Consider the following 72089-nt stretch of genomic DNA (forward strand, 5'->3'; position numbering starts at 1 on the left):
TAAATTATCTGCTTCATGTGAAAATTTGATTGATCTATCTTGCGTAGTTTTTGAGTTACACGAGCTCAAAGTGCTAGTGTCGAACCGACCCCCGCCCGGAGGTCAAATGGCCAAAAAACGTCACAGGCTAAAGCGTACATTTTCCCCATCTGTAGTTATGTTATGAAGAAGTGTCAGCTTTTCTTCTGGATTTAGACGGTTGTTACCTACAGGCAGTTGGATAACTATTTTTGTCAGGTAATGCCAACAAACGGCTTCCAACTGATTTTGGTACATCAGGCTAACAGTCTTTATGCTTCGACAAATTTCAAGCGCAGTGTCAATTTCTTGTCTTTCTTTTATTGGCAGTGTCACGACTATGTCTTTTTTTACATACTTCGCTGTATAATGTTCTATAGTTATATGTGGATGACACGGTTTTGGTTGGAACCTTATCCCTCTTTTCAAAAATGAGGACCATGATTCTCTTAGTGGATCACCGACTTTCATTACGTATGCTGGAACTTCATTGAAAATAAACATTATGCCCACGTGGTTGGACGGTTCATCATTTTGAAACCAAGCAATTTCCATACTTTCCTTAGATTTTTCTCTAATGTAATCATCAACTAATTTCCAATCTTTAATTTCATTGTTTCTTGCCATTACTTTTCTTCAGCTATCCACTTGCTTTGCAACTATTTCAACAAATGGCGGATCTATTGGCAAACTGGTGTATCAAGACCTGATTCAATCTACAGTACAACGTTACAAAATCTGATAAGCATTTTGATGCAACAAGACACCAGCAGTATCGAATCTAGGGCGGGATAGATTTGGCGTTGCCACCAATCCCGAGAATTAAGAAAAAAATTAGCCGTTTTGCTTCAAATAAAGAAACGTTTCTCGTGATTACATCTCTAAAACACCTCAAGTTTTGAAACATTAGAACATTTAAATTTTAACATCACATTGATGTGACAAGATGTTAGCAATAAGCAGAAGAGATTAACAGTAGCCTATCTCTTCAAATATTGAAACAAAACGCAATGTTAAGGCAGATTGGCAAATTCTTTTAAGAAAACCAAAACACCCCAAGCTAAACCAAAAATAGTTTTGAACCAAGCTGAACTTGAGATGTTCTTTGTCTTTTTGTTGATTCATGCAAAGCAGGCCATTGTAGCTGAAACCAAGCTTTTACCATGAATTGTTTTCTAGTTTCGATACTGGATGCTGGCTCTCGAGCGTAATACAATAAGTATACTGTAGAATGATTAAAAAGTGTAACTACGGAAAATACTTTAGTCACTCTGGCTTACACTAGTATGAAGCAACGGAACTTAAACTATTTGGGGTCCTTAACCTCCAATTTGTACCAAGGCAGGCTTGTGGACTCCCAATGTATACAAAATATATACACAACAAATTGTTTAACTCTTGTTTTCATGCAAGAGTAAAGCACAATGAACTTGAATTTCTAAAAGACAGTTACTTCTCCAAGCACAAAAAAGCTTTCTTTTACATTTTGTAACGTACTTCCTGGAACCTCAAAATTCATTCTGTGAACCTTCTGGTGGTCCATGAGCACCAGGTTTTAAAAAACTGATGGTATAGAGAGGCTAATCACAAAATCACCCAAACATTTTTACAAGTAAATAATTAAGACTTTTTGGAACAAATAGAATAGATATTAAAAATTCAACAAAACGAAATTTTTTTTGACACAAAATTTTGCTTTGCATTCAATTCTTGCGGTGAGAAGTTTCGTCTCGCCGCAATAAAATTTGTTTCTAATGTCACTGTAAATTGTACCCTACACAAATAATCAATATAGAAATGTTGCATAGTAGCCTAAGGTAAATGGAAATGTATTTCATTACAATATACAGTATCATACTAAGGTTACAAGGTTACATACATAATATGCATAAATAATAGGAATGTGGAAAGTGAATTAAAAAAATACATTTTATTTGTCGAATCGATATCAAAAATCTGAAAATCAAAGAAAACATACAAAACAATATCTGCAAAATATCAAACAATTTTTTCTTTTTTTAACAATGAAAGAACAAAATTACAAATCAAAAAAGTGGAGCGTCATTAATTGTCAGTTGGACACAATTCTTTATAAAGTAAGCTAAAGAGTTAGTAAATAAGCTTATGGTAACACTCCTACATAACAGAGAAGGGTTTTTAATCCTTAAATCAAAAGGTCGATAAAAAGTCTTTTATTTTTGTGACATTAGGCAGAGTTTATAAACTAGGCAGAGCTTTTCATTTTCGTTTTAAATTGACACTGCTAAAAAAAATTTTCATTTTAGCACTGATGAAAAAACCGGTATTTTTATAAACAAAATTTTAGTTTATAAACTCTGCCTATTTTTGATATTGTTCGCAGGAGTCGCAGGAAATGTGTAACGCAATTCGAAATGTTTGATCTAGTCTGGCAAAAAATCATTTTTTTCTAATTCTTTCCACATTTTCTCTGCCAAATTAAGTGATTCGTCTGCAGGACTAGATCTGTTTAGGTCGTATGAAAACATTTCCGCCAACATTCTCAACATTTCTCGTTTAGACCTACGTTTAGCAGAGCTTTGCTCAGGAAGAATCTGCTGACTTAGTATGTAGGCCATTGCTGCCACATAGTGTCGACAATCTTTCATCAAAAAATTGCCGTACTGCTCGTCAACGTTCTTTATGGATTCAAAAACTTTAAGTGCAGCTCGTTTTTGATCTTCACTCTTGATTGACATCTCTATGAAGTTGTCTTTCATTTCATGTTTTCGTATATTGAAATAATCCATCACAATGGGATCGTTAATTGGTTTGATTCTGCTAAACGTTTGCTTACAGAATCCAGAACAAAAGGGAAAATTTGCAATCGAAGACAAAAGGGAAAAAATGTAATTGGATGACCCAGATTCCATTGAAGTATCATCGTCAAGATGCATTATAAATGCTGGCACACTATTAAACACAAATAATATTCCGATGTGGTTTGTGGGACCTGGGTTTACAAACCAAGCAATGTCAATGCTTTTGTACTTCCTAATGTATTGTTGAATCATCTTGTCCAAACTGGCTTTCTGGCGTTCTGTCTTCTGGCTTTCTTTCTTCTCGGAGTCATTGAGTGCTTCGTTTTCTTTCACGCTTTTACTAAATTCATTTAGTTTTCTCAGTAGGCCTAATTTGTCGTCAATGGTTTCGTACTTCCTAATGCATTGTTGAGTCATCCTGTCAAAGATGGCTTTCTGGCTTTTTGTCTTCTGGCTTACTATCGTCTCGCATCTGTGTGCTTCGTTTTCTGTTCTACTTAGTTTTGTCAGTACTATGTTTTCATCCATTGCGTTTCTTCAATTATTAGCAGTGTTTACAACTGAAGTAATTTCTTTTTTTGCATCATGCAAGTAATTTTTTCTTCTTTCTTTTATGTTTCTTTCCGGGACTACAGGGTTTTCTTTTTCCACAGAACGCTTTTAAATAAATCACTGTCATCAAATTAACAAAACATACCTGCTGGATAAATGGTAGCTTACTTGGTTTAAATATGTGTCGATAAAAAAATGTCAAACTTTTAGGTAAGAATCTAAATATGCAACCAGCTGAAGAAAATAAGAATTAAAGCTAGACTATGAGCTTGATAACTAACATAATGCTCGCTGTTCCACAGTGAGTAGTCAGCCTTGTGCTGACTCCAGGAAGATCGCTCCTTATAAACAAGTCAGAATTCGTCTACATGTCCACATCATAGTTTTTGCGATTGCGTGCTACTTTCAATCATCCTGCTTGATGACTTAAAAATTTAAGCTTGGTGATAGGCTGCTATCGTCAAAGTTATTTGAGAATACAAATTGGTTTTGAAAAACCTCATATGTAATAGTTCAACACGTAGTATCAGATATCAATAGAGGTTTTGGTTACAGTACAAAATAGTGTAATTTGATCACTCTTTTGTTGAAGCTTCGATTTTCAATCAAACAATTGCATTGACTTTGTTAAGAAAACAAGACTTAGCGTCGCTTTTAATTAAAGGATAAGTGTCACAACCAATATGCGTAGCCAGCCCAGATGGCCGACTACATTCTATGTCCGTGTAAAGGCCTAGGTGCAGTGGCGTAGCCAGAAAAAATTTTTGGGGGGGGCCAAATATTTGATGAATTGAAGAGAACGACAAAATGTTTGATTTAAGACATCGCCACCTGATGTGCAGTGGCGCATCCTGGTGGGTTAAGCAAGGGAAGCAATAAAGCTGGTGGGGGTTAGAGCGTGCCGAAGGCACGCGTATTCTAGGGGGGTCCGGGGGCATGCTCCCCCGGAAAATTTTTGCAAAATTACACTTAAATACTGGATTATAACGCTTTCTGGAAACACTTTCAGGGTAATATTTGTATGAAACTTATTAGCAGATAAACAGCTATTAACTTATTAAAGGTAGCTCTTATCTACACACAAACGGGCAAAAACTGCGGCTAAAATTAAAGAACACAAAAAACTCAGCTACACAAAAACCCTACAGAGTAAGCGATTCTGAAATTGCTTCCACAGATTAGTTAAAAGAAGCGTAAATCGCGTAAACTTTGCGCGATTTACGATTTGTACAATTTATTGGTGTCTTTCTGTGTGTCTAAAACAAGTCCTGGGGGGTGTTAATAGCCAGATGTCTTGGAAAACAATATAAATTTATACAAATTATATTATATTTTCAACAAAGGGTTCAACTTCGGAATCCAAACTTTGAAAATTTGGGGGGGGCCATGGCCCCGTTCGCCCCCCCCTGGCTACGCCTATGCCTAGGTGTGCTATTTTATTGAGTAAGTTTCACTTGTAACAAAAGGCGATCTAAAGTAACCCTTACTTGCACAACTGCTATTGTTGATATTCTTCTAGATCCGTGATTCTTAATTTTGAACAACTGTAACACCAAAAGTAATTTTATTTTTGTGCATTTATTGATTACGTAGACCTACAAGTTAGAAAGATACTTGAAATTACTTCTCAGCAACTACATTTTTAATGCGAGGTTTAACTTTAGAAATTACGCAACGTAATGAAACTTACGTTTCAACTCTTAGCTCGTCCTTGGTCTCAACAACTTCTGCATTAGAAAATTAAGTTTCATATAAAATGTGGATGTGTGATTTACAATGACTATAGGCCAGTGATTTTCAGCGGGTGTTCCGTAGAACAATGGGTGTTCCGTGAAAGATCGTAAAGTGTTACGCAAGAAATTTATTAGTTTGACTAATGTTCCATTACTTCCATAGAAAATCAAATCACAAGAGCTTCGAGCCTTCGTCGTTGTCTTTCTGCAATTCTTGCCTGAGTATCAACTTTGTGGTCATCCTAACAGGCCCAGATATCGCACTGAGAAAAATTAAAAGTTTTTAAATTGTTGTTGTGTTGTTTTCCTGTATTTATTGCATCGTTGTGAAATTTCGTTTGGTGTTTTGCAAGATTATTTTAATGCGTAAACTATTTTGTGGCTCAAAAATAGGTTGAAAAACACTAAACCAGGCCATGGTCTCTCAAAGAAATTTGATTAAAAATTCCGCTGGATGGCGCGCTTGTATGGTAACTGAACAGAAGAAAGAAAAGTTAAAAAATCAAATTGTCAAAAGTAAAAATGACCAGCGACGTAAAACTACGATGTAATAGCCTACGCGATTCACTGAATGAAAAGACCAACAGGGCTATGACCCGACGCACTATCGCATGAAACCGTTTAGCTGTTATCTAGCCTACTTCCGTCGTTACCACAGCAATGCCTTTTGCTGTTATCAATTAAGCTATTGTACTTTCAGCTTTTGTAAACTTGTATGAATTATGCAGAAAAGCAAAGAAATCGTCCAACAAACAACTGTGAACAAAATTACAGACTGCTGTCAACTATTTCACCTCTTATCCTAACAAGTAAAACTCTTGCTTATAGGCCTACATATAGCCTACTGCAGTGCGGTAGCTTGACTCATTTGATTGGGAAAGAGAGGGGCATTTCAGAAGCACAAATATTTAACTTGACATGAAAATTTAGCCATAGGCAATTTTTGCTCTATAACATTTGAAACTTTACCGACCCATTATCCAACCAACGCATTTCTAATAAACCTTGGCTTCTCCTCTTTCTAATTTAATTCATTTGCAATAATAGCCTACTGGGCTAACTTAGGCTATATTCAATTTTGCAATTATATAATAAGATACGTAGGCTACAACATAAAAAATACTTATCATAACACTAACAAACAAAATGAAGACATATGCAAAATTTTGACAAGGTTTCTTGATTTTTGTAAATTCGGCAAACTGGTTTAAAAAGATAAATTAGGCTATATTGAAATTTGGCTAGTTCTTACAATATAGCCCAGGGGTCGGAAACCTTTTTAATTAAGAGAGCCATAAAGCTACATTTTTGGAAATGTATTTTCGTAAGAACTATAGACTATATATTATAGGCTACTGCTTTAATACAACTAACATGTAGTAGCAGTTGTAAGAAGAGTTGTAAGCTACAAGTGGGACCATGTGTTTACTGAAAATGAGAAAAACAGCGGGGGTGTGGGGAACTTCTCACAGATAATTTTGAAAAAACACATTTAATTTCGTGCATTCTAAGCGTAGGCTATTTCCAGCTTTAAAGGGATACTAAAGGAAAAACCTGGCTTGGCGATTGTACACGTTCTTTGTGTTTAACATGCTACCATAAAACGATTTTCAATAAAATTTTGCCCCATTGCGGTCAGATCAGCATTCCGCGAGTGCTTTTGTCAGAGCTTTCAAAACCGGAATGGGCGTGAGCAGCGAAACGTGCGACCACCCCGATAGCTCAGTTGGTTAGCGCATGACTTCTGGAACGAAGAAGCTTCAAGATCAAGCGGCGATGGTGCGACTCTCGGGGTGTGCGCTTGAGCAACGCACATTAAGGACCGCTCTCCATTCAGCGGCATCTTATGGATGGAATAGTTCCACTGCAATAAGACGTCAACCATCGGAAACTGCACTCTGTCAATCTCGGTGACCGGGCCTGCGTTAGTGATTCCAAGCCTCTGCAAGTATGCGAAACTGCCAGGATTAAGCTCTGCAAGAAGCTTTCTCAGTCCGAGGATAAAAATTCAGTCAATCAATGGTAGCCTATGCCCAGTGACGTTCGGTGGCTTAAACCGTTGGGAAAGCAACTTTAAAATATGCTGCAGCAAGGTAGTAGGCACGAAGGGCGTAACCGTCGGGCGAAGCCCGAAGGCGTGTTGCCGAAGGCAGCGGGGGGTCTGGGGGTCCTCCCCCAAAAATTTTTCAAAAACACTTCCGATTTGATGCGCTCTGAGAGCATTTCCAAAACAAAATCTTCGTAGGCTACTTTCCCAGTCCGAGGATAAAGATTCAATCAATCAAACTGGCACTAGTCTAGAATGTTGGCTGCTTTTTTAGACTGAGCACAAAAACTTATTGTCAATGTCATCTGTAATCATTTAAGACATGCATTGGACTGGTGCACTAGTAAAGAGCAAATAATTAGCCTATAAATTAAGCTAGTCCATTTGTAGGGACCCGTGAGGAATATCTACTGCTTTCAACCTTGTGCAAAATGTAATTCTCACATGACATTTACGTTTCTTAAAAACTCACTTGTTGTGCACAAATATAGTTTGATAAGTAGGCTAGTTTTCTACCCAGGAACCCAACAGTGAGAATGAATAGTTGCGTTTCTTAAGAAAACTCACTTGTTGTGCACCGGGATAATTTTGATGGATCATTTTTACTCATATAACCTACCACCCGCAGCTTTCCCAAGTGAGGCTGTTAAAATGGCCATTCATTGATTTTAATCTTATTTAGTATACCCGCAGTTCACCTCTGAGATGGAATCTCACCAGGAGTTCACTCTAGTTCGTAAACACATTGTTGAAATTTGCCAATTTTAAATTAGCCTACGTAACTGTTTGCTTTTTCCTTTTTCTGAAAGTGGTTTATATACCTCTGCACAAAACAATTTTAACAGAGACTCATAAGATAACTTTTCAAAATCTAAATTCAATTCGAACTCACGAATAAAAGAACTTGAGGCTCATTGCGTACCTTTGTACCATCGAAGCTTTGTTACGCCAGCAGCGGTTCTGCTGTCATCAGGGGGAATAAACTTTAAATCAACAATTAATAAAACCTCGAACCCCTGCACATTCTTGAAGAACACAAGTAAATTTGCTCTGAACTTGTGATGTCAGTCTATTGACCCAAAAGAATTTTAAAAACACTTGTGCTGTTTCAGTACTGGTTGGTTAATGTACCCTTTGGAATTGCATGTTTTATTGTAGAATCTATGTTTTTTGGTAAGCGAACCAGCTTTATTTTCAGCGTAGCTACTCAGTAGCCTATAGGTAGGCTACAAGCGCGAAAATCACTCATGCGCAGAGGCTGTATTCACTGGGAAAGCAAGTCTAACCATAGCACATCTGATTGGCTAAGCAGCTGGTGTCGTTTTGCAAAACGAGTGAGGATTGGATAAAACGAAGGCGTTTTTGGACGTGGGGAAAGCAACTTTGCAAGTTGATTTCCCTGAAGCGGCAGTGATTGTTTTTGACAGGAGCGTTTGCATTAATTGGCATTTATAGGCAAGACATGCGGTTTGGTGAGGACTTAGACTACTCACAAGCTTTACGAGTAATTCTAGTCACGAACACAGTAATTTTCAAGTTAAAATAGACTTGATAAAAATAATAAGTTAAACCATTTGAAAATACGTAAAACGAACAAATAAAGCAAACTCCGATATTCATCATCATCATCATTATGATGAATATCGGAGTCGGAGTTTGCTTTATTTATCAACATGCATAAAATTCTATTGTAAATAGATGGTTACATAAAATTAAAATCAAAACCTGCAAGCCTAAATCTTAAACTGGTGTTCTGCCACGATTTTCAACACAATACTGGTACAAAATGCAAGAACACATGAACATTATCATCCATCAAGTAAATTACAGTCGTTCAACCAGACGAATACAAAGAAAAACGCAAACCTAGAATTCAGTCATTATATTTTGCATAGTTTTCGCTCAGGTAAGCACTGCTTTCCTTGCTTTCCCTCACCCATCCTCACTATGCCTATGCCAGGTGGGCTATTTAAGAGTAGGTGGTGATGTTGATCCATAATGGTGCAAGTACAAAAAAATGTGGTATGGCAAAAAATTTTCATTAAAGATGACAAGAACAGTCTATCGGAATTGTGTAGTGTGGGGCTTATAATATTGTGTAGTAGCGAGACATAGATATTAAGAGAGAGTGAATAATCAATCCGGAGAAGAACGAAAGCAATTGTGAGGACTAATGTGTGAAATAAAAACAAAGAAGAAAAATCCTGAAAAGCTGGTGGGTATATGCTAGAGATGAGGAATACTACAATATATATATATATAGGCTCCTGATATTGGCTTACCAAGTTGCAAAGGCAAACGTATACATGTAGGCTACATTGTAGCCTACAATGGCATGTGCTACGAAGGAAGTAAAAAAAATTCTCAGAAAAGTTTGAGATTTGCAAGAGAATGAGAAGAGGAAACGGGGGCATCATAGATAAAACAAGAAAACCTAAGATTATCACTGTTAAAAACAGAGAGAGACTGTTCACCAGGCATTTGGTAATAAAATTAATTTGCGTTCTTCTGGTGACTATTTACTAGGTTACCTCGTGATGTTAAAAATGATAACTAGCTTTTGTATTTCCGACATTTCGTCAGTCAGCACGACTGACTTTATCAAGGTGGCTAAAACAGGTTAACACAACCTGTTCAGCAACGATGGCACAACACAAAAACATACTGATAAAATGAATAGAGTAAAGGAGCAAGAATCAGAATTAAAACACGCAACAAGATACCTAGAGGTTAAACTAAATGCAGTGAATGCCTAAAACCAGTAGGCTACTTTCCAACAGCGTAAATTTATCTATCTATTGGGCCACTGTCAAGAAACGTTAAAAAGACATCAGACAAGACAGAAAACAATGGGATTAGCAATAACAATGGTAGAGAAGACGCACTGAGAATGGAAAAGGTGAAGCTAAAGTTAAAGTAATTTTTTGTACACAGAGGGGAAATTCTGACCATCTTTTTGGTTAAGAGCATATTGTGCCTTCTGGTTTATGTACCATTTTTCTGTGAACAATCTTTTTGTATAATCCTTTTCAGTTTTAAGAATGGTGGCGTTGGTCCAAGTAATTTTATGGTCTGAATTTATAGAATGTTTGCAAAGAGCGGAATGCTCTGGACGTTGAAATTTAATAGCTCTTTGGTGCTCGTTGATTCTAGATTTAAGATCACGGTTTGTCTGTCCAATGCAGATTAAATCACAGTCATGACACGGAACTTGGTAGATCAATCCAGAAACTTCACCTTCTTTCATGGGGTCTTTAGCCGAGGGAAGGTATTTACCTATTGTCAGATAGGGTTTCATCGCAACCTTGATTCCTATGCCATTGAGGATACGCTGAATTTTGTCGGTTACCCCCCTTATGTAAGGAAGACAAGTAAAAGATTTATAAGGAGGAAGCGAAGGTTTCGGTTTGGGTCGCTGTATGCAAGCAAGTTTTCGTGGAAATCCGTTGAGCTTTAAAGTGTTGTGAATGTTTTTCTTGTGGTGTGAACGTTCAGAATCATCCGTTATGTGTGTGTCCAGTCTGTTGTACAATGTTTTGGCCGGCCACTGTGAGTTTTTGATGCTTGGGGTGATGTGAGTTGAACTGCAGGTAGGCTATATGTTTGTATGTGTTGGTTTTTTGTGTATGGTAGTGGTTAGTTTCTTGTTGTTGCAAAACATGGTTTTGAGATTTTAAAACTACGGATTACTAAATGCCACTTTAATATCAAGAAGATATCGTCTAATCTGGAACAATTGAATCTTGAACTGAAAGAGAATTTGGATCTCGACCACTACCAAGATCTTCTACATTACACCACTAAAGTAAATTTCTCATCGAAAGAAACCACTATGCGTTCCCACGAACAAAAACAGGAAAAAAAAATTCGAAAAGGCAAAATCTCATCTAAAAAATCGGAACATTTAAAAGAAAGGTGGGTTAAAAATCTTAGCCAAAAATCACTCTCTCTAAGTGAAACACAAGTTTTGCAAAACGGTCTAAATTTTGCCATGTCTCCAAAATCCATCCCAAAACTGGACATTGTGGCAGCAACGGAAAAAGGTTTAAAAGGCATCAGTGACCCATCAGCTACTGATATGGTCAGATCCAAGATCACTCAAATTTTAAAAACAGCTAAACCTCCCCCACCCAACTTGACTCCACAACACCAGCAAGCGTTGAAAGCCCTGCGATCCGATGAATCAATCAAGATTGTGAAAGCAGACAAGGGAAATACAACAGTCGTCATGGACAGTAAGAATTATGACTTTAAATTAATGACTCTATTAAATGACTGTAACACTTACAAAATTTTACCTGTGAAACCTAATCCTGTTGTGAACATAGCCAAGTCAGTTACGAAATTAGTTTGGCGATTAGCCACTGAACGAAAAATCACCATGCTTACCTATCGCAGTCTTAAATGTGATAAAGGCGTGACTCCCAGATTTTATGGTTTACCTAAGATTCACAAACCTAACATTCCTCTTCGCCCTATTGTCTCCTTTATTGGCTCACCTACCTATGAATTATCAAAATTTTTAATTGATATTTTATCTCCACTCTTCGATCATCAATATTGCATTAAAAATTCCACGGAGTTTGTCAAAATAATTAAAGATATTGACGTTAGCCAGGAAGACTGTCTCGTTTCGTTTGATGTTGTAAGCCTCTTTACTTCTGTCCCTCTGACAGAAGCCTTGGACCGAATATCCAACCTGTTATTGGCAGACGATTCACTTGTAAATCGTACAAAATTATGTGCAGATGATGTGATTCAAGCTTTAAAAGTGTGTTTTCAATCTACTGTTTTTTGTTATAAAGATGTGTTGTATTGCCAAATTTATGGTACGCCGATAGGCTCCTGCATCTCTCCAGTTGTTGCTAACATCTTCATGGAATTCGTTGAACGCAAAGCCATCAGCACTTTTCACACTCCTCCACAATTAGGCTATGGGTTAGATATGTTGACGACACGTTTTGCATCATCAAAAAAACTGCAGTTAATGATTTTCACAAGCACCTTAACAGCATTTCATCATCCATTCAATTTACCATAGAACATGAAGTCACTGGCACAATTTCATTTTTGGATGTTAAAGTGGTTCGCCATAGCAACAACAAGAAACTAACCACTACCATACACAAAAAACCAACACATACAGACATATAGCCTACCTGCAGTTCAACTCACATCACCCCAAGCATCAAAAACTCACAGTGGCCGGCCAAAACATTGTACAACAGACTGGACACACACATAACGGATGATTCTGAACGTTCACACCACAAGAAAAACATTCACAACACTTTAAAGCTCAACGGATTTCCACGAAAACTTGCTTGCATACAGCGACCCAAACCGAAACCTTCGCTTCCTCCTTATAAATCTTTTACTTGTCTTCCTTACATAAGGGGGGTAACCGACAAAATTCAGCGTATCCTCAATGGCATAGGAATCAAGGTTGCGATGAAACCCTATCTGACAATAGGTAAATACCTTCCCTCGGCTAAAGACCCCATGAAAGAAGGTGAAGTTTCTGGATTGATCTACCAAGTTCCGTGTCATGACTGTGATTTAATCTGCATTGGACAGACAAACCGTGATCTTAAATCTAGAATCAACGAGCACCAAAGAGCTATTAAATTTCAACGTCCAGAGCATTCCGCTCTTTGCAAACATTCTATAAATTCAGACCATAAAATTACTTGGACCAACGCCACCATTCTTAAAACTGAAAAGGATTATACAAAAAGATTGTTCACAGAAAAATGGTACATAAACCAGAAGGCACAATATGCTCTTAACCAAAAAGATGGTCAGAATTTCCCCTCTGTGTACAAAAAATTACTTTAACTTTAGCTTCACCTTTTCCATTCTCAGTGCGTCTTCTCTACCATTGTTATTGCTAATCCCATTGTTTTCTGTCTTGTCTGATGTCTTTTTAACGTTTCTTGACAGTGGCCCAATAGATAGATAAATTTACGCTGTTGGAAAGTAGCCTACTGGTTTTAGGCATTCACTGCATTTAGTTTAACCTCTAGGTATCTTGTTGCGTGTTTTAATTCTGATTCTTGCTCCTTTACTCTATTCATTTTATCAGTATGTTTTTGTGTTGTGCCATCGTTGCTGAACAGGTTGTGTTAACCTGTTTTAGCCACCTTGATAAAGTCAGTCGTGCTGACTGACGAAACGTCGGAAATACAAAAGCTAGTTATCATTTTTAACATCACGAGGTAACCTAGTAAATAGTCACCAGAAGAACGCAAATTAATTTTATTATCACTGTTGTTTGTAACTGTTGAAAGTGAGGAATAAATTTGGCTACCACAGACTGTCGATCACTTAGGCTAAAGAAAAAACTTGAAGAGTATTTTTCTGTCAGTCAAAAAAAGCAAATGCAGCATGTCCAATTTATGAAAACAACCACGTAATTAATTATTAATGCAGCTATGTTTGTTTACTATTTTGGTACTGGCAAAGTTTCAATTTCGTTATTTGTCCCTGGTTTCTATAGCTTTTCTTACACCTTTAGTCTATAAAGTGTGTAGAAATTTTTTAAAACATTATGTATATATTTTCTTTGCATATTTCAACTAAATGTAGTGGTTGCAATAAAGCTAGCACCAAACACCAAATGGTTATTTAGTTATATAAGTTATAGTTATAGCGAAACCAAGTTTGAGGAAGTGGTGGAAAGGTTATTCACTTAATCTCTTATATATCTTTTTTAGTTTAATCTGAACTGAAATGGTTACCATTTCTCAATTGCACAAGTTGAAATTCCAAAATGAGAAGGAAATAATGCACCCTAGTAAAATACCCTTGTACATAGTACATACACCCTTGTACATAGCCTACTTTACTTTCAATAATTCAGTTTCATCTAAATAAGATGAGACTTTGTCTGTGAATGGAAAAGGTCTGTGAGGACGAGTTCCTTATCTGGCACTCTGGCAGCACCAACTCTAATCAGCTTTCCTTTGACCTGCAGTCTGCACACAAGTTTAAAAATTCAAATTTGCTAGGACAGGCAAAAAGTTTTGTTCTGTGCTTATTCACTATTTATTGATGCTTACGCTGAATCAAAATATAAATTCTTTGGTTAGATTCAGGTTAAATTTATTCAACATACTCATCAAATATATCTCAATTATGAGTGACAATGCTTGTGAAGAAAGGATTGGGACTGATGCTTTATCTGATTGTGCTTCAATGAAAAGTTTTACGGAAACTGATGTTTATGTTCTTTCATTGTCAAAAGATCCTGAAGAACGAGATGCTTCTACACAGGATGAGAATGAAGTAAAAAACCCATTTAAGTCGAAAGTTGTTGGCCATCCCTCAAATGAGATGCCAACAGCATCAAGCATGTTAAAAGGTTGTGGTGAGGGTGAACTCATACGACCTAAAACTCCTGAAAGTGATCTGTCCGTCTTGTCCACTTCATCCACCTCTTCCCCAGCAACACCGCGAGATCGAATTCCTCCATTAGTAGGTGTGATTTCAACAGATGTGTAGGTTAAAGTATTGTTGTTCGAAATGATGTGAGTTAATTACAAGCTTTGTTTAAAAAAATCCCAAGTACACTCAAAACTATTTCAATTTAGAGTGTTTTAAACCATTATGGAACTTTCAAACAACCTACTTTTCTTAAAATTTGTGAGTTAAAGTCTGACCACAATATAGTCTTCAACTCTTCATGTTATATTGGGTTTGTCTAACTCTAATGGTAAATATTGTTAAATAACCAAAAAACCTAATAAAACATTGATGACAATATTGTGATCAGACAAATTTTGGGCAAAGTTGGACTGATGGCTTGGTTGTTTTTTTTTTGCCAAGACTTTTCGGTCATTTGTCCGAAATGACTTGAAAAAATTCAGTCAATTTTATTTATTTCGGTCATTTTTAGTCATTTTTGGTCATATATAGTCAATTGACTACATATTTTTTCAGACATTTTGACCGAATTGACTATATATATTTTTTTTTGGACCATTTGCTAAAAAATCGGTCAATGATCGAAAAACCCCCCCAGACTGATGGTATATATATAATTATATATATATACCTTGAAAATATCATAATCTTGTTATGATTTTGCAACTAGCTACTCAATCAATCCTTGTTGTTCATCTTGTTAGATAAGTCAACAAACTTCAAATATCGCAAAATCGAGCAGTGATGATTTGATACTTTGGTGTAGTTATAAAATGCACTCTAAGGACTTTTTTCTGGTTGGGTTCAGTTGAATGGAGTTTTAAGTAAATATAATTTCCTTAAAGATCTCAGCACCTGCAGTTTCCAAACACTTGTTGCTACTTTTATAAAATACTTATATGATCACTGTATTCAAATTCAACCACTAAGTTTGTGTGGCAGAAAATCGCAAATAGTTTACAGAATTATTTCAGCTATATATTCTCGATCAGTATGGACAATACCACAACGACCAAGTGTGAAAAAAATTATTAAAAAAAGCGTTCTTTTTCAGGGATTGATGATTACTCCAGCTCTGCATCCACCTCAAGCACTCCGAGGGAAGGGTCCTCATCAGGTTCTCCATCCCCTGTTTCAGATGAAGTTGGAAGAATTTCCTCAAAGGACAAGTTACGAGTAACACTAGGTGAGAGATGCTGTCTTGACAGCTGATGAGTGAAAATCTATCACTTTCTATTTACAGAACTACCACAATCACAGCTGACACACTATTTAAAAGTGATTTGATTTAAGAGTGTCATTATAATATTTTTAAATTGCTTCATTCAAGTGTTATGAAATTTTTGTTATACATTATTTATATGAACATAAAACGATAAATATTAATCAACTACAAAAGTGTTCAATGAATATTTTCAAGCTTTTTTTCTTAGGTAAAGACATAAGTCTCATGATGCAAGCACTTAACAGTCTTCAAAGCCCAGAAGAAAAAATAGCTGCTCTGTGCAAGAAGTATGCAGATCTTCTTGACCAGCAAAAGCTACTTAAAAAGCAGCTAAAGATTAGTCAGAAAAACCAGGTAACACGATATTGCATTGATTTTGGTAATCCCGTTACAGTTCGTACATATGCTTTTTATTGAATGGCAGAAGGTTTGTGTTATTTTTTATTTATGTAGAACGATGATAACTAGCAAAGGACAAGTAATGTTTTATTATATCAATAACATTTTATTTTTCGTCAGGACAGTAACATCTCCTGAACAAAAAATGTAGTACTAGCTAAATTAAGCAATATGTCTGTTGTAAACTAGAAGAGCCACAAAACCCAAAAAATAATGTAATACTAGCCTACTGTTTTTCCATACTGCAATGTGCATTGTTAGAAGATTATTCTGGTGACAAGGTTTTGTTTTATTTAAAAGTTGTTATTTTTTGTAGTTATATAATTCGATTAAGATTTTATGCAACTCATCTAAGTCAGTACAATGCAAACTTTTGCTCTCAGACGCAAGCAGCCAAGGAGAAAGAGCAACTTCAAACGGAAGGTACGAAGACGTTGATAGCGAAGGCCAAGCTTGAAAGTCTTTGTAGAGAACTTCAAAAACACAATAAGGCCATCAAGGTGATTAACGACTTTATTTTGTAAGTCTGGACATTGGACGAGAAGGAAGGAAGTTAATTTTTGTAGTCCCTTTCACACATCAATAGTGTGCCCTCAGCTGGTTTCGAACCGACGACCTTTCGAGCTTGGGTCTGACGTTCTCACCGCTCGGCCACGTGTAGATCGACAACTATTAATGATTGTAGAGTAGAAGCATGAAAACTAACCCCAGGTGAAACCATCTCGATGACGTTGATCTGTTTGTGCTAGATAATTCGCGCCTTTTTTCAAATGTAAAGCTTTGGCAGAGAGTTGATTTGGCTGTTCCACTAACTTGCAAAACTAAACAGCATCACATGGTTAAACAACATCTTGTTTCTACTGTAGAAAAAGTATTGAAACTAATTGAATGTTTTCGTCTTTTACCTATAAGTGACACTTAAAAGTGTAACCTTGTGCTGAAGCCTGAAACTCCAAGTGATACTTTAGTAACGCAACAACTCATCTAGACTAGAGGAATATTTTCATTTTTTAAAAAATCCATTATTTCCACAGGATGAGAAATCTCAAAAATCGCAAGAAGAGGTTTCTTTAAGACAGAAAATGGCGGCGGAATTCCAAGTTAGTGTCATTTTACTTAGACTCACTGACTTTTTGGCATAGTTCGTAGCAAAATTTTATGAAGAAAAGAAATGTTTTACAATTTCTATCTTCACTAATTGTACAATTGGCTGGCTAGAAAGTGAAAAGCTATTTAAACAGCCAAATTCTCTATATATACAATAAATAAACTTTTGTATCCGGTTTTATACGAATATTTTTAAACGTGTTGAACTGTTCACACTTCAATTTATATTGCCTAAGTCTAGAATATGGTACATATACGTACGGGTACGGTATCCTGTAAGCGACCATACCCTTCTTGTAACTTCGCTATTTTTAACCGTTTTGTTTTTTACGAACCTGTATTTCTAATTTTTATAACTTGCATCCTGCTAGTTCCCAGACAGCAAATTAGCTCAGTGGATACGCGCCCGGCTCAAGATCACGCGGCACAAGTTCGACTCTCGGGTGTGCGCTTGAACAACGCATTTCAGGACTGCTCTCCATTCAGCGGCACCTAATGAATGGAATAATTCCCCGACAACAACACTTCAACAATCGGAAAACTTCACTCTGCCAATCTCGGTAACCAGGCCTGCGTCAAGAGCCTCTACAAGTATGCGAAACTACCAGGAATAACCAATCACGGCTTTGTCAGTCCGAGGATGAAGATCCAAAACCAATCAAAGCAACAGTCGTTTTTTACATTGATTCAGATGTCTGCGTCAATGCGATGCGAAGATAGCTTCAGTGGGTGTGTTTCTTAATTGAAAAATCCCCGTTGTTTCAAAGCGATATTATTTTCTAAGACAAATTTGGATCGCATTCAAAATCAGATGAAAACAGCTGTTGATGGAAGCAGTCAACTGCAATCTGAAAACGAACGTATCGGTGGCATGCTGAATGAAATTGTTGGGAAGTACCAAGCTAGAGAAGTTGTAAGTCTCATGATGGTTTGGAAAAGAATTCACAGCAGTTATTTTGACGTTGTTTGTTAGCTAGGCTTCTTTAAAGGGATACTAAAGGAAAAACCTCACTTGGCGATTTTCCACGTTCTTTGTGTTTAACATGCTACCATAAAACGATTTTCAATAAAATTTTGCCCCATTGCGGTCTGACCACCATTGCGCGCGTGCTTTTGTCAGAGCTTTCAAAACCAGAATGGGCGTGAGCAGCGAAGCGTGCGACTGTACAGTGTACAGTCTACGTAATAAAAGACGAGCAATCAGCTAATCACGCAACAGTTGTTACTGCCGGCGATTTAACTGTAGGCTGTGTATGTATGTACATCAAAACATCAGATTTCAACGTCAAAACATCAGACAGGTTGCTCAAAACCTCAGATCTGATGTTAAAACATCAGATGTTGTAACGTGGCTTTTGTTATTGCTGTCTTTTATGACGTATTCTCGAGCTGTGTTTGCACTTTTTGGTCATTTTGAAAAAAAATGAAACATTGGACTTTGGGCCTTGCCAGCGCCATTGAAAACAAATTTTTTTCGGTAATTTTTTTTGAAATGTATGGAATGTTCAGTTTACGCATTTTAATGCTTAATTCCCGTTTGAAAATTTCATTTAGTATGCCTTTAAGAAGTTGAATTTTATTATATTTGTGACAAGATTTTCAGATTCCCGATGAGGGTTTAGGTTAAGCCGAAAAACGTTCGACTTTTGAAACTATTTGTAAATTATAAAATATGTGAAATATATTCTTATAATGCTCAACCCTGTTGTGTTGTACTTGTTGTGCCTTGCCTGCCTGTGGTACAAGAAAGAGAATTCTCTCCCTTAATTACACTACTGTTCTTGACGCCATGTTGTTCAATATTTTATGAAAAATTCACTAAGTGGTCTTGTTTGCAGGCAATGGAAAACCTTGTTAAACAGCATCACCTTCAAGAAGAGTTAGTTACCGCTCAATTGAAGCAGACCGTTCAAAAGCAGATGGAAGAGAGAGAAAGAGATGCCCAAGAGAAACATAAACTCCTGGAACAGATTGTTGAACGAACGGTTTTATGCGAAGAAAAGTCAAAGCAGGAAATAGAGCTACGGACCCAAGTATGATTGTTGTCACAGAACTGCCATCTGTAAGCTAGCTGTCTGCGCATGACAAGTCTTCAGGCTCCACACGAAGATAAGTTACTGACTGTTTAGTCTCAAGTCTTGAAAATAAGCGTTTTTCTTTATATATAAAATCTTCCAAAGTTCTGACATCAACTTTTCGGACAGTGTAATCAAACTTTGTGGATGACCTGTTTAGTTAAACTGTATACATTTGCTTTAAAGCTTCAATATTATTCCGAGAAATTCGAAGACTTCCAGAGCACTTTGGAGAAAAGCAACGAAATTTTCGCGTCATTTCGATCTGAGATGGACAAGATGAATCAGAAGTTGAAACAAACTGAGAACCACCGATCCATGATCCAGAAGAAGTGGGAAGACTCCACCAAAGCATTGGCCGATACCGTAGATTATGTAAGGATCTTTGTAGGCTGCTGCTGATTAGCATGGATCTAGTTTTGTTTAAACTGTGGCATTTTGAACCTATATCGTTTTTTTAACTGATTTTCTTTGTGGAAGAGTATCAGTCATAGTTTTGACATTTCCTTCCCATGACTCCCTCGTCTCTAAGGCCTCGTGATCTGTTTTCTATATTTATTGGTCGTTTCTTTTACAGTGTTTGTGTTGACACGAGGCTAAGTTTGGGTTGCTGATAACAGTGATAAGGGTTCAATGAAAGATCAGTTGGCCCAATGTACGGTTTTACTTATTTTCTGTTAGATGAAATATAACACAAGCAATTACCAAATATCTCATCGTTAAGACATATTTTTCTATTCAGTTCTTAGTGTAACATAATGGAATACGTCCTAGGCGAAAAAAAAACACAAAATTTTGCTTTGGTCCTAAAATTGTTTGAGCAAATTTAGGGTGTGTGATCTAGCAAACCCCTGGGTCTCCTATCTGGTGTCATGTTGTCGAAAATTTTGCATGAATGATTTTCTTATGTTTCTTCCACTTGTATAGACGCAACAGTTAGAGGCCAAGCAGGCTCGCCTTGAGAGACTGAGCCGGGCATTACAAACTGAAAGGAACGACCTCGCTCAGCGGGTGCTTCAGCACGAAGGAAATGCCAAAAAGACTAAAGATGAAAGCAAGCGGAAAAAGAACCGGTCTGAAAAGTCAGGGAAGGACATTTCGATTAAATCCAAAGGTATGTATACACGAGTCAATATAAGGTTGAACCTCAAAAAAATTGATACAAAAGGTTTTTCAACGGATTCTTTTACCTATGGGCCTACTAAATAACATACTAAAAGTCTACCAAAATCGGACCTCCAGAAAAGGGTCATTTTCAAGATGGCGTCCACGATGGCCGCCGGGATGTTATATTGCCTATATCTCAATTGCTATTCAAGCTAGAAAGGCGGTTTAGGTGTCTATCCCTGGGTTTTCGGGGTCAATGAATCGAATTAAATAGGTTAAATTACGATAGGCTAATTATCTACTGAGATACGTATGATTGTATATAATATACAACCTGGGGGAGCCCGGGGACATTTCGGACGCAGTGATAGGCGAACATCAGACAGAGCAGAGCACGATATTAGCGAATTCACTTGAGGCTTGAGATAAACCGCAAACAAAATCATCTTGACTTCCATTATGTAACACGAACTTGAGAAAAGTGGTTTTCCAACATTTCAGTTTCTATACTTTTGGCAGCTTGATAAGCCGAATAGTGGTAAAATTTTCAGAGACAACTCCTCACTTTTTATCTGAATAAATTCCATATGTATTGGTGAAAAACGGTTTCCAGTACAATTTAAAATAAAACATTTTTTTGAAAACAAAATACTCGAAAATCCGTCCGTAGTATCCCCAATCTCCCCTAATAAGATGGAATTATCATAACAGCATATTACATGCGGCATAACAGGTACTATCAATACAGGCATCTAAGAAAAACTGCAACCAACAGGAGGCTCATACATGGCCTCCTACAGTAGATGAATATAGGGGATTAATCTGTTGTAAAGAATGGCGTACCATTAAAGTCTGGACACAGACACATTCAGAAAATCATCGGAATTACAACAGTAGGCTACAAAGGTACAGTAAATCGTAAACCAGGGTGATCAGCCCATTTGTTGTCTTATTGCCTACGGCTGTCTCTATTCATCATCTTCCGACTCGACTAGAAGAAACTTGTTATGTGGATTGTCACATTCTTGCAGTTGGCATGGTCCACATGCAGCGGTACATGGTAGTCCGTATCCTCTACAGGAGCAGCGGAGTGTCTTACAGGCAGTGGAGCAGTTGCAATGAATGACCTTCAAGAGACTGTCTGGAGCAGCCTTCATTTTTGACATAAGTGGGATGAGCCGATTCTTTTGCAGGTTCCACCCCCAATTCATGACATCCATACTCTCTGCTTTTCCCATCCAGACCATTATTTGGTAGTAAACTCGACGACAGTGAAATTGGGTAGCAGATTCAGTTGGTGGCAGACGCTCGGCCTTACAAATGATGAAGCAGAGACAACTTTCTTGCTGAAGGTGTTGTATCGCATTGTCGCAAGGGAATCTGTGCTCTGGCCATCAAAGAAGACAGCCATTACTTGGCACCCAAGGTCATCGATTATCTCTGTGGTCTGGTTTGGGGCAGTGAATGCTTTAGCACAAGACCGAAGAACAGGATCTCCATGCACAAGTTTCCGAAAAGCAGTCTTCTTGCCAACACCGAATATCCGAGACGTAGTGTCGTCGTGTGAGCGTCTGGGGCCGAGGGTCTATCCTTTCACCACCCCAGATTCACGATGTTCCCGGACTACACTGGAAGGCTACTAGAGAGCAGCCAGTCTTTGGTTTCATCATTGGTCACAACCAGTCATGGCATGGATAAATATCAACTCAGAACACAAGTCATGTCCAAAGATTTTTTCCAAACGGTTGATGTTGTATACTTTGGTACTGCCATCAGCTTTGGACTTGTCTGACCTTAAATAAAGGTCCTTACTATCTTCTTGTGCATAGTAAACAATTAACACAAGGAGATCGGTATCTTCTCCAATCAGCGTTGTTGTCTGGAGAAGAGATGTCTCCAGTGCGGCCTTTACAATTTCTACATCAGCATCCCCAGATGCATTTACCACGGTGCAATTTTATTTCCGAAGTTTATGCTGATTTTACCATCCCTATTGCCGGATGGTGAAATCAGCATATGACCGTGCTATTTCACCATAGCTTTGTCCACGCTGCCATGGTATGCAGTGAAGGAGTGAACCGCCATCAAGCGCGTGGCACTCCGCTTTTGGCACAGAATGTAGGATTGCATTACTTGCGTGATCACAGATCGCGTGTGCTAACTGTGGCTTATCAGCTTTTCGGAATACATGTCTCGATTCAAAGAGAGCAGGAGGGAAAGGACTAAGCTCGTAACAAATAACTTCCTCCAGTGATAGATGTCCAGCTTGGGAGACCACCATGAAGCGTTGAAAAAGAAGTGGTATCAGTGGTTCGATCAGGAGCGACCTTGATAGCAGATTTTTTTCCAAGGGTCCTGGCTTTATCCTTTCTACTGAATGAGTATGCGAATGCAGGTTGTCCTGTCATTTTTTGTAAGATTTTTTGTCCAACAGTCTCATATTCGTGCACGTTCACACTATCATCGGCTACAACACTAGTGACAACGTTCCTTAACGAAGCATCTTGCAAGAAAGGTGAACATACGACAAGTTTTGAACTGATCTTCTCCAGGTCAGCAGCGTCCCTTTTCATCCTTGCCTTTGTTGAATCCTTGTGCTGTTCAGATGTCGTAAATGACAAGTTTGTAAACTCTTGCATAGCGATGCCGATGTTGTATTCTGATGTTATGGACCAGGACAATGGACATGGTCCAAAGGGCTCTCTGCTTTTCATCCATTCCACTTCCGTGCGTCATACCCCCAGTGGTTTTCAACGACCTCATCAATGTCGTCTCGATGACGAGATCTGAGCTGAGGCCTGCCCAGAACTGGGTGCTGCGACGGATAACATGAAACAAGATCCCAACAAAAAGCCCCAGCTTTTAAAAACATCAAAAATACCGCTTGATTGTGTACAAAAAACGCCAAACTAGCCAAAGTCGGCGGGAAAATAGCACGCCTGGCAAAACTCTTGCAACTAACATGTTGCTCCAGGATGGTCAAAATAAAACTATGCAGCAAATATCGCGTCGATGGCGCGAAAAAATGTTGCTTTTTTTCATAACTAACTTTCTTAACACTATTAGCGTTTTAGCACAATATCCTAAAAATAGCAAAATGAAAGCCTATAAATTATGGTCCAAAAACCCTAGACTCAAAAATAAAACCACAGAAGTGCATTAAAAAAACAAGCTCTAGCAGTCCTGAGTGACTTTGCCTGAATAAATCTTTTTGACTTGAACAACGATAACTTTGCTTGCATTGTGATGCGACTATGCACGCATTCATGTAATTATGATGTCACAAGAACAAGAACAATCACAATTTGAATGCCACCATCTACCCAATAGGCAAACTTATTTAGAAATATATGCCGTACATTTCCTTGAAAATGACCCCTTTCTGGAGGTCCGATTTTGGTAGACTTTTAGTATGTTATTTAGTATGCCCATTGGTAACAGAATCCGTTGAAAAACCTTTTGTATCAATTTTTTTGGGGTTAGGTGCCTTTTTTCCGTATATTGACTCGTCTAGTAGGCTAGAGTGGCCAAAAAAAATTGAAATTTTTTATTTTTGTTTGCACACCCTCTCATTTGAGGAGAATTCATGAAAAAATGACACTGAAAATTTGAAGTGAATCCGACAAGAGGAAGTGCTCTCCCACCGACCTCTAAATTTGCTTTCTTTGGCATAATTCGTCAAAATTCCTTGAATATGTGACGTAATTCTTTTTTGACTTATCTACATTGCAGTTGCAGCATTTTTTGTGTTAACCATTGTTTTACTCTGAATTTATGATACAATAAGTGTTTCCACATGCAGAAAAACATAAATAATACACAAAATAGATCACATTAACAAGCATTTGATATGAAATTAAATGCACTAAACTTTAGCGAAAACCGCATAAAAGTACGTTCACCAGTCACGATCGCAACGCTTCAGGTGACAACACATTGCCCAGAAAAGCAAAAGAAATGTTTGTAAAGAGTCAAGCCATTGATTTTATTTAATGGAGCTGTTGGCATGTTGGCTTTTACTTGCACTTGTTGGAAGCAGCTTTCTGTGGTGCTCGACCACCTGATAGAGAAGCTGGCGCTGTTGTTCATTTTCTGTAAGGACTTCATTGAAGTCAGTAGCTAATTTGACTGCCCAGTGCTCGCTCTGCACAATCATTGACGACTTTGAGATCATGGCATGCAAAATATAGCAGCCTTCGATTAAATGCCTGCTGCACGACAGTGATAGCTCCAGCGTGGATTCCAGTATTGCGTGATGTCGTGTCAAAACAAAATGCAGCTAAATGCTCTGCTACAACTCGTGTATGAATTCCACTACTTTTTGGCCGATTAGTGATCCCGTCCCAACAGGCAGCTTCGGAATGCCAAGCAGTATCTCAACATGCATACCAGAAATTACAATGGCCAAAGAGTCGCACTTTGTGCCAGTGGTATTAGTCAAATGTTTACCATGAAAATGAGCAACAAGTGGAACTGTTGGTTTAAATTTTTGCCGCACTGCTGCTGCCAGGCTTTCACGTGAGGTGTTTCGAGCATTCATGACAGAGGAATGTGACATTGTCAATTCATTTATATCAATTCCAGCTGCAGCAAGAGCAGGAGTGACGATCATCATTGCTTGACGACATCTTGACTTGACAATGTTATAGTTCTGTTCAGTGCTGCATTAAACAGTGGATTATCGATAATGCAGTGTTTTGGTAATGGCTGCTCCTACTGGGTTTTCTTTTGTTTTGGTGTTATTTGGATTTACGGTGCAAACAGTGGGTCACTGGAAGAATCTTCATCATCTGCTGATCATTTTCAGATGAGAAAGCAGCAGCACTTGATGGTACTGGATCAATGCGATTTCTGTTGCGTCTCTGTTCATCATCTTTGCGCTTTCTATACTTTGCAGCAGCTTGCCGATGCATTGGGTCCTCTGTTGTCATCAGTATCGGTCATGCACCACATTGGTCTATCAAAAACTGGCAGTCTTCTGGTATTGTTGTGCGGCATTCCCAGTTAGCATGTGCAATATCAAATAATGCACTTAAGCTCTGGGTGAAGTCAGCTTCTGAGGTCATCTGGCAAGCTGGATTTCGCCTCCCTTTGTGCTTTGATTCTCCTATAAGGTCTTGATGGATGCGTTTTAGTTTGGTAACAACGTGAGTCTTTGCAGTGGTAGCGGTATTAGCTTTCATTCACAAGAACTGTGCTGTAAGCAAGTGGCAGTGTAACCTTATTGATCTTCATCTCGTAGTAGAGGTGGTGAAGAACCACACCCCATACAGGCAGCTGACATGGCCCCTCAAGAGAGTCAACACTAGAGAGTGGGTGTCCATTTGTTGACTCTCTTGAGGGCCATGTCAGCTGCCTGTATGGGGTGTGGTTCTTCGCCGTCTCTGCTACGAGATGAAGGTCAATAAGATTACACTGCCACTTGCGTACAGTGCAGTTGCAGGTGAAGTAATATTAACTACTACCATCTATGCCACTTTTTAGTTTGCAGCACCTTTATCAATATCTGCCCCTACAAATGACCTAGCAATGTTTCAGCTCACAGAGGATTATAAAGAGGTTGACAATGCAATTTCTCAAGTGGCAGAAAAAAGTTGAGGTTGCGCTTGTGGTACATCAGTGAGGATCTTGCTGCACTGCCTTTATTCAGTGATAATAACACAGATGATGAAAAAAAGGCAATCGTTAATGCTCTTAAGAAAGACCCATTTCCCGAAGATGTTCGTCGTGTTGCCCCAAACAAAATTGTCAAGTTTCAACGTCTCTCTTTGGCACAGTTTGTAACACAGCGTTCACTTAACCTTTTCGAGTCACTGCTTCTGTCGACACATGGCATGATCTTGATGATTATAAAGAAGCATGCAAAGTTCGGCGTCATCTCATAGCCGTCAATGATTGTGCAGAGCGGGCACTGGGCAGTCAAATTAGCTACTGACTTCAATAAAGTCCTTACAAAAAATAAACAACAGCGCCACTGCGCCAGCTCCTCTATTAAGTGGTCGAGCACCACAGAAAGCTGCTTCCAACAAGTGCAATAAAGTCAACCAATGGCTTGACTCTTTACAAACATTTCTCTTGCAATTTCTGGGATTTCTGGGCAATGTGTTGTCACCTGAAGCGTTGCGATCGTGACTGGTGAACGTAGTTTTATGCGGTTTTAGCTAAAGTTTAGTGCATTTAATTTCATACCAAACGCTTGTTAATGTGATCTATTTTGTGTATTATTTATGTTTTTCTGCATGTGGAAACACTTATTGTATCATAAATTCAGAGTAAAACAATGGTTAACACAAAAATGCTGCAACTGCAATATATAGATAAGTTAAAAAAGAATTACGTCACATATTCAAGGAATTTTGACGAATTATGCCAAAGAAAGCAAATTTAGAGGTCGGTGGGAGAGCACTTTCTCTTGTCGGATTCACTTTAAATTTTCACAGTGTCATTTTTTCATGAATCCTCCTCAAATGAGAGGGTGTGCAAAAAAAAACAAAAAATTTCACGTTTTTTTGGCCACCCTAATGTAGGCTACGTCGGGTAAATTGCTGTTGGATTTCGTGCTGTTGAAATGAAATCTTTTCACTCAGTTGACTACATTGTCGGTATATTGTTGGCTCTTCAATACCGAAAACCAATCTTTTAAGGCATCATTAATTATATGAGCTACGGTTACACCACCCGTTCATTTTTAGAAGTACAATGATTGTAACCGTGATATTTCTAACTTTTATTTGCCTTGTGCAGGCTTACATTCAATAGTCGCAGATTTAAATTAGGCTACGTGGACGGGAAGCGTATTTGTATTCTGCAGGGCGCTGCAGCAGATGGAGTGTTACCTGTATGTGACATTGTGAGCGTTCTTGAAACATTTCTGATAAAGAAAATTAAGTGAATGTTTCGCAATCGATAGCGTGGCCTAGCGGATTAGAGTTAGGGAGGCAGTGATTTGGATAACGTGGGTTCGATTCCCACTTTTGCCATTGCTCTTTTTTTCTGTAATTACCCAACAAAGTTCAAAGCAAAAATCAACTCTCTGGCTGAGTGCTAGAAGGGTCACAATAACTGTAGTCAGCTGGTTCGTTGGGAAAATTGTCCTATGTTAAAGTGTCTACCGTTTTCACTCCATCTGCTGCAGTAACCTACCGATCACAGATATGCGGACAGGAAGGCAAGGAAGCCAATCTTCATGTCCACGTTCAGTCGCGAATGACGCAGCCACATGCTCTTGAGAGGTGTCGAACCAGCAATCGGCTGTGCAGCTATGATACTGTATTTCTAACTTACACAATATGAACGTATTTTGCGCAATCTTACCAAAGATGTTTTTAAATCTTCAGAAAAATCATCAAATGCGTCTATTGAAAAGCACAATCATGAAAATAACAAAATTAAACAAGAAGTGGTGGAGTCAGCAAAAAACAACCCCGCGAAAAAAGGTGAGACTAACGAGATCCTGCCGGAAGAAACCGCAAATTCCGAATCATCGACGATCCAGAGCAAAGATCCTTCATCATCCTCTCTTCCAACTCCTAATCTCGATCCTCCTCCACAAAAAGAAATTGCTGAAGTTGGCAACTAAATCCTATCTTTTCCAAAAGTCCCATCCCCCACAAAAGTTCCTACGTTTGGCATCACCATAAACTTTTCAAATATCATATGACGCCGGTTGCGTATTATGACGTTTTTGTGAATACATATCACGCAAAACGACTGTTTTGCCAACAAAAGCCCCGTTTGATGTTAGCACAGCCTGCAATTCGACGTAGTAGCAATTCGACGTAGCTGAGTATTAATTAAATGGAACTCAAATAGACAGAACTGACCACGATAAAGTTGCTTTTTATGTCAACCTATGCGATGAAGTATTTTTCCACATAGTTCACTATAGTAAAAGGCAGGAAAACTTATATGTTGAAATAATGGATCGCTACAGAAAATTGAACCATTTTAACCCATGCGTAATTTCCTAAAGAATTGTACTTTTCCATTTAAACTGTTGAAATAAGAAAAAGGGAACTGATAATATAAAATGATTTGTTCGCATTTGGCGAGAGCTCACTCACATCCAACCAGCTCAATCAAAGAGTCGGACCAGCTCAGCTCAGAAAACGTTAAATTGATTGTTTAGATAAAATGTAATAATTCGTAATAATGTTTCCCTGTTCTGTAATTTCACTATTCTGTAATGTTTAAATTCAATTTGTGTTAGAGACCTACAATATTATATGAACACCTTCTGATAACTTAAAATTATAATTCGAATAACAATTGTGTGGAAATTAGTTCATGGAGTCAGATAGATAAATTAGATAGATAGAACTTTCATCAAGCAGTTAGACAGCCTTAATAATAAATTCAACTTATAAACAAACATTAAACCTCAAATAAACTAATAATCGTTACCACATTTTTATAAGTTAAGTAAATAAAGAGTCACCACACACACTTCGTTGCCTAGCAATGTATCGACACTACACCCAGTGATCCACTATCCTAAGTTGCTTTTAAGAAAGTTCATACACAAAGCTACGCGTACAATTGCAGTGTCAATTTTGGTTTTCAATGTTTATCCTCGGACTGACAAAGCCTTGATAGGTTATTTCTGGGAGTTTGGCATACCTGCTTGTAGAGGCTTTTGACGCAGGCCCGGTCGCATTTTTTTCCCACAAACTTTATGTTACTTCGCATAAATCTTTCGCCTTATGTTCGTGAGGACAATGGTTCGACGCCCATCGAAGTGAGTTTTTTTCTTTAAATTTTGCGGTGCACAAAAGCTTTTCAAAAAAAGCAGGGTTAGGGTTAATTCTTAGTCAGTTCGGAAAATCTTACTCATAGAGTGACCAGAATCAATTTCTTTTCTCAACTTGGCTGGACTAGGTGTGTCTCCAGGCTACGTTATTTTTCAAGTTCAATGTTTAGAGTTGGACCTGGAGGGCGAAAATTAGCTGCTGACTTTGAAAACCGCGCGAAAATAATGAGTCGGGGAAAACAGTTATCAGTACGCGCGCCTCGCGGTAACCAGCAATGGCTACACTTACAGAAATATGCAAATGAGACAAAAAGTTCGTGGAAAAAAAATTTGCGGCCCGGTCAGTGGTCACCGAAATTGGCAGAGTGTAGTTTCCGATTGTTGAAGTGTAATTGCCGAGAAATTATTCCATCTATTAGGCTAGGTGCCGCTGAATGGAGAGCAGTACTTAGAATGCGTTGCTCAAACGCACACTCCGAGAGTTGAACCAGCACAGCTTGATTTTAAAGCTTCTTCGTTCACGAAGTCACGCGCTAACCCAGCGTTTCTCAAAGTGGGCGAAATCGCCCCCCTGGGGGCGATTTCGATCGCTAGGGGGGCGAAAAAATCAAAGGGGGCGATCGGAGGGCAAAAACACTAGAAGGGGGCGAATTTGTCAAACCACCGATAACAGTCCAACGCACAAACCATTTACTGCAAATAAATCAATCCAACTTGACCGACGATGTATCGCTGCTGCTTGGATATGTGCGTTTTGTTCATAATATGAGAACTCAAAAAGAAATTATTTTTGCGCTCAGTCTTCCTACAGATATTCGGGCATCAAGCATCTTTAATGCAGTGAAAAACTTTTACGAAGAGAAGGGGATTTCTTTGAAGAATATTCTACAATGCACAACTGATGGTGCTCCGGCAATGATTGGAAAGCATGGAGGTTCATTGCACTGACGAAAAGAGCAATTTCTGGACTTATTGCAATACATTGTGTAATTCACCGTCAGCATTTGGTTGCCCGTAATCTCAGTCCTGAACTGCATGAATCACTGAATATTATGATAAAATGCGTCAACAAGATAACAGCGCATGCTTTCACCACAGATTATTTCGTTCACTTTGTTGCCGAAATGATGAACAATTTGAATGTCTTTTATTGTATACCGCGGTAAAATGGCTTTCAAAAGGTGCTTGTTTGAGCCGCTTTTATGCCCTTTTTGTTTTAGTTATCGAATTCCAATCGAGCGCTGACGCGACATTAGCTGAAGATGTGATGCCCTTAAAGAATGACATCGCACATTTGGCGGACATTTTCAATGCCATAAACGAAGTAAACAAAAAGCTTCAGGCAGAAATGATAACTCTCATCAAGTGCAAAAGCGTGATTACCTCATTTATTTCAAAGCTAGGCTATCTCTATTCAAACAAAATTTGGATCAAAAGGTCTTAACTCAGTTTCCAAATTTGAGCGAGAATGTTATTACAGAAGAACAACGCCAAAAATACTGCACAGAATTTAGACATGCTTCATAAAGACATGAAACTTCGCTTTGCAGATCTCGTGGACCTCCAATATGTTCCAAACTGGGTGGTACAACCATTCTCTACCAAACCCACAGACATAGGCCTACTGTAGAATAGAACTTCAAGAGCATTTCATTGATATGCAAACAGACGATGAGTCAAGAGTGAAATTGAAAAATGATTGATACGATTTGTTTTGGTGCCAGGTTGCTGGCAAATATAAGCTTCTGTGGAAAGAAGCTAGAATGTGGATTTTGTCGTTTCCTAGGCTACTTCATATATGGTTGAAAAGGGGTTTTCGGCAGTGACCTTGATGCTTTCAAAGCAAAGAAATCGCTTGCTAGTGCATAAATGGGATGATCTTCGACTCTATCTTACGAAGATGTCGCCAAACATTTCAAAACTTTGTAAAAGTCGCCAAGCTCATCCATCCCATTGAACAATGAACATTATCATGTTACTGTCAATTTCGTTAATTAAATTCCCAAAACTAAATTTCTCTATCACTCTATTGTCAATGTTTATTTTACTTGACAAAATTAGGGGGGCAAAATTTTATTTCAATAACGAAAAGGGGGCGATGGACTAAAAAAGTTTGAGAAACACTGCGCTAACCTGTTTCCTGCTCCACAATCAATGCTCCAATGAAAACGTAACCTACGTATGTCGTATAATCGTGGTGTCAGAATTGGAAAGTGTGGTAATCGAAATTTAGCCTTTCACTAAAATTTTTGATAATTGTTATCGATTACACACTTATTGCTGCATGTAGGCTACCAACAGTGGATCGGTCAATAGACAAATTGGACGAAGATACTATACGCGGATGATTTGGTTTTGTTGAGTGACACAATGGAAGACCTGAGAGAGAAATTTGAGATGTGGAAGAAGTCACTTCATTGTAAAGGTATGCGTGTGAACATCAAAAAGACAAAGGTCGTAATAAGTGGAACGGAAGGGGAAATCACAATGAGCAAAATTGACTCATGTGGTGGGACCGTTCAAATATTACGTTACGTTATCGAGAGGGAGAGGGGGTTTATGAAAAGCGTTACGTTAGCGTCACATCGGGGGGGAGGGGGTTCAAGCAAAACGTTACGTAACGCTTACGGTACGGTAGTTTATTTGTGCTGGGCTGGTATCGTCGTTTGGATACTAAATTAAGCTGAAATCATATCCAACAGCACCAACAAAATCTCTATCAAGTATCAACTACGGTCAGGGGCGCCGGAACGATTTTTGACTGGGGGGGGCAAGATTACGAAAAAAGAGCACTTTTTTTTTACTAAAAGGCAAATTTTTTTCAAGTTTTAAGATAAGATAGCCTATAGCGATAATGCTAATCTATCAGCTCACTATGTATTGAGTAATGATAACATACAAGTGTCCAGTATACAAAAAAGGGCATCATGCTATGTCAGCGTGGTCCAACTACTTTTGACTTAGGCTACGGGCCACTTTGCAAAAACGCGACAACTTGCGGGCCATTTCCAATAAAATGATAGTGGTGCGTAATCGAAATTGTTAAACAATAGCAAATAGAAATTTATCGCAAATCTCTATCAGTGAGATGCCTGTGGTCGAGATTTTTCTGATACTATCGTTTCCACATCAATTTCAATGTTAGTGGTAGCAAGTCGGAGACTATCTTCCAGTGTTTTGTCTATCATTCGATTTCTGTTTTTAGACTTGACTTGCTTAGACTTGATAGCAAGAATTGGTTGCACTGAAGTTTGCAGAGTTCGAGCTGAAGTTCTGGTAGCTGTGTTTCCACATTAACATCCATAGGATTGTTATACAAATGGAGATTAGGTTGCGACAGCATCATTGCGATACAATGATGCTGTCGCAATTATTGAATTATGCTAAATTTCTGACTGTTGCTCAATAGCCAGTATTAGGGTTCCAATTTAAAAGATACATAACATGAAAACTGTGGAATATTTAAAGGAAACAAAAACGTCCGGAACACGAGGTTCATATCAGCCTTTAAGAAGCCCAGTTGTACTGACGAAACCTGGCAGGTTGAAACAGTATAGGCCCTGCTGTCTACAACTTTGAATTAAATTTTTTTATACTTTTTATCTAAATGCTATACTTGTTCTAATTGAAATTACTTTCTGTAACATAAATACAAATTAAATCAATACTGTGAAAGCTCGCGGGCCACAAAAATTCTATCCGCGGGCCGCATGCGGCCCGCGGGCCTGTAGTTGGACCACGCTGTGCTATGTTATAATGATGTAACCTACTGTCAAGCCTAAAAGCAGCCTGCGGCTATGGCCGCTAAGTAGTGCTTGAATGACCGACGATGCTACCTCCTCAATCGACCAAGTTTGGCCGCCGGTCTCTTCTAGCCAATTATTTCATTTCGCAATACAATGATCGTGGATTAACTGTAGAAAATATGTAGTATCAAAGAGTGACGCAAAATTATGTCAGCCCGTCATAATCGCCATTGTTGCATTGTGCGGGGATATTTGTTATTGATGGAATATATCCAGTGATGGGCATTATCGGCGATAATTTATCGGCGATAATTATCGCCGATAAATTTTTATCGCTTATCGTTTTCGCTCAATTATTTTTTCAGTTATCGTTTATCGTTATCGCCAAAGGCAATATTTGATTATCGCCGATAATTAATCGCCGATAAATTTATTTCGGATCAACGCACAAGTGGAAAGACCATGAAAAGTAATATTTTTACTAGCCACCTAGTTAATGAAACTAAAATTAAAACCAGTTCTTCTTCAGTGCCTGAAGTGTATGTGCACAGGTCGTTGTCAAGGGAGGGGGCACGCCCCCTGCAGCGACGGCCCTGACAACACAATAATTTTTAGAGTTGCAAATTGCAATGCAATGAAATGCATGCAACAAGTCTCTTGTTGTTTTGCTGCAATGGGCAATCGCGAGTGAATTTTACAATTAAAATGTAAGCGCACAGACAGTACAGATTCCTTTGAAGCGAAAGAAACTAGCAAGTGGTTTGTGAAAGTGTCGCAATACGAGGCCGCTTTTACATCGGAAACATGGTCTTTCGCGCCACCTCACGATCAACTATTTTATTCTTGTGTTTTCTTTTTTCGTTGGAAGTGTTAGTTTTTAGTAATTGTCGTAAAAAAATAAAATCGCTCTCGTCAAAACATCAAACTTACTGTTTTAAGCGCATTAAATCTTTAGATGAGTAGATTAACTAAAATTGCAAGAACTTGCCTTGAGACGTGCGGTTACGTCACAAACTCAGTTTAAAAGACAAAATTCACACACAATAACAACACAAGATCGGTTATAGACTATAAGCTCGATTTTTTTCTAGCTTGGTGATATAACTTTAATCCAAAAATAATAACCAAATTCGTAAGTGCCATTTAACTTATAAAGTTAACCCATTTGTGCCGAAAGTGAAAGTACTTAAAAAAATTTTCGGAAAATTTAAATATTGCATAATTATGACCTAAAGAACATATCACAATTATTTTTTTCCTAATTGTGTTTGTACTTTTTGAGAAAAAAACCGTCCTATATATATGACGCTAGGCAAATCCGTTAACAAATTTCACAAGTTTCTTGTGCGTAATGCTTAGCGTTATTACATTTTACTTATTGCTCAAAGTGATAAATGGGAAATGTCTTGTTCATGTCTTGTCATGTCATTATTGTCATCGAGCATTTTATTGAAATGAAAGTTCAAAAAATATGAAGATGAAAATTAGCAAACTAACACAACATCACTGAAACAAGTCATTGCGGAATATGATATTGCTTAAAGCATTTGACATGCAGACCGACATCACATTTTTTGCATCTTGTAGTAGTTTTTGCATGACAATAGGCGCATCGAGTTGCGTGGTAAAATTATGCTAAATACAGTATAACCTTTCTCATTTACCTATGCGACCTAGCCTACCTCAATCAAATATTTTTATTCCAATAATACAGTGCCTATATTGTAATTCTTATCTCAACAACTCAGCGTTCTGCCACTGCTTGAAGGTGTTCACAAAGAAAACAAAAATAAAATTATCTGAAATTATCAGTAAATTACCATAATTATGTTATTGTTCTTAAACAAACAAGACCAATTTGACAAGCTTGATGGATTTCACAGTAGGCTATGCACATTTTTACTACCAATATAACGTTTAAGATTACTACTGATAAATTTTCAAGCATTTTGCGTTTTTTGGAATTTTTTCAATTATTGCTGACTTTGCTGTAAACAGCCCTTTAAGCAGAAAGCAAAATACAAAGTTTGGAATTTTTTATGGTATTTTCATTTGATTTAATTATTTTTCCTACTGCACGTAAGCGGCAGTGTAACTCAATTGATAAAAGCATCCAACTGGTATCTGAAGGTATAATTATAAGCACGGCGGTTACCTCAGTGGTTTGATTCTGGATCAAGAGGTTGAAGATTCGATACCTACTGCCGCTGTTGCGATTCTATTCATGCATAACTTACAAAAAGTTATGTCCCTTTACAATATATTATGTTCGATTTTTCGTCATGTTGATGAAAACAGTTCGTGCTGCATGGGATGGGGCAGCGCTAATCAAGAAAAAAAATTATCGTTATCGGACATTATCGGCGATAATTTATCGCTTAACTTTTTTTTGATTTATCGTTTATCGTTATCGCTTTAGGCATTTTTCGTTTATCGATTATCGCTTAACTGAAAAATGAGTTATCGCGTCCAACACTGAATATATCCATCTGCGATCACCAGCGCTGTTAGTCTTGTTTGTAATTCTCGACGTTTATTTTAACAAAGTCTTAATCCGAAGTGCTAATTTACATCGGCTGGCAATATTGTCGTTATTATGTCGATTCGATGTTGTCGGACATTGAATCGTTGTTAAAAAGGAGAACTAGGTTAGTTGACATCCAAACAAAGGAAAACATTTTTTGATCATATTTTGCAAAAATTATGCTTCTTTTAGTATAATGTCCTTCACATCATTGAAATAATTATTTTATTACCTTGCCATCATCGTCAACACAATCATGTCGAGAATTGTTTTTCGTTGCTAAAAAGAATTCTAGGGGAGTGGCAAACTTCTTTAAAATCAGCCACATTGAAGGCACTCGTGCGAGTGTCGTTAGATGGTCCCGCAGTAGGCTACTGGATTACAATCCCGATAAAGCAGTTATTGCGTGGTGAAACGATTCTATTGTAGGACGTCGCCCAGGCCCAGACTTCAACAACGCTAAGTGATCATTTTAGCATTGTTGCAAGTTTAATTTTACTGTATTTACTTGTGCTATCGTTATTTTGTATTTTGGCCTCCAAGCACACAGATTTGGCCGCCGAGAAGGAGCTACCAAAAAAAAAACGAGTTTTAAGGCCTGTAACTTACTGTGTTGCAAAATTTTCTGCCGTAAATAATATTTTGAGGCAAAAATGAAAGATTATTATTAGGCTAAAAGCAAATAGCAGAAATTGTTATGGTATTGCAAAATGTGCAGTTGCTTACATGACTTTAAAAGGGCACCATTGCTCCCCCTCCATCTGCAGAAAAATTGAGGGCAGGGGGGCATCCGCCCCCCCCCCCCCCGCTTCCGGAGCCCCCGACTACGGTACTGTAATTCCATACAGGTTCTAAGTGCTTAAAACCTCACATTGCGAAATTGCAAGGCAGCATCCTTACATCACAAAGCTTGCTTTGACGTGAGTGAACAACATCAGGGTTGCCAGACGGCTTTTTTTTCGGCCAAATTCCGAAAATCTGGCCTTTTTAAATTGCAGTTGGCTTAAAAAAAAACGATGCAAGTAAGGCCAGAAAATCTGGTCTTATTTGGCCCTTTTTATGGCTGCAAATTTTGACCGGTTTAGAAAGTATTATTTTAAGTAAATTGCAAATAAAAGTATCACTTAAAACCTGAACTATATCCGTTTTAGTGTTAGCTGTGGACAGGGTGGTTCTGAGTTGAACCGGGTTTCGGGACTATTGCCAAGTAGCCTAATTAGAGAGTCTCCTAGCTCAGTCAGTACATAGTACCAACAGCATAGTAAGGTGTAAGCAACTGGTTCTGTAAACCATCTAAAAACTTCACAGACCTGCTGATTATAGGGTAATAGTAATAATAATAGAAAAAACCAATTTTATCAGAAACAGTTATATTTTAATCATTTTTTTTGAAAGGTTAAGGTAGGCTATAGCCTATTCTCCAAGTATTGAAAATGAGTAAGTGTACAGTAAGTAAGGCATACTGATGATGAATTAAAGTGATACCGTAATGGTTTCTAGTTTTTCTGCTTTATAGAAATAAATAAAAAATTTGGCCTTATTCTATAATGAACTTGGCCTTACTATTGCTTGAGTATCTGGTAACCCTGAACAACATCATGTTGAGCATCACGCAGACCGTTCAGAAGAACGTGGTGGGCATTGCACAACATGTCTGCAATAGAACACCAAATTGTGACCTTGATCGCCTGTGACAGCACAAAATATTACATCATTGTAAGTTCGAACCACACAAGCGAGAGTAGGCTACTGCTCCAATATATAGAAACATTTTTGAAGCATTGATGACCCCATTCGAAGATGCTTAGCTTTCCTTGCGGTTTCTTTTGCGCTTTTGTGATGTTTCTTTCAATACATAACCAAACAATGAAAGATTTGGATCGAAACATTTTGGACGGTGGGCTACTAAACGTTTTCAGTAGGTACATAACGTTTTAATTCCAAAAAAAGAATATAGCTAAAATTTCATGTCTCAAATGTAAGCTTTAGGTACATACAAACCAAGATATTTCATCAGCACGTGTTTCCACGTCAATATTTTGATATAAACTGAAAAAACGGGCTTTGTAATGGAAAAGCGTCACGTGGGGGAGGGGGGTTGACAAAAACGTTAGCCTACGTTGGCGTCACATGGGGGAGGGGGGGTCAAAAATTCGGAAAAACAGCGTTACGTAATATTTGAACGCTCCCCATGTGGAAAAAGAGTGATGGCAAATTCTGTTAAGTGTACAAAAATGCAAGAAGTGGGTGCATGGGAGATGTGCAAAGATGAAGGAGTGACATGCAGATCCGGAGATGGTTTTGAATGTGAAAGATGCAGGAAGATTGAGGAAGGAATGATTGGTCCTGTTGAAAAGCTGAATGACGAAGTTGAATCCGTGAATGCCTTTTGCTATCTAGGAGATAGACTGAATGCAAGTGGTGGTTGTGAAGCGGCAGTGACTGCAAGAGTAAGGTTTGGTTGGGTGAAATTCAGAGTGTCGAGAGTTGTTATGTGGTAGAAGATTTCCGTTGAAAATGAGGGGAAGAATTTATACTAGTTGTGTGAGATCTGCAATGCTGTACGGAAGTGAGACATGGTGCTTACGGGAAAACGAATTGGCGATTGTAAGAAAAACTGAGAGAGCGATGGTGAGAGCAATGTGTGGTGTGAAGCTGATGGACAAAAGGAATACTGAAGAACTTATGAACTTGCTTGGGTTGAATGAAAATGTTGATAAGTTGGCGAAAGCGAATGGAGTGAGGTGGTATGGGCATGTTTTGAGAAGGGATGAAGATGATGTTTTGAGAAAAGCGCTGGAGTTGCGAGTGGAGGGTCGTAGAAAACAAGGAAGACCCAAGAAAACGTGGAAAAGGCAAGTTGAGGAAGAAAGCAGCAAGGTGGGCTTAACAAGAGAGGACGCGTTAGACAGATCGATGTGGAGGGAGGGTGTGAAGGCGATTGCGGCATTTGGAGGTGAATCCGGCCACCCTCGGTAACGGGGACATCACCGGATTAAAACTGGACTACTACACTACTACTACTCAGGAGCTTATTCCGTAAAGTAACATAATTTTTTATGTAGGCCTACCAACAGTAACCCGCTGACTAGAACCCCCGATTACTATGATCCAATGATGAAATTTGCGCAAACTCATTTTTGACTGACCAAATTACCAGTAAATGTAATCGGTCGCATAAAACATCCGCTATTGATGTAACTAACCCTCACTGTTGTCTATCAAATAAGCAGATCTAGATGCTAGAAACAAAGATTATTTACGATAAACAGAAGACCTTCTACTGTCAGACGTATTAAAAGCCTTCGTACCTCCTTCTTTAGATATCCCTGGCTAGAACTAGAAGTCGGGACAATAAGGCAAAAAGTTATGACATCATAACAAGTAAACATTAAGCATATGATCACATGTTGAACTTGGTAACATCTTCAGTAAAAACGACTCATTAATCATTATGTAACTACACAAAACCCAGGTCAACATCGCACTGCAATAAAATCATTGGATCAGTAATTCCAACCAGTAAATCGGTCTTTTTCGCGTTGATGGTTGGAGCCAAGGTGAAACTACGTGGTTAAGTTAATTTCCACAGTGTCTTGGAGTCAAAAGAATACACATTCCCGATCTCAGAATTTGCTCGAAACAGTGTTTTGATCTGGCAATCCGTGGGAAGAATCGCTGGTAATAATCCGCCTGCGAACACCTCTTCAGCTGACATTCATCGGCACACCTTAATGACGCAATTCAATTTCCTCCCTACACAAAAAAAGACAAATTTTAATGACACAAAATACAGAAGCAATATTAATGAACAAATAGTTTAGTTTAAGATGGTCACGGTTGAATGACGAGATCAACATGTTACTTGGATTACATTTTACAACAAAAACCTTAATTGTCGGCAATGGGTATAAATGGATGTTACGTTGGCTATTGACGTTCAAGGTTTTGTTTTAAAAAATTTAAGCTGTTTTCGCGTTGTTAAACGGCGCCGGTTTCAAGAATTGCAATCTAGCGACAAGCACAAAGAAACATAATACCGTAGCTTCATAAGTAACGTTCCTATTCAAACACCACAGTAGCATTTTAAAATATTTATGTGGTAAAACAGGCAATCACTAAAAATCCATGCAGAAAGTATCCCGACTGAAAAATATCTCCTCTCTTCAAAAATACAGGTATTTTCCGTATGGATTTTTACCTACATTTGGTAAAGTTATATATTCATCAAACTTTTACACCAAAGTACGTATAAAAATATTCAACAAACACTGACGCTATTGCATTGCGCAAACTTAGTAACTTTGCTCGCATTTCCTAAGAAAAAATGTCATCTCACCGTTCGTATCTTTTTCCCATACTTTGCGTGTTTGCTGCTGCAAATAAAGTTAGGGGACAAGTTAATAAGCAAGTTCCAGTATTCTTGCCGGTAGGCTGTGATGGTGAAGAGGTCTTTAGCCTTAGGTACATTCCCAGATCGCAAATCAGTCGTTCTTAACATTGATTCAACGTCTGCAGACATTCAATCAATGTCAAAAACGACAGATTTTCTGTCTGGGTTATAATGCATTATCAAATACATGTCTAACAGTGAAGTAAAACGTTACTGTTACTGACTTATTAACCTGTCCTGTATACAAATTACAAAACAAGGCATTTAATCACGGATTAAGCGCAAGATACAGGAAAGCTAAATACTGCATTCTTCACTTTTACCATACACTCTCAACGAATCATTTACACAGCTTGAACTGCTACGGAACCTCGATAGGATGCGACCTTGTCAACCTATCACTCCACATTTCTACAGCGTGTACGTGAATTCTCAACAGCATGAACATTAAACAAGACTTCTGCCATACCTCAGCGGTAATTTGTTTTTCCTCTTCTTGTCTTTTGAAGCGCTGGAAGACTGCGCCGAGAGATTCCCACTGCTCTTTCTACTAATTGGAGTGTGTGGAGTTCCAGGCCTGAAATGAAAAACAATCAGCAACTTCTTCGTCCTGATTTACGGCGGTTTTTCTCTTTGTAGTGAGAGTGCTGTTTTCCCAGACAGCAAAGTAATCGTTTGCTACATTGATTCAACGTTTGCAGACATTCAATCAATGTAAAACACGATTGCTTTGCTGTATGGGTTACTCTAAATAACTTCTCTCCATCGAATACGGTCTTCTTCCAAATAAATCACTCTCCAGTTTAACTCTAGCCTTCCCTTCTTCCTTCGCACCCTCCCACTTCAAAATGTATCACGTTTTTGACATAGTTCATGACATAGTTTTTGACATCAGCAATATCAAGTTATTTCCGAAAACATTGTCTGAAAATGCAGGTTGCTGAGCATCATCTGGCCAATTTGAAAATAAGTCCTACCTTGATGATGAGTCAGTTCCATTTGATCGATCTTGTTCTACGTCATCGGGTTTCTTGTCTTTTGAAGAATCATCACCATTTTTGCTTGCTCTCTCAGATTCTGCGTCGCTGTCTACGTCGCACACGGGAAAATAAAGGTTAAATTTAAGCAATCTGCTGAAATCTTTGAGTGAATCATTGATTTAAATCATAATTTCATTCAGTCGCCACCTCTAGTAAGAAACCAACCGAAAATAAATACTGAGGATGTATACATTATACAATACAAAAAAAATATTTACTCATATTCCTCTATTTTAGATTTGTACATATTTTCTTAATATTTTCTATGTTGGAGGTTGTATATAAGTCACCCACAAAATGTAGTGATTATCGTAGTGTTAATACTTAATAATAGTGTTAATACTTAATAATAAGAGCAAGCAACCAAAAATGACAAAAACTAAAAAATTTAGTTTTCACTTTAGTGCTATGTCAGCGTGGTCCAACTACTTTTGACTTACGGGCCACTTTGCAAAAACGTAACAACTTGCGGGCCATTTCCAATAAAATGATAGTGGTGCGTAATCGAAATTGTTAAACAATAGCAAATAGAAATTTATCGCAAATCTCTATCAGTGAGATGTCTGTGGTCGAGGTTTCTCTGATACTATCGTTTCCACATCAATTTCAATGTTAGTGGTAGCAAGTCGGAGACTATCTTCCAGTGTTTTGTCTATCATTCGATTTCTGTTTTTAGACTTGACTTGCTTAGACTTGACAGCAAGAATTGGTTGCACTGAAGCTTGCAGAGTTCGAGCTGAAGTTCTGGTAGCTGTGTTTCCACATTAGCATCCATAGGATTGTTATACAAATGGAGATTAGGTTGCGACAGCATCATTGCAATGATGCTGTCGCAATTATTGAATTATGCTACATTTCTGACTGTTGCGCAATAGCCAGTATTAGAGTTCCAATTTAAAAAAATACATAACATGAAAACTGTGGGATATTTAAAGGAAACAAAAACGTCCGGAACACTAGGTACATATCAGCCTTTAAGAAGCCCAGTTGTACTGACGAGACCTGGCAGGTTGAAACAGTAGGCCTATAGGCCCTGCTGTCTACAACTTTGAATTAAATTTTTTTATACTTTTTATCTACAATGTATATATATAAATGCTATACTTGTTCTAATTTAAATTACTTTCTGTAACATAAATACAAACTAGATCAATACTGTGAAAGCTTGCGGGCCACAAAAATTTTATCCGCGGGCCACATGCGGCCCGCGGGCCTGTAGTTCGACCACGCTGTGCTATGTTATTAATTTTCAAATACAAATCTATATAATACAGTGCATTATTGTTGCCATAAACAAACATAATATACACAATTACACATACAGTCCAAAAATGAAGAAATAAGTATTACAAATTTATGAAGGTAGGCTAATAAGGCTATGTTTACATATTTGCAACTACTGTATTGAATAAATCATGGAAATGGCTTTATTTTTTATTTACTTGTTTCTTTCTTTAGTGCATCCATAAGGCCACTAACAGCGGCTATAGAGGTGATCGAAGACTTGCTAAAAAGCCGCTCAGCTTCTTTGAACTTTCTATTTCTTCGGTCTCCTTTGCTATTAGTATTTCTGACAAAGACAAGTGGGAGTTTATTTTAAGTTGATTGATGTAACAAGTGTAAACCTATCAATGTAAACTTAAAGCAACCAACTTCAACTGTTTCAGATTCGTTTCTAAATCTGCCCAACAATCAAACATTTGGAAATTTTTTATTTCATGTTTGTGTGATAACAAGTTGATTGTTTGGCAGGTCTTCATAAGCACACAAAACCGAGCAATAACGTGGCATGCATCATCTTGAAAAAAATAAACTGTAATCATTTTTGCCTATCAAGCCTTCTTCAGATATTTGGAACAATGTACATGACAGAAGCATCTTCTGTCTTAAAAAGCGGATATCACACTGACTTAAATTTGATTCTAAGCAAAGAAATTTTGACAAACATCAAAATTTAGATTAACTTGCCTGAAAATATGGTTATTAACTGTCATCATACCTTTGGTAGATTATTAAGAGTTTTGTGTTTCATAAGTAAAAATGTTTGCATGTGCAAAAAACGTAATGTATGACACAAAGCTACCGATGTTGGTGCCAACAATCTCATATAAACGGTTTAATTCGCTGACAGGGGCTTGGATATCATGTCGAATAACCAGAATTTTAACAAATAAGTAGCATGCTGCAGCTATGTTCCTACATGTAGTTGCTAGCCAATAGATACATTTGTTAGCCATGCAAAACACCAATTAAATTTGTTAAAAGTAAAAAGTTTTGCATACTTATTGCTAGTGAGATATCTATCCCAGCCTCTTATGATGTTCCCATATAACTGAGTGTCTTCTAGGTAGCTCCCTTCAAAAGCATAAATTTGTCTTTCCAAAGTTGCAAGTGTTTCCTAAATTAACGAGAAATAAATACTAGTAGTGTAAAAAGTAAAGGTGGTCACATACCGTACTTCATTTAAGTGTCGGGTATGAGAAGATAAGGTTCTCATTGTACTAAGACTTCGGCACTAAGGAGAGTAGGGTGGCCAGTTACTTTCTCTCGGCCGCCTTTCCTGCAGCACTTAAGCCCACCCAATTTATTACACCTTAGGTAGAGGTGAGCGGTGTTTTTCAACAACCAGCTGAAGCCGGGAGTCAAGCTACGTTTGCATAATCGGAAAGCCAACGCCTTATCCGTTGCGCCATTCCAACATCAGGCAATGAAAGACAAGATTTTTCAGGCACAGATTGATTTTGATTATGCATAATCGTTGTGGCTATAGTAACATTGCTGATGTATTACATATTTATTCCATTGTTGTTATATATACTCTATCTAATACACAAACTGAAGCAAAATTGGTAGGCCAGTTTTACAATTTACAACCCTCATTATAACCAGACGGAAAATCAATCTTAACTTCTAGGCAATGACATTTAAGCAGTCTACAAGCATATTGGTACAAAAGTGTGAAGAATATGCCAACATAAACAATACTAAAACATTGAAATTCAAGGTATGAAAGCAAAATAGCTTACTGAAATTTCTTCTTTTCTTTTCACTAGTTCTGCTAATTCAGCTCTTGTGTCATTGGTCTGATTTTTACTAGACATGTTCACACAAAAAATGTTGTTGTTACTATTAATAATATCACAATAATCACATTCCCACCTAGGCTACAATAATTCACTGGATGTAATTAATTCAATTCAAGATAAATTAATCAATAATTAACAGTGAGCCTCACAAGCGTGATCCAAGGGAAGGGTTTTAGTTTAGTAATTGGTTAGGTAGGCCATAGCATCAAAGGAAGAATAAACTTAGAAATGAAACCTCATTATGACTAGCAGAAGTAACAAGATTGTTCTTGGCTCACAAAAGGAGCACGTCTTCTAGGTGCCTGCTACATTGTGGTGTCAAGATATTTAGGTTCGGCGCCTGGTCGTTTAGGTGCTATTCCCAGTAAAGTCTATTTCAGTAGGTGCTTGGTGGTAATACTACAGACAGTGGTAATACTACAGACATACCCAGGATTTTCTCAAGTTGACAGACTTAAAAATAGAGTGCGTAAAATCAGTCAATTTCATAAACTTGGCTAGCAAATAAAATGAAACTGAAAGTATTTGACTCAGTGACCCTGAGCAAACAGTTGTGCAGCAAAAATCATGAGCAAGTTTGTTTGGCGAACGTGGTCAACCCTTTTTGGCAAACAAAAATTTACCAAGACAAATTGCCCAACTGTAAAAATTCTAACAACTAAATTTTGCTTATTCAAACTGTTACAGACCCCTGGAAGCAGCAAAAAAGCACTATTAATGAACAAAGTCTAAAAAAATGCTTCTAAGCAGTGTCAAACTGATACTCTTTGGAATCTGACAGCAAAGCAGTCGCAAGGAGCCATGAAATTCACGCCATAATTTGTCGAGTTCAGTGGTTATAAACGCAGCTTTTTCATTGTTATACAAAAGAGAAGGTGAGAAAAAATACAACGTGCGTGAGTGAACAGGTGTATATAGCCTCTGAGGCTATATTCACAATATATATATATATATATATATATATATATATATGTATATGGTAAGAATTTTATGTAATACCTATTTTTTTAACTGTGTTAAAAAATTAGGTATAATACCGTACCGGTAACACAAATGGAAAAACCATTAGAAAACTATAAATATTTCACAACAAAAAGATATCCAAAAGTCAAATTTGCCAAATTTATGCATGAGTGTTTTAATATAATTATAACAAACAGTCCTCAAAATTAGCTTCCATCTACGACGGCAAAAACATTGCCGTCGCCAAATCAACAAACCTTGGGTTGCGGCGGCAATTGTCGTATGCTTTAATCAAAAGAAATTTTATGCGCTTTTTCTTCATCGTGTGTCACACAGCCACATTCGTTCCTATAGGGTATTCTTTAAGGAGTTCAGGAATTGCTGCTGCAATACATATTTTCACTGGTTGATCTGTGTCACCAGAGGAAGCTGCAGCAGTAAAGGTTAAGATGGGCATATACCTCATCTTCTGTTGAGAAGATGGTCCCAATATCATCATCCTCAGTTCCAAGAATCACAGCTAGGTTCAGCAGCATGGTATATACATTCAAGCTGTTTACTTTGTAGAGGCTGGGATTTGCCTGGCTGTCGCGATGAATCATCCGTTGGTACTGGATGCGTTCTTTCAGTTTAGTTTTAATCAATTCTTTTTGTGTTACTGTCCATGCAATCTCCAATTCATCTAAATTCTACATCACTTAGCGGGACGCTAGCTCACTGTCAATTATAGTGCATGTTTAGCAAACATTAGATCATCTCTTATTCGTTTCGCTTTGAAGTATCTATTTGAATGTGCTGCGAACACTGAACGGTCCTGCAAGGTTTTCAAATTGGGCAAAGTATCTTTCTGAGAGCAAGTTCTCTGTGGGGAGGTTTACCCTCATTTCTTCAGTTAGTGTATGGATTCTTGTACTCTTCTCACTATTCTCTGTCTCGTCTTCCCAGTACTCTCTTTCACATTGCATCTTGAGGCCAAGTGCACCCTGCTTGGTCATAGCAGTATCTAAGTAATAGTCAAGGTCTGTTGTGGGGCTGTGTGATTCAGCATTCACATGCTTACAGGGAACGTGGAACTCAGACAGAGTTTCAAGATTAGCCCTCTCAAGATCTTTGTGTAGTTTAGGAAGGATCTGGACGAGGTCGGAGTGTTGGCAATGCTCTACCATGTTGAGGTAGGGCATTGTCACCTTGTCACAGAAGTGATACAATGCTTTTAGTGATGCCACAATGAACCCATTCTCCAGATAAAGGGAACAGGCTCTGACAAGGAGGTTATTCTTGCTAGTTCTGGATAGCATCTTCTTGAAATGGAGAACACAATCAACCAACGCACCAGCAATGTGACCCAAGTGGGGCTCAACACGGGCCCAGTTGCATGTATCTGTGGCACCGAGCCCCAAACAGCGGACCACCTTCTTGTTTGCCCTCGGCTTGCCACCCGGTGCAGTAGGTGGGACCTGTCAGTGTATAGCTCCGTTGCGGAAGAATGTGTCAATCTGTGGTGTATCAACAAACTTTAGAAGACTCGATAGAAGAAGAATGTGACCCAATATTGTTAATCTGCGGTCTTGAGAGCGAGAAGGATTTGTAAGTACCACTCTTCTCCAACACCAGGCTAAACTCGTCTGCCATGGAGGTAGTCTTGCCATCACCACCCCTAACCACAAGCTTCACTAGAGCCAGGACTATAACTGAGGCGACAATTGACTTGTCTACTCGAAGGTATGACTTCAGTCTCAGCTCTCGTTTCTCTAACATCTGGCATAAACCAATCTAAAAAAATCTGAAATGAAGTAAAATGTGAAAAATTTGACAGAAAACAAGCTGAAAAAAGCTTCAAAAGGCACTTTTTTTCATTTGTTTTGTAGTTCCCATACACACTAAGTGTTTATTGCTCTTTTAAACAAACAAGCTCAACTTTCTCCTTCTTTTGACACCAAAACCAGCCCAAAAGCTTGACAGGAAGCAAATTTATTGCAGATTTGTCAATTTGTACGGCGGCCATTTTGTATTTTTCACATAAAGTCCGGGCTCTATCCGGAATTTGCACAAAATCAAAATTTTTTTTAAAAATATTCCTAGGTATGTCCATACGCACCTTTTAAACTCTAGTTCTGTTGTTTTTGAAAAATCACCCCAGCATAGCCCACTGCTAATTAAACTGACATTTTCTCGATGAAGAAATCACACAATTGTGAAAACACAGATTCAACCAAAATATCTTGTTTTGCTAATCATGTTTCTTCCTCTTGGTACAGTTGAAATGGCTGCAATGCGCAAGTTGTTCACGCACATAAGTAACAGAAGTTTATAAGCATTTTTTGATTAATTGTTTCCAATTTTTGATATTTGATGACAATTAAACAAAGAAAAACTGTAAATCAAAACCAAATCACCAGGAGACTAGAACAATAAATCAACAATCGAACATCGGTAGAAACTTAAACATAAAAATTTTGGTAAGACAAATGAATCATCGGACCAATGAGAAGTTACAGGAATAGCATTTCAACCGATCAGGAAGTTATAGGTACGGTATATAAAACAGAGAAAAAAACGCCAAGGCCAATTTTAGAAAGTAAAATTAGTAATGCTACTGAACAAACCGCAAATTTCATCATCAGTGATTTTTTAATCTCACCCCCCGGCCCCCGCTCTCCAAATGGAATAGAGCAGTGGTTCTTAACTGGGGAGACATGCTCTCCTTGGGGGGGGGGTCAATCACTTTTCATTGGGGGCGCATTTGCAAGCTTTCCAACAATATTTAAGCTTTTTACAGTGATTTTAATGTCCTAAACTAATTTTTTTCCATTTGCATGTTTTGAAAACTGAGAATCACAGGTGGGGCTACCGGTATATATAATATACAGACAAAGTTTTCGTTGCCCTTGTTCTACACTCTGGTTCGTTACACATTAAAACAAAAAAATAAAAACTTATAAGTGTTACATTCATTGTGTTAATTATCAAAAAGCCTTAGCATGCAAAATTTTGCCTCCAGTAAAGCAACAAAGGGCAACAAAGTGGTCAACTTGGCAAAAGCAGAATGCTTTATAAAAAGCTGGAGCTCGTACAGTTGTTTTTTCAACCTGTGTAAGGAGATGCAGTCTGATTGTAAATAATGTATTTTCTGGTTTATTTTTTACACGAATGATTGATGGTTGTCCAAAAAATACATGCTAGTTAGAAGTTTTATATTCAAATTATAGGCTACATCTGGAAAAGTCGAGATAACAAGGAAATCCAGTGAACTTTAGTGGTCTAAGTTGAGCGCTGCATTTTCAGATGGTAATAAGTTGACTAATCAAACAACAGCAGGCCTCGAAATTCGTTATTGTTGGCGGCGGACAAACGTGTCCGGTCTGACCGTCTGAGCAGCTATCTCGGCGAACAAATTAAGTTTCACGGCGGACACACCAGTTTTAGCGTCGATCGTCATGCTTAATCACTTTATCTTGATAATTCTTCGCCATTTAAGAGCTATGGCCACGGTTTGGAAGGCTTTTTAAAAGGCAGTGGCTATTTGACCGGCTCCGGTCTTTGAATCTGAAACACTATTTGACCGGTCATGACGTCACTACATAAGTACTTTTTTCTTTCAAAGCAAAAGACGATAAGCGCCTTAAGTTTTAAATTCAACACGTTTCCTTCAACTGAGTTCGTGGAGCATACGTATCGTCTCGGGCTGCCATTCTAGAGGGAATGAGTTCGATACTATCCGGAAGCGTTCTTTTTTTTTTTTTTTTCACTATAAAAGGATACAAACTGATATGAATGAATCAACAAATGAATAAAAAAATTTCAAAACGAATTAAAAAAGTTTTTTCTAGTCTTTATTTTTAACAAATTCCTTTCATTTCTTAGCACAAATTCTCTGAAAAAATCACACCTTCTAATAGGCTGTAAGATTACGTTTCGCTGAAGTCCGAAGTTAAAAATTAAATCCAGTCTCATTGTCGCACAACAATCAGTCAAGTTTCAAATCATCATCTCAACCAACCCTTCAAGACAACTTTCCACTTTCACTTTACTACGCTACGCTGAAGAGGTCGGGAGATCGAAACACTGGCCTTTGTTCGTAGTTGCTTTTCATAATGTCTTTTTAGACATTCTTTTTGGGTCAATAATGTCTTTTTAGATATTACTTTTAAAGAAATAAAAAGGAGTCAAAAGGCATGTAAATTTCACTCTGTGTGGAGCTACATGTACTTGAGAGGTTAACTGTTATTCTTTTATTCACAAATTAAAAAAACTTAAATTTATTACTCACATTTGGAAAGATTTAAAAAAATGGGCTGTAGGCTACTCAAATTAAAAATTGACCACAAAAATGCACTTTGGGTCAAAATTTAGTTAAAAAAAAAAAGATCGATTCCGGATAGTATCGAACTCATTCCCTCTAGAATGGCAGCCCGAGACGTTACGTATGCGCCACGGAGTCAGTTGAAGAAATCGTGTTGAATTTAAAACTTAACGCGCTTATCGTCTTTTGCTTTAAAAGAAAAAAGTGCTTATGTAGTGACGTCATGACCGGTCAAATAGTGTTTCAGATTCAAAGACCGGAGCCGGTCAAATAGCCACTGCCTTTTTAAAATTTCAGCGAAGGCTTTCATCAGACCAATCAGGTGCGCTTGGAGAGTCAGGGTTGTCAGACAGCTTTTGAGAAAAAGAGCCAAACAATGTCGAAAAAAGGGCCAAACTGGTTAAAAAAGAGCCAAGTTGTTCAATAATGTTAATAACGTTGTTAATAATACATAATAACGTTAACAACGTCAATAACGTTACAACAACACAGTCTACATTCCAGTGTTGTGCGGATATTGAAATTTGATAATCCAATCCAATCCGAAATTTTTTAGAAATATCCGAATCCAATCCTGATCCAAAAATAATAGGAAAAGCAATATCCAATCCAGATCCGAATATCCGAAAACTACCGTACCATTATACTTATAACAGACACCAGACATATATATGTTACGGTACACTAACATTTTTTTCTTACCCTACCATCCTTGTCTCAATTGCAGCATAATGAATTTATACTGATATTAAAGTAGCACTCAGCCTACCAGTAATCTGAAACACAACAATAAACGACAATAACAAAACAAAAAAAATAGCAGTGTAAGCATGCACAGTTGCACACACTTATCAAAAGCATACTGTTTTTGAATATAATGATACAAATGTCATTATAAGATCAGTGTATAATAAATTGTCACTAATCACATGCTCACTTCCATGAACCATATATACAGAAATGTAAGTCGTTCAGAAAACTACTCTTCCTCAGACCTAAACACAGAGTTGAGTACAAGTAAAGCATCAACAGTTGATAATGTGAATATAATCTAAAATGTCAAGTCAAAAGCATAATAGTATACTGCACAGCAACAGGAGATCTACTATGGCAAACTTTTTAGCTTCTGCTGGGCACCGGCCAGCACTTTCTAGTATCGAGGTAGGCTACTTTAATCAACCTCTTACCGTGGCGTGCCTGCCTTTGCTTAGTTGCTGGTTTGCTTCTGCTGAGTGAGTGCTGACTAGTGACTAACCGTACATCGGAACAGCGTTGCCAGATGCTGGAAGCTGCTTGGCACCAAAAAGTAACTAAAATTTCACCAGATTGCATTCAATTTCACCAGATATTTAAAACACCCTAAATAAAGCAATTTCGCCTAAAAATACAAATAGTTTTTGAGACATAAGACTAAAATGAAACGAATATGCAAAAGGTATGTTTTGTCACACATTGCATACACGGATTATAACTGTAGCAGTCATAATTATCAGTATAAACATCAAAAGTTCTTAACCAAAAAAGTTGTTGTTTTTACTTTAAAAGCGGAAATTTTTACTGCCAGGGTTAAAATGCACTCCAAGATGCAATAACATCCCGATGAAAAAAATTGAAAGACTTTTGGATATCCATTAAAATGAAACAAGTGGCCACTGTATGCATGTGTATTGTGTAGCGGCCGTAGCCTATGTAAGGTCACTGATGTTGATCTACGAAATCGGAGTGTCTTTATAAGGAGCTAACTTTGTTCAGCCCCCATCTTATGGAGATGCCTCAACGTGGTGTAGAGGTGAACCCAGGCTGAAAATTAGGCTCATTCCTAGCAACTCCTGGGGCTAATAGACACACGTAAAAGTCCCCAACGGCAATCTCTTTTTGGCGGAAGAGGGTAGTGTCTGACGGGCCTCAATGAACAGAGCACCCGGCAACCCGTTGCACCGGTTCCCCTGAATCTGCACGTTCCGATCTTATTGGACCGCAGTGGACATGGATCTGGCCAAGAGTGTGTGCGTAGCCCTCGCGTAGTCACGACCACCTTAAACAACCACACAAGCGAATGACCTTTGTCTCAAGTTGGACCAGGACCGAACAAAGCCCAATGACGATGATATTACGGGTAACGGGGGCAGGCTTGGTAAAGCTGGAAACCTCCAGCTCGGTCTCACACATTGGCGGCGGATCTATGATGATCGTCTCCCACCCTCCATACAATGTGACTTTTGCCCACATTTTTTCCATCATAAACTGGGCCTCCAAAGCCACATAGGCCTACGACATCACCATCCAAAACCAAGTTCAATTTGAAGACAAAACCAATGCTCAGACACGAGCTGGAGCCGACGAACGACGACGATGTAAGGTCACTGATGTTGATAAACTTCTAGTTTTGGGGCAAAAAACAACCTCCTTCACTAATTTTAAATATAAAACTTGCCTTTTTGGACAGTTTTTTAGTAAAAAGAATTCTCCAAAAAGAATTGTCTCGCCACTGCCTGCAACCATGCCAGTAGCAAAAGCTACACGTTTGCTGGTAGGCTACAGTGCTGCTGTCAGATTCAAAAGATTGATTGAAGAGCGCAAATTGGTCAATCAATCAATCATCAATCATTTTATTTTTCGTCATTAACGCGTCCGGGACGAAAAAGATACTAACTACAAAAATCGATATAAACCTACCAGCACGTTAACGAACGGGAAAAGGTGGCAAAACCTTGAAAGGTTTAAAACGTGCCTGAATGAAAAATTATGTAGTAGGCTATATATCAGTAGTTAGCACGGCCACAAAACCCAAAAAAACAAATAGCAAAAATAAAACAAAAACAGAGAGAAGCACACATGTAGTAATAAATGACAGCCTAATGAAAAGTGTTGTGGATTGAATTTGCCAGTTCCAATATTGATGTGGATGAGCAGTCATAATAATAATAATAGGATGGAGATAATAATAGGATAATAATAATAATAGGAGGGTCACTCTGAACTTGCAACACACTGCCATCACGCATGCGCAAACCTTTTGCAAAACATTTTCTGCACGAGCAGAGATTTTTTGCTAAAAAGTTTAAAAAATTTTGGAAAAACTTGAGTGGGGTATCTGCTTGACTCGAAGACCCATGGTCTCTTCGCAGATTCCCGTTGCTGGGAATTCCTTTTTTATTGCTGTATTTATTGTACTATATTTACCTACAACGAAATAAATCAATCAATCAATCAATGGGGAATATTTCACCAGATTTCACCAAAACATTGTCTGGTTCCAAGGTCAAAAAGCGTGGTACCAAAGACCACTAAATTTCACCAGAATTTTTTTATTTGATATCCTATTTCCCCATCTGGCAACGCTGCATCGGTATCAGACTAGTGCTGCCAGATCTACGGAGGCTAGCTTCCTTGAAACGAAGAACAGCAACTACCGGTACATGGAATTTATGTCATTCAATTTATTAAAACGTAACTAAACAAAGTTAAACAGATTCGGATTTGGATAATCCGGCTCCGGATCCAGCTTGGGAAAAAGTGAATCCTATCCAATCCGGATCCGAAAAATTTCTTCAAATCCGGCAGGATTAGACTCCAAAAATCCGGATCCTGAACAACACTGCTACATTCTAAGAACAATTCAGGGTTGCCAGACTGAAATTTGCAAAAAAGGCCAAACTCACCAAGAAAAAAGGCCAAATTAAGGCCAAATAGGTAGCAAAATAGCCAAAATTAAGCCAAACTCAAACAAGATAAAATAAGCATTGTAATCACGGTTGCCAGACTATGAAAAGGTCTTAATGCAAAATAATACAAAAAAGAAAGGCCAAAACAAGGAAAATATTAGATAAAAAAGGCCAATTGGATATTTACCTGTTTACATTAAAAATAATGAAATATATATAATTACATATATTTAACAAATTTACTTATATTTTATTGAATTATTGAAGAATTTCTTCTAAATAGTTGGTTTCTTCATTTTCTGATGAAATATACAAATTCTCACTGTTGTGCAATTCAATCATTGTTACAGACGGTTGTTCGCCTGGTCAAACGTCATGTAGAAACCGTTCGGGTCTACTGAATATTACGTCATGGAAATTCCTAAAACATGAGCCAAGATTGCACCATCGTCCGTAAGACTCGTGTCAATCCTGTTGAAACCGGTTTAAACATGAAATGTTGCGTCGCCTTTGAGTTATCACAAATTTTTCTGATTCATTCTCGAAGTTGTTTGTTGGAAGTCGGTCGCACATTTAACTGGTTTATTTGGTGCTTGCTAGCTGGACAAATTCTCCGTCTTTTATCCAAGTAATCTGTATCGTAGTGACAGTTTTAGAGGTGTAGGCATTGCACCAGTCATTTCGATAGCCGCGGGCTAATTTTACTGGAATACACTTTGAATAGACGTTTCGAAGGTGCGTTTATTTTTCGGTCATTACGTACAGACAAACGGATCCGGGAACTTTATGTTACAATTTTCCCACGAAGAATTATGGTTTACAGCTGTGACCATAAAAAATAAAAGACGAGTTCTTGTCAGTTGGTAGGTCAAGAAGAAATTAAAGCAAGAAAAATAAACGACGAATTTGTTAGCTGGTAGGCCAAGAAGCACTTGAAGGCATAAAATTAAACGACGTGTTTGTTGTCAGCTAGTGCAGAAGAACTAATTAGAAGTACAAGAAATAATAAAAGAAGATTTGTTGGTTGGTAGTCTACACTCTTACAGAAGCAAAGAAAAGTAAAGACATTTCTTCTCAGTTTGGTACTGAAGAAAAATAACTTTGACAATCATTGGCAAGAAAGAAGATTAAAAGACAATCCATCTGTGCTTGTAGATTCAAGTGGAAGAATCCAAGCAAGTTTTGTGGACTTTAGGACTTCATACTCGTACAGCTACGGTATCGTGCATTTAAATTCTTTTTTGTATTTTTACTGTCTTTGCAGTTAAGTTTTTTATAACTACTGTAGCCTAATAAATTTGTGTGTTTGTGTAACTTAATTTTTTTAATTGTTAATTTAGCCCCAACATTTAATATGTCTACACTCGGTGGCGACAGGGACTCGACCGCCGTAGACTCGACTGAGTTTAAGCCTGATGATGTTCTTTGCGGTCGGGCAGGCCATTCTGGGGAGGGACCCATTAACGATGAGGCTAAGTCAGTTCGAGAGGCCCGGCATCTTAGACGGGATATTTTGACTCAAATTGGGAAACTTTCTGTAGCCCTAGGTTCTTTGAGTGATAAGCAGGAACTGTTAATTTTTAGATCTAAGTTATCTACTTTAGAAGAGGAATTACGGCATTTCCATGCTCTTTTGACTAAAATCTTTAACTCTGCAATCTTGGCAGAACTTCGTGATAGGGTAGATCCCGAATTTAACTCGTTAAAAAATAACTTTGAACAAAAAGAAAGTGAGTTCTCAGATATGTTGGATGCTGACATACATCCTGAGGATAGCGCCTCAAATGTAAGCACTGGGATGTCTAGGACTTCGTCTCGGATAGTGGCACAAATTAACCTGCAGCTAAGACGAGAGGAGCTCCAGATACAAGCTGAGGCCATTCGAGCTGAGGCTGCCGCGAGAGCTGAGGCCGAAGCGAGAGCTGCTGAGGCTGCCGCGAGAGCTGAGGCCATTCGAGCTGAGGCTGCCGCGAGAGCGGAGGCCGAAGCGAGAGCTGCTGAAGCCGCCGCGAAAGCTGCCGCGAGAGCTGAGGCCATTCGAGCTGAGGCAGCCGCGAGAGCTGCTGAGTTCGCACTCAAAGACGCTCAGTTGAGGGCTGAACAACGTAAAGAGGTAGTTTTAGCTGAATATCGATCAGAGGTGGGCTCTCGGCGTAGCTCTAAGAAGGGCTCTTCTAGGCATTCCAGAAATGAACATCAATCGCAGTTTAATTTACATAACCTTTTCCAAACGCCCGTTCAACCTGTGAGTGGACCAGGGCAATCCACACGTTTTCCAGCTGTTTCAGGAGGTTTCGGGGCCGCGGCTAAGGGTCTTCCGAATGCTGTAGAGCCAAGGTCTGCGAATTACAACCGAACTCCTCCCCCAGAGCGTACAGGTCACGGGGCCGCCATTAGTAGTAATGCTTTGCCCCCTTTACAGTTTTCTGCGCCGCTAGGTTTTGATCGCCCAGCTACACGTAATTTGGGTGGTTGTGAGAGGCGTATCGCGTCTCCTGATTTTAACGTGTGTGAGGATCGTGGTCGGGCTGTGCATGTGACTGAGCCCACTCAGCCCCTTAAGGGATATAGCTTGTCTTCTCCCGCTAAATCGAGTTCTCAACAGCAGGATTGCTTTTTTGAATACCAAAATAGTAGGACGTTTTTCGATAAGGCGGCCTTGATTGGTTACGATGGTAATAATATGCCATTTATCTTCTTTAAAAATCGTGTTACGGCCTTAATGGCAGCTTCGCCCTTTAAGGGGACTTGTTTGACTTTGCTACAAGCAGCTTGTGTTAGAACAGCTGCGCAAACGATTGCTAATTTGGTTTCTGACACCCCTGGCTTGTCAGAGGAAGACAGGATAGAAATGTCGTTAGCTCGCTTGTCCCAGCGTTTTGGGGTTCGTGGAGGTCTTTTCGCAGAACCAGAAATTAGAAAGTATCGCTATGGTAGCAAATTGACTTCGACCTCTTCCAGTGATCTGAAAGAGTTTAAAGATGAATTATTGCAGTGTTTGCTTTACGCGCAAGCTTATGGTCAGCGTGATAAATTGGAAGGACGTTTTGTTTTGGATTTGTCTAAGCGACTCCCGTTTGACGCTAAGCAGCGTTATCTTGACTTTTTAGGTGATCAGTATGGTGGCACTGATGAGCCTACTTTTCAGAATTTGTTTGAATTTGTAGTACGGGAGGAAACACGTAAGTCGACTGATTTTAGCATTATGCTAATGGGCGATTCTGGTGAGTCGCAGCAATTTAAAAAGTTTGGCAAAGGAAAATTGCCTTCATGTCCGGTTAGGCAGACGTCTGTAAAACCCCACGATGATGTGATGTCAGGGAGTTCGCAGTACTCGACTGTTGTTGGCGCACCGCGCGGTGGTGAAGCCAGACGTAAAAACCTACCGGCATGCATTTGTTGTTCGTCACGTGGTCAAGTTGAATATCATTTTTTGTCTAATTGTAAAGAATTTTTGCGCTTGACACCTAAAGATCGGAGAGATGTCATTGTGAAAGCTGGCAAATGCTTGAATTGTTTGCGCCAGCATATGGTTAGGGATTGCGTTCATGCAAATAACTGTCGTAAGTGTGGGCCTAACAACGATAGGAAACACTATTTTCTTCTGCATGATTTTTATGTGACGTCACGTGATTCTCTGGATTCGGTTGGGAAAGATGATGCTCGTGCCAGAGTTCCTGTGCGTAATGTTAAGATTGGAAATGTTAAAGCAGCCTTTAACCGCGTTACTGCTGCTCGTGTTTTGAATCCAATGACTGGCAAATCGAAGTTGGTGTATTGTCAGCATGATCCTGGTTCGCAGTTGACGTTTGTTTCGAGTGACTTGGTATGTGAACTTGATCTTAAACCGTACGATAAAGCGTCGTTTAAAATGGATACCCTGGCTGGTCAGAAAGCTACTTGTGCTGACCTTGTCAAACTCAACATCCAGTCGTTAGAGACAGATGAACTGTTTTGTGATATAACCTCGGTGGTTAACCCAGCTTGGGCTGATGATGTTAAAACTTTACCGCATAAACAAGATTTAAATGGTTTCCGTCATTTTCATGACGTGAATATGTTTCATTTGAATGATTGTAGTACTGTAGATGTACTGATTGGCAACGACAACGCTTATTTGATGTGGGCAAAAGAAGAACGTGTTGGTGAAAATCGTAGTGAACCGCATGCTTTACTCACTCCTCTCGGTTGGTTGGCTTGTGGTGGTAAGTCACCCTTAGAGGAAAGCGTTGCTAAAGTGTGCAGAGTGCAGACGTCTTCAGAGTCGGATGTCATCTCTGGCTTTCAGCGTAAAATTGAGTCTCGTGATATGGAAATAGCAGACCTGAATAAAGTCATTCAGGATTTGACGTTGCAAAATGAAACCTGTGAATTGTCTCGCAATGATAAGTTGGCTAGAGAACTTGTTGAACCGAATATTGAGTTGAAAGATGGTCGATTTGAGATACCTGTTCCGTTGAAGGAAGATATTGATCTACCTAACAATTTTGTGTTGGCGTCAGATAGAGTTGCTGCTTTAAGGAAGAAAGCTTTAAAACAACCTGAACTTCGTGATTTCCTTACTGACACCATGAAAGATCTTAAATCAAATGGCTATATTGAGCGTACTGGTGAAACAGGAAATGTCAAGGGATTTGAATGGTATTTACCATACTTTGTTACGTCACAATTAAAAAAGCGCATTGTTTACGATGGCAAGTCTGAATTTCGAGGAACTTGTGTTAATGATGTAATGTTTTCGGGTCCTGACTTGTTAAACCCTTGGCTAGATTTCGGCTTGGTAGATTTGGTCTCATGGCTGATGTGACTAAATGCTTCTTTCAAATAAAGTTACCTGAGTCGCAAAGGGATTTGTTTCGTATATTGTGGTTTGAAGATGATGACCTTGAAAATGGTAGGATGGTACCATTTCGTTTTTGTGTACACCCTTGGGGAATAAAGAGTAGCCCGTATATCGCTTGCTTGGCTATAAAGAAAATGATCGAGCAGAATCCCAGCAGTGCTGGTGAATTAACTCTCTGCAATATTGCAAATAATATGTACATGGATGATTTTATATTTTCGGCTGATAGCTTAGAGGAAGCTCAGCAAATCACTCATGAATCAATTGCTTTGTTTGATAGCCGTGGGTTTAAACTTGGTAAGTGGAGTGCTAACAAGGAGGCTATGATTGTCTTGTCAAATTTGGATAATGAGATGCTTTCACCTTTGATTCGTGACATTGACTTTCAGACTGAAAATATGACTTTGCCATCAGCGAAGACATTGGGTTGTGTGTGGCAAACCGAGTCTGACGAGATGCGTAGGCTATCGCATGTTCCTTAAAGCCCTTAGCTAAACACACGCGCCGAAGTATGCTCAGTCAGCTTGGACAAAAATTTGATCCGCTAGGCTTTGGAGCGCCATTTTTTCTAAAAGCACGCCTTATACTTCAGCAATTGGCGATAGACAAGTTTGATTGGGACACCGAGGTCCCTGATAGCTTTGTTAAAGAGTGGGAGTCGTGGCTTCGCTCTTTGGACCTGCTTAAGGATTTTTTGTTACCGAGATGGTATTTTGCAAACTCTGGCAGTGCCGTTCGGATCGTGAACGAACGCCCTTTGGTACCTTTGAGTGACGACCCTAGGGATTTAACTGTCATCACCCCTGCCTCACTTTTGACCCCATACTTAGACCCATACTGTGCTGTTGGGCAACCACATGATCGTGACCAATTAAGAAGGGATTATCGGTTCAATTTGTCACTTTCTCAGCAGTTTTGGAGTAAATGGATCGATTTTTACTTGCCAGGTCTTCAGGGCCGGAAAAAATGGCTAAAAATGGCCGACAATTTGGAGCCTGGTCAACTTGTAGTGGTAGGTTCTCTCCAGGACATTGGTAAACGTGGGAAGTATCAACTTGGGAGGGTGCATGAGGTAGTTCCACAAATTAGGAAAGGGAAGCCTGTGGTTCGTAGAGCTAAAGTTGCCGTCTGCAACTATGATGAGAGTACGGGGAAAGTGAAAGTAGACTATGTGTTGAGGGATATTTTGTGCCTCGCCCCCGTAAAGAACACCTAAGTGTTAGGGTTTGAGCCTGGTTTTGTCTGCGGTGGCCGACACTTGTCTGAGCCCAGAACAGTCGGTTATTATCGCAATCATTGTATATAGCATCATTTTTGCGTGTACCTAATACCTATGGTACCAATTTCATGTATCGTCGTGTTTATTCTTATTGCTGTTCATTCTTTGCATGCTCTTTGTATTTGCGTATTAACTTAAACGTGAGTGATTCAAACAATTTGTGTATCATGTGTTTTTATTCATTGGCTCACAATTGTCGTCAATTCTTTTTTAGTTATGCCATGTCAGACTGTCATAACTAGGGGCCGCTATGTTACAGACGGTTGTTCGCCTGGTCAAACGTCATGTAGAAACCGTTCGGGTCTACTGAATATTACGTCATGGAAATTCCTAAAACATGAGCCAAGATTGCACCATCGTCCGTAAGACTCGTGTCAATCCTGTTGAAACCGGTTTAAACATGAAATGTTGCGTCGCCTTTGAGTTATCACAAATTTTTCTGATTCATTCTCGAAGTTGTTTGTTGGAAGTCGGTCGCACATTTAACTGGTTTATTTGGTGCTTGCTAGCTGGACAAATTCTCCGTCTTTTATCCAAGTAATCTGTATCGTAGTGACAGTTTTAGAGGTGTAGGCATTGCACCAGTCATTTCGATAGCCGCGGGCTAATTTTACTGGAATACACTTTGAATAGACGTTTCGAAGGTGTGTTTATTTTTCGGTCATTACCTACAGACAAACGGATCCGGGAACTTTATGTTACAATTTTCCCACGAAGAATTATGGTTTACCGCTGTGACCAATCATATTTGGGGTGCACTTGAAGTCTTTGCAACACATTTTTTGGTCCAACAGGTGAGAACGAATTCTTATGACAACTTCCAATAGTTGAATTTGTGTTCTGTTTCTGTTCTTACAGCAGTAACTAGTGAAAATATTACCATGATACTTCACCACATCACCAATGTGATCAATTGAGCGAATAGATGCATGGCACGCTATGGTTAAACTAAGATCAATTTCTGCTATTTTTTCTGAATCAGTGACTTCATGGACAAATTTAGTGAGAGAACTTTAAGAGGAGTTTGGTATTTTATTTAGGTGTTTCTTCATGTGTAGAAATGTTGCTTAGCTTTGGCAATATATTCACCTTGCACATTACCTAGTACTCGGCTGGCAAGCCGGCGGTTGTGTTAGACTACCGATCGATTGAAACGTGAACACGTTACGTTTCTGTATTGGCTACCTACTTTTGAGCGTTGACATTATAATTCCAAAATAATGTCTATAATATTCATATTTATCGATATTTTATGACTTGTACCGGATTTCAATAAATTGTGACAAAAATTCTGAAAGTAGCCCAAAAGGTAGCAAAGTACAAAAGGACTGTAGCGGATGAGTTTTAATCCGCTACAGTGGGGACATCTGGCACAACCGGCTGCCTTAGCGGGTGGCGAAATTTTTTTTCCCACGAGATTTCTGTTTTATTGATTCTAGTCACTCTAAAAGTAAGATTTTTCGAAAGTGTTTTGATAAATTGGTTGATTCAGATTGCGAAATAACTATTTAGCAATGAAATTCTGCAATGATAATAAAATATAAGCTTTCCCTAACCCTACTTTTTTTGAAAAGCTCTTGTGCACCGCAAAAATTAATTTAAAGAAAGAAGAAGTTTGACTTCGACGGCGTCGAACCCTCGTTCTCGCGATCACTAGGCAGAGGATGAAACCACTGAACCAACCGTGCCAACGAGGAAATGTTGCATTCACACGGTTTTAATACAAACTTTTACCAAAATATGTAAATGAGACAGAAATCTCGTGGGAAAAAAAATTCGCTAGCGGGTGAGCGCAGTCTGACTCGGCCCGGCGTCACATTACGACTATTAAACACGCATAGAACATGTTTTGAACAATGGTGAATATGGTTTCATCTGGTAAGGTTACGATATATGAGAAATATTGATTATTATGCATTTTGAAGAGTAAATTAAAAAAAAGGCCAAATTTAAAGCTAAATTTAGAAAAAGGCCAAACGTATAATTTCCAAGGCCAACAGACTTTAAAAAAGGCCAAATTCGAGAAATTTGGCCTTAAAAAGGCCAATCTGGCCACCCTGGAACAATTCCAAATCTTCATCTTCTACAGTGTTTCCACTCAAATCTTTGGCATTGGCATAAACATTGTCAGCTAAACACTGTCTAAAAAATCATAATGACACTTTTCAGTCTCAATTTCCGAAAGACATTTATTTAAATAGCTAGTTTGATAGTATGTGCCAACTGCTTCCAAAAAGAGCCAAATATTGAAAACAAAGGGCCAAGGGGCCAAACAATTTTTTTGGGGGCCAACTACCTCTAAAAAGGGCCAATCTGGCAAGCCTGTGGAGAGTCAAAGCGCCGTGTAGCTGAAATACGCCGCATAACTGATTAACTTCCACCGAACGAGGTCGTGTGGATTTTTGCATCACAATGCTCTGGGCCAGGCCCGTAGTTATACATTTTAGCTTGGGGGGGCTCAAAAGCTGTTTGCGAAGTAAAAGGCTATGCAGCAGTGGCGGCTCGTGACTTTTGGCCATGAGGGTGCTGTAAATGGTGATGTTAAATATGACGTCATAAAGTGACAGGAACGGACAAGCGCCAAATGCGCGAGCCTCCTAGGGGGGTCTGGGGGCATGCCCCCCAGAAATTTTTGCATTTTTACATGCTCTAAAATGCCATTCCTGGTGTTTTCAGGACAAAAAATAAAAATTTTAAGCAGTTGAAAATGTGGATTTTTAGAACTTTGAAACAAAGAGCACGAAGGATCAGTATCGAGCACGAGGGATTAGAGAGAGAAAACGAAAAATTAATGAATGTCATCACGGAGGTTGAAGATACTTTATTTCAAGAGCTCTGTGCCCCTGAAAAGAGCGATGTTGGTGCAGTGGACCTCACTAAAAGATTTAGGCTATATATGCTAAACCATCACAGCACGCTTAGAATAGTGATACCTTTCAGAGTAAACGTTTTTAAGGCATGTTTTTGAAATACAATTAACACACCAATACCATCCAGCGCGGCTGTGGAACGCATGTTTTCGCTTGGAAAGGACATTATGCGTCCCAAACGCAGCAGATTGTCAGACAAACGTTTTAAAATGCTTATGTTTCTACAAGGAAATAACTAAAAGCTCCCCCGGCAACTACGGGCCTGCTCTGGGCACGAGTCGGGAAAATTCTACACTACCGCTACTATTTTCTGCTGTGCAAAGTTTCACTGGGAATTTTTTTTTAGGTATATTTTTGCGTGTTATGTGAGCGAAAGTCAATTTTCCATGGGCCTTTTCTTTCTTACTGTAATACCAAAACTTAACAAATTTTGCTGCATCGTGCTGTAATAGCCTACTCGTATAAACTAATTTTGTAACTAACCTTGCCTTATCAATATTACTCGGAGATCAAAGCCAGACATTGTGACGTAAGACTTATTTTTTCATATGTTTATCCTGCATTGCGGGAAAGCGGACTTGAGCGCTATGCATCGGTGTACGCCTTCCGACGTACACCTGACCCACGCTGCAGCCGACTGCAATGTCTGTTTCCGGTTGTCTACTCTACTTATGACTTAAATTTGGTACTACCCATTACTCGAAATCGATCACTGGGTAGAGGCAATTATCGTAAAGTTTCTTGCCCAGAGAAACAACAGCAATTGCGGGTGGCTGGAGTCGAACATGCAGGCTCTCGACTGCGAGCCCAACGCGCCAACCACTCGGCCACGGCTGCCGAAAAACTTGAACTAAGTTGCGCGTGCTCCCATCAATTCTTAGCGAACAATTCACCTTTGTTACGCTGTTTCAATGTTATCAATCGCTAAAGCAACGTAAAAATCGAAAGTTTTCCTCCTTGAATGGAATCTAAGAGATACAGTAATTCACATTTTTTAGATGCGCGGGAAATTGTATTCTTGCAATCGCAACAATTGTTCGTGCTATGCAATGACGATTTGTATCGCTAGAACCACTGGAATGGAGGGTCTGTTTGTCTTAAATGTAAAATCAAAGCTTGGCAGTCTGGCAATCAAATGCTCTATGATAGTCTTTCAGTGGCTCAGCCTTAAACACTCAATCAAATGCAACCACAACAAAGAACTTATAATGCGTTTATGGGGTCCCACGAATTACCCATAAGCCCCATAAGTACCCATAAGCACCATAAGTCGCGTCGAATTACCCATAAGTCGCGTCGAATTACCCATAAGCCCCATAAGTCGCGTCGAATTACCCATAAGCACCATGAGTCGCGTTGAATTACCCATAAGCCCCATAAGTCGCGTCGAATTACCCATAAGCACCATAAATCGCGTCGAATTACCCATAAGCCCCATAAGTCGCGTCGAATTACCCATAAGCACCATAAGCCGCGTCGAATTACCCATAAGCCCCATAAGTCGCGTCGAATTACCCATAAGCACCATAAGTCGCGTCGAATTACCCATAAGCCCCGTAAGTCGCGTCGAATTACCCATAAGCCCCATAAGTCGCGTCGAATTACCCATAGGCACCATAAGTAGCATTAAATTACCTAGATGTAACGTCGAATTACCCATAAGCCTGTATAGTGTAGATTGTAGTCTATAGCCGTCTAGAGGCCAAGTAGTCGGCTGCATAGCCGAGTGGTGAGGAGCACTGGCTTGGCGTTCCAAAATATAGTTTGACACCGCTCAAGAGCAGGACACTTGAAGGCATCCCTAAAGGTGGACACGAAGATTGGCTTCGTTGCCTTCCCGTCCGCTTATGTGTAATCTGCAGTTTGCTGCAGCAGATGGAGTGTTTTGTCCGATAAAACACTTTAACATTGGACAATTTTCCCTATGAACCAGGTGACTGCAGCATAGCAATCGTTCTCGCACTCAGCTAGAGACCTAATTCTTGCTTTGAACTTAATAATTAAAGAAAAAAAGAATAATAGCGAGGGTGGGAATCAAACCCATGTCACCAAATTCAATAGCCCTTTGGCTAAACCACTCCGCCACGCAAGCGCTCGTAAAACCTTCGCTTAATTTGGTTTATATCGGTAATGTTTCGAGAACGCTCACAATATTATCAGTTTAGTTTGTTTTTATTTCTGACCATCACAACAAAAAAACAACATACGACAGACTTAGCAGAGGTCTATAATAGGTAGAAGCGACAAAACGCGCACGTTATAACGTGCATGATATCAAAGCAGGACAATCAGTTTAAAATGACACGATCGCAAGTCGCTTCAGCGACTCACAGATTACATATACGCTGACATGAGGCGTAAGTAATTCCACGTTGCTTATGGGTAATTCGACGCGACTTATGGGTAATTCGACGCGAGTCGAAGCAACATAAGTCGTGTGGAATTAAGCCCCTATAAGCCCCATAAGTCGCGTCGAATTACCCATAAGCCCCATAAGTCACGTCGAATTACCTATAAGCTCCATAAGTCGCGTCGAATTACGCAAATGCCCGATAAGTCTCGTCGAATTACCCATAAGCAACGTGGAATTACTTACGCCTCATGTCAGCGTATATGTAATCTGCAGGTTGCTGTTGCGACTTGCGACCGTGTCATGTTAAACTGATTGTCCTGCTTTGGTACCATGCAAGTCATGCAAGTTTCTCATATTACTGTGACATGCCACTACTACATCCCAGCTGGCGATGCCTGTCGTTTTTGCATTAATTCAACGTTTGCTAACCTTGGATCAGTGTGGAGGTGACGAGTTTAGCTGCCTTGGGTCCAAAATTATCGCTTGATCAACGCAAGTTTTATCAAAGCACGCTTGATATCTTCAAGATATTTATTTATTTGGATTTTGTTTCAGACACAAGTAGAATTGGTCCATAGGATACAAACACACAATGAAAACGAAATACAACACCACACAGAAATCGAGTAGGCCTAGCAGCTATCGGTACTACACAAATATTAAGCACAAGTTTCAGGCTGGAGAGCACGTTCACGATGCTGGAAGAAAGCAGATTGATGATAACACTCGGAATTCATCAAATGCTGAATCCACGTATTCGATGTGTTAAAGCAGCGATCAGTAAACTTCCCTGGGTATAATTAAGTTTCCGCAAGATGATGATGTTGTTTTTGCTAGTTTGTTTTATTTGTTTTTGTCAATGTTTTCCTGTCGTCAAGTTATAGCCTATCTATTTTGAGAGTCGTGCAAGGCCTATGGTGCGTTGCGCTTGAAATGGCTTTGCCCGTGGTAGGATTTCTTTGTGGGGTTTTCTTTGCCTGCCTTGCTCTTCTTTGCTATGAGCTAAACGCATCAAGACGTGTTCCCCTTACGACCATCAGCACTCTTGACAACGCACCATGGCCGATCTTCATAGCAACTGTCCATACAAATCTTAAATATATCAGCTAAAGCTATGTGGGCTAATAAAGCTATAGCCTAAATATACTGTATGTTGTTTAATTGCTTTTTTGTAACATTTTCTTTTTTATTTTCCCTTTATATCTTAAATTTTTCTGAAGGTGTTGCGACCGTGCCAAATTTCTTTCAAATCAATAACTTACTTCGGTCTCAAGCACGTTTTAACGTTCGCGTTTTGTCGCTTCTACCCTTTTCTCGACCTTTGCTATGTTGACGTGTATTGTTTTGATATGATGGTCAGAAATAAAAACAACTGAACTGAACTGAACTTATAACGTCCGCGTTTTGTCGCTTCTACCTTTTATAGACCTCTGCTAAGTTTGTCGTGTATTGTTTTTTCGTTGTGATGGTCAGAAATAAAAACAAACTAAACTGATAATATTGTGAGCGTTCTCGAAACATTACCGATATAAACCAAATTAAGCGAAGGTTTCACGAGCGCTTGCGTGGCGGAGTGGTTTAGCCCAGGGGTGTGCAACGTGCGGCCCGCAGGCCAAATGCTGCCCGCAAAGAAAAATTGTGAGGCCCGCGAAGATGTGCCAATTTTGAATTGTGTGCGGCCCGCGAAACGTGTTTATAATTTAGGTTAGTCTGGTACGTGTGAACAATTCATTGTGGAGTGGATTACTGTAGATTTCGCCCCTTCTGTGAATCATTTTAAAACTCCCACCGGCCACCGGCAATCCATTGTATTTAATTATTTGGAATGTATAATGTATGGTCATAAAAGGCATTGTGAACAAATTGCGACTTTGCAAAGCTCACGTACAGACAGGAAATCTTTTCCACTTTCCAACTTTGAGAGACTATGGAATGCATCCTGAGAAGAAAACTGAAGTTGCAGACTAAATTGAAAAGTTGTTGTATGAATTTTTGGCTCGTTTCAAGGACTTCAATGACTTAAATCTCATGAACATTTGTTTGGTATATTCGCTTCACCATTCAACACAGACATTGACAAAGCACCTGCTGATATCCAACTTGAACTGATTGATCTTCAAGAGAAAACGGATTTGAAAGTAAAGTATTTAGAAATGAATCTTGGCGATTTTTATCGAAAACATCTCAACTAAGATGACTTTCCACATTTCAAAAAATCCATGGCTTCAAAAATGGCACTTTTTGGCTCAACGTATTTGTGCGAACAATTTTTTTCTAAAATGGGCGTCGTGAAATCCCCCTATCGATCGGTTCTGACAAACGAACACTTTAAAAACGGATTTCGAATTGCGATTGCACTTCTATGAAAGTAAATTTGGAAAAGTCATCAGGAAAAGAAACCAGCTGCAAATTTCACACTGAACTCGTGTAAAGACGGTGTGACAATAAATTTGAATAGCAGTTTTCTTCAGAAATTTGTGCGTCTTAACTTATTATTTCTGCAACGAGATAACCCCTAATAATGCCATAAAAATAACATGAATAACAAAAAAAACTACTTTTTGTGCCTGCAACTACTAGAAATCATACGTTAAATAAACTTGCGGCCCGCGGTTTCACCCAGTTGTTAATATCTGGCCCCCCTGTAATAAAGATTGCACACCTCTGGTTTAGCCTAAGGGCTATTGAATTTGGTGACATGGGTTTGATTCCCACCCTTGCCATTATTCTTTTTTTCTGTAATTATCAAGTTCAAAGCAAGAATTAAGTCTCTAGCTGAGTGCGAGAACGATTGCTATGCTGCAGTCACCTGGTTCATAGAGAAAAATGCCCAATGTTAAAGTGTTTTATCGGACAAAACACTCCATCTGCTGCAGCAAACTGCAGATTACACATAAGCGGACGGGAAGGCAACGAAGCCAATCTTCGTGTCCACCTTTAGGCATGCCTTCAAGTGTCCTGCTCTTGAGCGGTGTCCAACTATATTTTGGAACGCCAAGCCAGTGCTCCTCACCACTCGGCTATGCAGCCGACTACTTGGCTTCTAGAATGCTAAAGACTACACTCTACACTACAGGCTTATGGGTAATTCGACGTTACTTCTAGGTAATTCGACGCGACTTATGGTCTTCTTCTTCTTCTCTCGTTTGACTTGTAGTAGCTTAGATTGGCAATGCCTCATCGTGCAGCCATGATACGGTAGTTGGGTCCGGTTTTCGAATACCAATGATTCCACTTGGGGGCCGTAAGATGGGGCATTCATGGAGTATGTGTTGCATTGTTTGTTCTACCGCTCCGCAGACACATATCGGCGTATTATGCAACCCCCACCTAAATAGATTAGCTCCAGTGCAGCCAACGTCACATCTGATCCTGTTCAATGTGACCCATGCCTTTCTTGAGAGGTCTGCTCCAGGAAGGATGGAGAGTGCTGGTATAACTGAAAACTGGGGAGGGATATGTGGCAGCTCGTTCCATTCCTGGGCCCATGTCTCCATGCAGCTGAAGTTCTTATCCACAAGCTGTGTAGCATATCGATGGAATGGGCGCCTTGATGACAGGCGTTGAGGTCTGACTGGTCCATATCTTTGGGAGTGACTGTGGAGAAGGTGTTGAGGATCGAGTCTTGCATGCAAAGCCAGTTTGTGAGAGGCTTCTTCCCTACGAACATGAGCAGGAGCAATGCCAGCCAAAGTTGGCAGATAAGCAGTAGGTGTGGGGAGGAGACAGCCAGTGATGATGCGCAAGGTGTCGTTAATGCATACATCCATCTTTTTTGTGTGTCTGCTACGGTTCCACACAGCTGTGGCATATTCGGCTGAGCTGTAGACCAAGGCTAGTGCACTTGTACGCAAGGTTGATGCTCGGGCTCCCCATCCTGTTCCTGCAAGGCTTCTCAAGAGGTTATTTCTCGAGGTAACTTTGGCACGGAGTGACTCGATGTGGGGTCTGTAGGTCAACTGTCGGTCAAGTTTTACTCCAAGGTAAGTTGGGTTTGGAGTATATGGTAAAGGATTTCCTTTTAGCGAGACAGACAGTTGACGCTGGGATTCCGCTACTTATGGTGCCTATGGGTAATTCGACGCGACTTATGGGGCTTATGGGTAATTCGACGCGACTTATGGGGCTTATGGGTAATTCGACGCGACTTATGGTGATTATGGGTAATTCGACGCGACTTATGGGGCTTATGGGTAATTCGACGCGACTTATGGGGCTTATGGGTAATTCGACGCGCCTTATGGGTACTTATGGGTAATTCGACGCGACTTATGGTGCTTATGGGTACTTATAGTGCTTATGGGTATTTGTGGGTAATTCGTGGGACCGCGTTTATGTAGCCTACCAGTATGAACTGTAAACTTTTTTGTCAATTACGAACAATTTTAAAACATATGTATTGTCCTTTTTATGGTCAACTTTTACAAAAATTTCAATTCAAAGTCTGTCTAAAACCAGCCTGGGCAACAAAAAAACATTCAAAAATGCTGCAGAGCTGCAAAAAAAACTATGGCAAATGTTGACTGAATTCAAAGCTTTAATTTCCGTTTCACTTACAAACTGGTTCAAAAGTATTGTTCCCGACAATTTTCACCAAATCAAACGTCATATAAAAACCGTCAAGTCTACTGAATATTACGTCATGGAAATTCCTAAAACATGAGCCAAAATTGCACCAGCGTTAATAAGACTTGTGTCAGACCTGTTTAAATCTGTTTGGACCTGTTTGGGCCTGTTTAAACATGAATGCATTGGTTCACTAGCTCGAACACCTGTTGAATGACTTCATAATTGTTTTTCATTATTGCGTCACAGTTACTTTCTACGTGAATTTGAGATATTGATATCTATTCTGGTCATTCGTAAAATGATTGCTTGAAAGTTGGCCGCTCATTTAACTGTTGGCTTAGTGCTTGCTAGCTGGACAAAAGTTCCGTCTTTTATCCAATTAATCTGTATTGTAGTGACAGTTTTTTTAGAGGTGTAGGCGTTACACCTATTTTCGATAGCCTCGGGCTAATTTTACTGGAATACACTGTTTGAATAGACGTTTCGAAAGTGTGTTTATTTTTGGGTCATTGCATGCAGACGAACGGATTTGGGAATCTTACGTTACAATTTTCCCACGAAGAGATTATGGTTTACCGCTGTGACCATAAAAAATAAAAGACGAAGTTAGTTAGTTGGTAGGCTAAGAAGCACTTAGAAGCAAAGAAATAATAAAAGAAGATCTTATTGGTTGGCAGTCTAAAGAAGCAAAGAAAATTAAAGACATTTCTTCTCGGTAGGCAACTGAAGAACTTTAAGCTAAAAAGTAAAGACATTTCTTCTCAGTTTGGTACAGAAGAAAAATAACTTTGACATTCATTGGCAAGAAAGAAGATTAAAAGGCAATCCATCTGTGCTTGAAGATTCAAGTGGAAGAATCCAAGCAAGTTTTGTGGACTTTAGGACTTCATACTCGTACAGATACGGTATCGTGCATTTAAATTCTTTTTTGTATTTTTACGGTCTTTGCAGTTAAGTTTTTTATAACTACTGTAATAATTTTGTGTGTTTGTGTAACTTAATTTTTTTAATTGTTAAATTTAGCCCTGACATTTAATATGTCTACACTCGGTGGTGACAGGGACTCGACCGCCGTCGACTCGACTGAGTTTAAGCCTGATGATGTTCTTTGCGGTCGGGCAGGCCATTCTGGGGAGGGACCCATTAACGATGAGGCTAAGTCAGTTCGAGAGGCCCGGCATCTTAGACGGGATATTTTGACTCAAATTGGAAAACTTTCTGTGGCCCTAGGTTCTTTGAGTGATAAGCAGGAACTGTTAATTTTTCGATCTAAGTTATCTACTTTAGAAGAGGAATTACGGCATTTCCATGCTCTTTTGAGTAAAATTGTTAACTCTGCAATCTTGGCAGAACTTCGTGATAGGGTAGATCCCGAATTTAACTCGTTAAAAAATAACTTCGAACAAAAAGAAAGTGATTTCTCAGATAGGTTGGATGCTGACATACATCCTGAGGATAGCGCCTCAAACGTAAGCACTAGGATGTCTGAGAGCTCGTCACGGATAGTTACACAAATTAACCTACAGTTAAAACGAGAGGAGCTCCAGATCCAAGCTGAGGCCGAAGCTAGAGCTGCTGAGGCCATCGCAAGAGCTGAGGCCATACGAGCTGAGGCCATACGAGCAGAGGCTGCCGCGAGAGCTGAGGCCGAACGAGCAGAGGCAGCCGCGAGAGCTGCTGAGGCCGCCGCGAAAGCTGAAGCTAGAGCTGCTGAGTTCGCACTCAAAGACGCTCAGTTGAGGGCCGAACAACGTAAAGAGGTAGTTTTAGCTGAATATCGATCAGAGTTGGGCTCCCGGCGTAGCTCTAGGAAGGGCTCTTCTAGGCATTCCAGAAGTGAACATCAATCGCAGTTTAATTTACCTAACCTTTTCCAGACGCCTGTTCAATCTGTAAGTGGACCAGTACAATCCACATCTTTTCAAGATGTTTCAGGAGGTCTCGGGGCCGCGGCTAAGGGTCTTCCGAAGGCTGTAGAGCCAAGGTCTGTGAATTATAACCGATCTCCTCCCCCAGAGCGTACAGGTCAGGGGGCCGCCATTAGCAGTAATGCTTTGCCCCCTTCAAAGTTTTCTGCGCCGCTAGTTGCTGATCGCCCAGCTACACGTAATTTGGGTGGTTGTGAGAGGCGTATCGTGTCTCCTGATTTTAACGTGTTTGAGGATCGTGATCGGGCTGTGCATGTGACTGAGCCCACTCAGCCCCTTAAGGGATATAGCTTGTCTTCTCCCGCTAAATCGAGTTCTCAACAACAGGATTGCTTTTTTGAATACCAAAATAGTAGGACGTTCTTCGATAAGGCGGCCTTGATTGGTTACGATGGTAATAATATGCCATTTGTCTTCTTTAAAAATCGTGTTATGGCCTTGATGGCAGCTTCGCCCTTTAAGGGAACTCGTTTGACTTTGTTGCAAGCAGCTTGTGTTAGAACAGCTGCACAAACGATTGCTAATTTGGTTTCCGACACTCCTGGCTTGTCAGAGGAAGACAGGATAGAAATGTCATTAGCTCGCTTGTCTCAACGTTTTGGAGTTCGTGGAGGTCTTTTCGCAGAACCGGAAATTAGAAAGTATCGCTATGGTAGCAAATTGACTTCGACTTCTTCCAATGATCTGAAAGAGTTTAAAGATGAATTGTCGCAGTGTTTGCTTTACGCGAAAGCTTATGGTCAGCGTGATAAATTAGAAGGACGTTTTGTTTTGGATTTGGCTAAGCGACTCCCGTTTGACGCTAAGCAGCGTTATCTTGACTTTTTAGGTGATCAGTATGGTAGCACTGAGGAACCTACCTTTCAGAGTTTGTTTGAATTTGTAGTACGAGAGGAAACGCGCAAGTCGACTGATTTTAGCATTATGCTAATGGGCGATTCTGGTGAGTCGCAGCATTTTAAAAAGTTTGGCAAAGGAAAATTGCCTTCATGTCCGGTTAGGCAGACGTCTGTAAAACCCCATGATAATGTCATGTCAGGAAGTTCGCAGTACTCGACTGCTGTTGGCGCACCGCGCGGCGGTGTGGCCAGACGTAGTGACATACCGGCATGTTTTTGTTGTTCGTCACGTGGTCAAGTTGAATATCATTTTTTGTCTAACTGTAAAGAATTTTTGCGCTTGACACCTAAAGGTCGGAGAGATGTCATTGTGAAAGCTGGCAAATGCTTGAACTGTTTGCGCCAGCATATGGTTAAGGACTGTAATCATGCAAACAACTGTCGTCAGTGTGGGCCTAACAACGATAGGAA

At 39.1% G+C, this 72089-nt stretch overlaps 3 protein-coding genes across 4 annotated transcripts; 2 read left to right on the forward strand and 1 right to left on the reverse strand.

Annotated features, from left to right (window-relative positions):
- Nucleotides 1-11121: 11121 nt before the first annotated feature.
- LOC145766810 (uncharacterized) lies at nucleotides 11122-12171 on the forward strand. Its single transcript, XM_082578516.1, has one exon. The coding sequence runs from the start codon at nucleotides 11122-11124 to the stop codon at nucleotides 12169-12171; it is 1050 nt and encodes a 349-aa protein (XP_082434642.1).
- Nucleotides 12172-14106: 1935 nt separating this feature from the next.
- Nucleotides 14107-28733, forward strand: LOC145766988 (beta-taxilin-like). Its single transcript, XM_082578713.1, has 10 exons — nucleotides 14107-14610; nucleotides 15610-15741; nucleotides 15989-16134; nucleotides 16563-16679; nucleotides 17214-17279; nucleotides 18071-18199; nucleotides 19125-19319; nucleotides 19548-19736; nucleotides 20289-20475; nucleotides 27806-28733. Exons 1-10 carry the CDS (start codon nucleotides 14184-14186, stop codon nucleotides 28045-28047), a joined length of 1830 nt encoding a protein of 609 aa, XP_082434839.1. The 5' UTR covers nucleotides 14107-14183; the 3' UTR covers nucleotides 28048-28733.
- Nucleotides 28734-38821: 10088 nt separating this feature from the next.
- Nucleotides 38822-44080, reverse strand: LOC145767393 (chromatin modification-related protein MEAF6-like). Of its 2 annotated transcripts, none has more exons than XM_082579204.1 (7): nucleotides 43947-44080; nucleotides 43203-43318; nucleotides 42363-42490; nucleotides 40858-40969; nucleotides 40350-40457; nucleotides 39827-39860; nucleotides 38822-39243 (listed from the first exon to the last, which is right to left on the reverse strand). In XM_082579204.1, exons 1-7 carry the CDS (start codon nucleotides 44019-44021, stop codon nucleotides 39232-39234), a joined length of 585 nt encoding a protein of 194 aa, XP_082435330.1. In that variant the 5' UTR covers nucleotides 44022-44080; the 3' UTR covers nucleotides 38822-39231. The 2 variants fall into 2 exon arrangements, with proteins under 2 accessions (XP_082435330.1, XP_082435329.1); XM_082579203.1 differs by having other exon boundaries at nucleotides 39827-39863.
- Between the last annotated feature and the right edge of the window lie 28009 nt (nucleotides 44081-72089).

Source organism: Aplidium turbinatum, chromosome 3 (genome assembly GCF_918807975.1).
Source record: "Aplidium turbinatum chromosome 3, kaAplTurb1.1, whole genome shotgun sequence".
In the NCBI taxonomy this organism is placed as follows: Eukaryota; Metazoa; Chordata; class Ascidiacea; order Aplousobranchia; family Polyclinidae; genus Aplidium; species Aplidium turbinatum.

Coding starts and splice junctions, on each gene's coding strand:
- LOC145767393 (XM_082579203.1), bottom strand. CDS start 44,021: ATGTCTAGTAAAAATCAGACCAATGACACAAGAGCTGAATTAGCAGAA. Junction 42,491..43,202: donor AGATATCTCACTAGCAATAA/GTATGCAAAACT, acceptor TGTCTTTGTCAG/AAATACTAATAGCAAAGGAG. Junction 39,864..40,349: donor AAAAACAAATTACCGCTGAG/GTATGGCAGAAG, acceptor CTTTATTTGCAG/CAGCAAACACGCAAAGTATG.
- LOC145766810 (XM_082578516.1), top strand. CDS start 11,122: ATGTCTCCAAAATCCATCCCAAAACTGGACATTGTGGCAGCAACGGAA.
- LOC145766988 (XM_082578713.1), top strand. CDS start 14,184: ATGCTTACGCTGAATCAAAATATAAATTCTTTGGTTAGATTCAGGTTA. Junction 17,280..18,070: donor AAATGGCGGCGGAATTCCAA/GTTAGTGTCATT, acceptor TTATTTTCTAAG/ACAAATTTGGATCGCATTCA. Junction 19,737..20,288: donor TGGCCGATACCGTAGATTAT/GTAAGGATCTTT, acceptor CCACTTGTATAG/ACGCAACAGTTAGAGGCCAA.